We start from the raw sequence: 72,089 nt of genomic DNA, 5'->3' as shown, positions 1-72,089 counted from the left end.
TCAGACAGGAAGACAGCAAATCGCTTGGAATAGAGAGGATCATACTGATCAATCATATGAAGCATAAAAGCAAAGTCATTCTTCACATCTGGAATATCATCAATTCCCGTCTCTTGTCGAACATATTCAAAAGAATACTCTTTCAGTGAACGATAGAACAACCAGTATAGTGTGTAAAGGCATGTGAGGCCGTAGATGCTGACAAAGCACAAGTAGCAGTAGGAAAGTTTAGAGAATAGATGTGCCATCGTGTGATTACAGCAAAAATTCTTATATCCTGTCATGTCTTCTATATCAACGTTACAGACTACTGTAAAATTAACTTCTGAGACAAGTGCTGTGTTGTAAGCAATAATAATAAGGAATTTAATTACCTTAAGTACAGTCTGGCGAACGTACATGACATAGAGTATATCACCCTCCTCAACATGCAGTCTAAATTTCTTCACCTTTTCAAACAGTGCTTTGGCCTGTTCACCTTCTTTCTTATCTAATGCCCCAGGTGTTCCCTTATCCACAACTAATTTTTCAGGGATTGATTTTAAAGACTGTGTCTTGACCAAAGTGCCTTCAGTGCTTGGCTGGATAGTATTAGACTTGTTTATGTTGTTCTTCCTGTTATCTTTCTCTTCAGAGTCTTCCCCTGACACTTCGGATAAGGCTCTTGTTGTCCAGGGAGAATCGAAACATTTCCCGAGTATTGAAATGAAGTGTTCAATTTTGGAGCTTGATCCAGGGAATTTGAACCAAAAGTTACTACACAGCATGAAGACCAGTGTGTGTATAAGGACAAGGTAAGGGAAGTACTTGGCATACCAGTGCAGGGCACGTTCATAGCACACCTGATTTATAAAGCTGTATTGCTGAAGGTCCAAATCAGTCTTCAGTCCTTTCATTTCAACTGTAGCTGGAGGGGTGGATGGCTTGGGCGGAGGAAGGGGAGTTGTATCTGGGATTGTGTTAAACACGTTTGAACTATTAGATTGGTTCTGGCAAGGCTGTATGCGCTTTGGAAGGCATATTATCTTGTCTTGCATGACCTGAAACACACAAAAAGGTATCTTTTAAACTGATGTACAAACAACGGTGGCAGTACCAATGTGTAGCTGTCCTTGGAGTTCCTCCAGCTGCCAGGCATTCCTCCCCACAGCCTGGCACTTGTCCCCACAGGCTCTGCTATTATTATTCCCAACAAGACACTTGTTCTATATGCCAAGAACTAGGTCACCCCTTTTCATCTATGGTTAGCTTCCTGTAATTTGAATAAGAGGACACTGAGATAATCCAGAAAAAGGAAAATTGTGGGTAATGCTTCCAGAAAAGACCAGGGATCTACTGCACTGCTCTCCCCAGAGACGGACTGTTCTTGCCAGGTGTATTCATCCTGCCTACACGATGTTCAGAGATACCTTAGGCTTGAAAGCAGCATAACTGCATTCATGTGGCTGTACACTCACACTGTGATGTCTTATCACACTGAAAACGGCTGACAAAGAGCTAACATGGGCATATCTATGCTGGGACATTATTAACCTTCAGTCTTAATAAAGACAGATAGGGATAATGGAGAATTGATGGCATTTGTGTGCGTGTGCGCATGGACATAATTTTTATTCAGTTTCTCATACATACATATAGAGTCCTTATATCACACACCCGTGGGGAAAATAGTAGCTCTGTCCTTCTGTCCTTGAGTCTGTCTATAATGTGAAAAAAAGCGATTTTCTTAATTTGGGCCGGCCCTCCATGTTGACAAACTGAGGTCAGAGCGCCTTTAGGGACCAATCACCTTTGGTTTAACTTGGGATAACAGTTTGAGTTCAGTGCAAGGCTCCCTATAGGTCTGAATTTAAAATGCTAATCCATGTGATAAGCCAAGGAGCTCTGTTATTTGCCATGAATAACTAACTGGGATTAGCCCAAACTAAGAATGTGTGTGTAGTGTAGATGTATCCTTTGACATCATGGTTGTTGAAAGCACTACATATAGGGTACGCAACAAGACCTACCAAAATCAGATCCTCCTTGATGATCCACCCTGGTGCAGGGAGATGCTAAGATGAGACCACATGTGTTTTGAACAATATCAGTGCCATAACTGTTGACACGTCAAAAACTCCTGCAGTTAATCTTTGTCTATAAATGCTATTCTGATACACACCATTACTTACACCCTGGATTCATGCCTCTAGTAATAAGTTGGAATAAAAAAAATCATCTGTTATTTGCAGTGTTTCCACACATTATTTTCCAGTGTGCTTCATCCAATCAAGCAGGTAAACTTAACAGATGTTCTACTTTGTGTGCTTAAGCAAACACTTAGCTTAAGTTAAATGCAAAATTCAGCCCTATGTAAAGAGATTTTTAAACATGGACATCATATCTTTTCAACTGAAAATATGTGAAAATGGAGAATACAGGCAAAACTACAGTTGATTTCACGTGAAATTTGGGACATAGAATGTGAAGATTTTGGGCCATGTAAGTGAGCAAATTCCCCTGAAGTAACAGCTCTGTCAATGTGTCCCTTTAGCTCCATTTCTAAGTCATGCCAATAAACATGAGATCCATGTTTGAACTAGTACTATAACTTTCTATTTTTGTGGAGTCCATCCCAAACAGTACTTTCAATTTCTTTTCAGCTTTTGGCTCTTTAGCAAAAAGTAACTAACAGTGATTGACAGTAATGTCAATTGTTTACATGTAAGCATCCTCAGAGATGCTTTGGAATAGAAGAGGCATAATATTAGTTGTGAGTGGTGTTAATGAAATAAGCACATTCATTTCAATTCTCTTTGAAGCACAGAGACAGAAAGAATATTAACATTTGCCAAATAAAGAAAAACAGAAATTACAAAATTACATTTTTCAAACTTCTAAACAGAAAAATGGTAACAAATAAGAACTTAAGTCGATCATCTGTTTTTTTATGTCAAATTGTGGTGAAAACAGGCATCTAGGCACAAGCCAATCCAACAGCTCTTATCTTAGCTGGCACCGCTCCATCAACTCTAGCACAACTCTGCTGATTTACAGCTGCTAAAAGTTTGGTCTGTGTTATTTGATGCTGCTACCTAAACAGCTTTAATCCTGGGACCGGCAAATTTTTGCTTTGTTCACGGCGAACCCAAGAGAGAAAACAAGACGTGACACCATCCTTCTGAGGACCTTCCTTGTTTTTGGTGTTCTTTCAGCAAGAGCACCCGCCTCACCTTTTTCCCGTTTGATTTACCTGTAACGTGCACCCAAACACACCGATCATCAGCATGGCGACGGAGAGATAGTCCGTGAACACATCCCACCAGGGCTTCAGCACCCTGAATGCCGGCTGCTGCTCCGAGAACTGGCGAAACTCGGTCACGGGAATCATTGTCCTGCAAAAGAGTAAGGCCAGTGTTCAGCCTCCTGCATCCTGTACCCCTCAGTCTGTGCAAGAAAGTACTTCTGTGAGGTTTGAAAAAATCTGATCTGGAAATGAGAAGCCCAGGATGTGACATAAAAGTTCCCAGCTACCGCCCAAGCGGTCCCTCTGACACCCCGTCTCAGAAGAGGGATGCTCGTGCTGTCCCCCTGCACCTCCTGTGAAGAAGGGAGAGCAGGACTGGGGTCCCATCCATGCAGACAGGTTAATCCCCTCTCTGCACTGACTCCCACTGTATCTGATGGGTCAACAAGGCCTTCTGCATCCCTGAAAATCATCTCATTCTGTAGATACTTGATACATTCAGCTTTATACACGTTAGCCTTGATCTCAGAGGTCTGGTTAAAACGCTCGTCCTGCGCTCAAATTTCACAGGCCCTTTTAGCTATCATGTTTCATTCACTTCCATTTTATTCATAGTGGTTTCAGGGATGCCTTGGAATATTTGTGTGTGCATACTCACTGCAGTTTTAATTCTACTATGTTTTGAGTGCAAGTTGCTAAAGTGCTTTAGCCAACCAAAACTACAGGCAGATCAAGGGCTTTATCTTCACCTCAGATGTCTAGGCTTACATCATTGCCTCCTCTGAAAAATCAGCTAACACATGAGCATGTACAGGCAAAGCAACTGATTTTAAAGCCTACAGCACATTGTGTAACTGAACCCCTGAGATCAAACCAGTACTGAAACTCCCCAGTAAGTTATGATGGAAAGATAAATTCGCATGGGAAGGGAACAAAATACTCCCAAGGGCAATTTACAAAATTTGTCCTTTAACTAATACTGTAAATGATCACCACAATCACTTCATATCACAGTAATATTCGAAGAGTCTATAATCCTGATTCAGCTGAGCACTGGGACCCATTAGTGTGGGTTTGGTGCCATCCAGCTGTGTGCAGGCTTAGCGATAAGCACATACTTGCTGATACACTGCCCAGGGACTTAGGGGATTCAGTTCATTCAGAGCCGGGGATCTGGCAGGGAAGGATTCAGGTCCTAACAGCTGCAATTCATCGCAAGCGTACAGCCATCCCAAGAATTTATAACTGACTCCTACTACACTGCCCATACTCGAGTGGAAAGATGCTCTGTTTGACACCTTCTCAGGGACTGCTGTGCCTCTGCTTGCCCAGCTGATCCTCAGGAGGTATCACAGCCCCCAAAGGCACAAGGTGACATCTGTAAATGAACTTGGGTGAGTAGGTGGGCTGGGGCTTTGCAGCTTTCTGAATGGGTAGCGTAAAAACTTCTTAACCCTTGCTTCCTGCTCCCCTCTCACAGCCCTTCCATGTTTCTTTAAGCACTACTTGGCCAGGCAGGAGAATCTCTCTCTCAGCCTCTTGCCCTTCTAAAAGCTGTCCCCAGTATGCATGCCACAATGCCACACACCCCTCGCACGGCTGGCGATCCCCAAGAGGAAGGCAGGCTGTCCAATGCAGCACTTGCAAATTAATAGACCATCAGTGAAAAAGATGGCAATACAAGCCTGACTTCACACAGCCAGGCTGGAAGCTTGGAAGCGTCCATGCCAACAGGCCTGAATTGCTGCAGTGGTGGCGAAGGAATGCAGCATTCGTTATTAAATCACACACATCCAGGAGCCGCAATTCTGATTTTTGTGTGCCTGTCTTGCAAATGCTCAGCAGACACATCAAGGAAGATATACATCTACAGCAGAGAACAACTCGAGTAGCTGCTGGGACAAACCTTTGTTGCCTTTCACTTTTCTTTTAGAAATACTGGTGGAAAAAATGGATCTCATAAATTAGAGGTGCCCCATGCAGCTTTAAGTACATGCCCAGCACTCCTTCAGCTGAACCCGGGGAGAGGAAACCCTCCGCTGCAGCTCCCAGCGGCGCCTGAGCTGAAGAACATAACGCACTGATCTCTCTTCCATACCCGCGTGCATTTCACTGCCGCTGGTAAGGAATTACCTTCCTCTCTTTTATTTCCACATAAAATGTAGGTGACTGGCAATAGCTGCTGGTAAGCTTTAAAAATAATCTTTCTATCAAGCATTGAAAAACATAGAAAATTCTTAAAGGAATATACTAATACAAATGTTAGCTAATCAGTTGCCATGCAACAGTCCTGCTCAAAGCTTTGTAACACATGCACCGCCGTCGGCTCAGGTTTTGAGGTCAGTTAGCTGACTGGAATGCCATCGGTAAACCCAAGAATACATATCAACAGATTGCTTTAAAATCATAATGGTTTGACATTTTCTTTTCTTTCCCACCCTTTCTTTTTCACCTTTTACACAGCCTCTAGGGGTCCTGTTTGCAAGGTTTTTCCAAAAGTATAGACAATTTGAGTATCAGATAACACACAATCATGTTTCCTAGAGTGGAGCCTCTTGAGAAAACACGAGTGCTCACATGCACCAAAACACGCGGAGACCCAGTTGTCGCTGGTTAGATGTCTAAGCAATACCACGGCTGAGATCCACAGTTATGGAAGTCGGCAGTACTGAACAGGGGCAGCGCCTGACAGCAGATGGGACTGGAAACTATCTTGCAAATTACTGTGCAGGGACAGCTTTCAAGACCAAAAGTTAATTTGGCTGTTGCATTTGATAGGTTTCACTCTGTATTTTTAGGGGCCTTCGTGGTATGATATATTTGCTTTATTTCTTCTAAAAGTGATGTGTAGGGAATTTAGATGAAGGCAGATAGTTTCTGGCACCACAAATTCATGTTGCTTTGATCCCTTGTTCCCTTTAGAGGCTGCTGTTTGCATAGTGTGGCTCCTCATTAGTAGAGTGCACATACTGTTACCCTGGTTAATGGGCCAAGCAGAGGGAGACCTGCATACAGAAAGCCTCTCTGAGCTTTGCTAGAAAACCCATTTGTCAGGGTGGAAGATTTGCAAGTCCAACACCAGACCAGACATGAAAATCTCTCTGCCACTTATGTTTTTCTTTATTGTTAAAAAAAGAAAACAAATGTTACTGAATGATGGCAATGGTACTGCACATAATAATGGTAAATAAACCAACAATGTCTAATGACAGAGAGTATTTTTTAACTTCAGGAAAAAAGACATTCACAAGAAGCTTTAAATGGAGATTGAATGTGAAGAAGTGGGATAACCGTTTTCCAACATCCTCTGGAGAAACCCTATTGCTTCTCCCCTTGCTGCACTAGCAATAAAGAGAAAATGCTGGAAGAAGTGCAGAGAAGCCTAGGTTTACCAGTGCTGCTGGTATCTGCACGCAGAACAGAATGACACGAAATTGCTTTTTATTTGTCTCCCTCTTCCCTCTAGCTTCTTTTCCGTTCTGGCCTGTCCAGTGACTGAAAGGACATGTATTAGCAGTGGCTCTGAGGCCTCAGAAAAGACACAGCAGCTCCACATGGCTCAGTGCAATCCTGAAAACCCCCTCTTGGCCGTGGCCGGAGTCTGGCTCTTCCCCACTGCTACACCTAAAGCCACACCACTGCCAGACTCATTTATAACCACGCACAAATGAGGTCTGTACAAAATAAAGTGATTCAGTCAATCATGAATTTAAACAAATCAAAATAGAGATGCTAAAAAGTCACACTGCAGCCCAAATCACAGCAATCTCTGGGAGAGCACACTACCTACTGTAGATTCTTATCTCTTCTTATAACAAGGAGATAGAAGAAAAGGAGTTCAACATTTCAGCTGGTGAAAACTAAGACAGCATTACTAATTTCAGGTCACTCACATTCAAAATGCTATTTAATGGAGCAATACATCGTAGCTGAAATGTGGAATCTGACTTACATTAAATACTATTCTAATCTACTTTAGGAAATATTGAATTCTAAATATTGGATAATTTTTTCAATTAAAATCAGGACTCATTCTTTTTTTTCTCTCTTGCATTTCTAATCCTCAGTCTCTAGAGAAAAGAAAACCGTACAGGAGATAAATCATCTGGTATTCAACTACCAGAAGGAAATAAAAAAGGAACTTGGATTAAAAAAAGTTGTACTGGCTGTTAAGCAGTGCTGCAGAAAAGAGCTGAGGGTTTGCCAGATTAAACAAACAAACAAACAAAAAACCAAATAAACAAACCCCCCCCCCAAAACCCAAAATTGAGGGGAGAGAAATTAGTAGGGTATTTTATTACTATTTTAAAATTTCTAGGGAATATAGAAAACTTGATGATTGAAAATGAATACGTGATAATAAGATGAAATACTGGAATCCAGGTAGAAGGAAGGTGTGATATTTACTCCAGCAGAAAAACTAACTACAGGAATCAGCTAACGCACGGGCGATTAGGAGCAGGACACAATGTGACCTAAAAGAACTAAGGAGAATAAATAGATCCAAGTTAGAGAGAAAAGTATTGGAAACAAATTAGACTTAATAAATCAAGGGATGATTGTGAAATGGCTGCACCATGGAGCAAACCAGCTTCTCAGCAATTGTCCTTCATCAGAGGGAATAACGGAAAGCACTGGGGACAGTTCGGAAGTAATGACAGCTCTTGCCAGTGCGGCTAAAGAGAAAAATGAGTATGTTTTACAAATCGGGCAATCTGCGCAACATGCACTGCAGAATATAAAGGAAATTAATCAACTAACTTCCTGCCCACTGGCGGCTCAGAGGACACTCGGGTGGGCAGCCCGGGGGCTTTCTGGGCAGGGACTGCCTTTGCAGCACTGGTGTCCCCGGGGCCGAGCGGCACAGCCAGGGCTGCTGGGCAGTGGCCGAACCTCTGCCACCAGCGCTGTGTCAGCAGGGCCTCTGTGCAAACGGGCACAGAGATGCTGACGAGCACAGTTTCCAGCTGTAGCTGTAGCTACCCTACCTCCACCAGCAACAGCAACCCAACAGACCAGCCCTCCCCAGCCACGCCACAGCGTGCCCAGGCTGGCACTGCTCGCTGCCGGGGCTCTTTGGCGGTGCTAGCTGTCACAGTGCGGCCGGCAAAGCCCCGGGGACAAGCCCCGGCTTAATGCTTCGCAAGTAGGTGCTGTGAGCTGCTCCCCGTGGCTTCATGTCCACTGAACTTCTGGGACCTGTCTGCATGAGGGATCCCAGCCAGAGACAGGGCTCACCGTGCCAGATGGGCAAACGCTTGGGGACATAAAAGTTTATACACTCGACCTGTCTGAGATGTGCGTGATACACCCCCTCATCAAGCTGTATTCATCTTGCATCTTGGGAGACACTTTACAAAGAAAAAACATATTAGTACTCAGAGAAGTGGCCCTCTGGTACAACCCCGAACAAAACCGCTTTTGGCTTCTAGCAGCTTCCAGGCCCCATGCTCCAGCTATTGCTAGGTGACGGTTGCTATTTTTAAGCAGATTCGCACAGAGTAACTTCATTCATTTTATGGAGCGTAACTGCGTGGATGGACACCAGCTCTCAGCAGAATTAGAGGGTACGCTGCTGGAGCGCGCTCTGTTTCCAGTGAAAACCGCCCCGCCGCTCCCACTCTGCCCCACCTCAGCTTTCACTGCACAGTTTGTAGAGACACTGCGATTAAAAAAAGTACACTGAGTGAAACGGAAAGAAATAACTGGGAAGCCCTGCCTTTATCTCACCTGCAGCAGGTCCACTCGTGCGCATTCCTTGCTGAGGCAGAGCCCCAGCAGCTCCCACCACCGTTCCCCGCCATGGCAAGATGGCCGCCAGGCCGCCTCTGCCATGCTGTTGGGAAAGCTGCCGACTCATCTGCACTCTTCCACAGGCAACGCTCGATATTACCCGTTGACACTGCCAGCCCGTGCCCCAGCTATGGCCTCCTTGCCCAGCAAAGCCCCAAGGCCTGTCCCTGCACCTTGCTGACGGGAGGCGACAGAGAAGCGGCATCACTGCTGCTTCACGTGCTGTAGGCGGGAGACCAGGACTTGCCAGAGCTGTGTTTGCCAAGCTACAGGTGTTATTCACCAAAAGACAAGCCCTCTGCTATTTTATTCTTCCAGTAGCGGTTACTCATTCATGTTGCCATGTGTTGAAGCAATCACTGTCATCCATTGCTTGTTTTAGGGGAACGACCACAGCCACACACCAGAAGCGGGGCCCCTGGGTGCCAGACAGGCAATTAACATCCAGAATTTATTGGTTCGGTAGGAACAGGGTGTGAATAACATACCAGAGGGAAAACGGAGGGGGAACATAGAAGGAGGAGAGAGACAACGTTGCAGAAATAGTGATGTTTACAACTGGCAAGCGTAAAAAGTTGGTGAGATTTCTTAAGCTGACTAGAAAAGATGTGTAAATGATTAGCCAGCTGACATTTACCCACATTTCCCTGACACCGCATCAACCCTCTCAGACGTAGCATCAGCACCACCACCTCCTGAGAGTGGCACAGAGTCCAAGCAAGTCCCAGATGCTATGGAGATGGCCCTGACCCCCCATCGGGAAGGGGCCTTGGGCTGGTATGAGGCTGAGTATGCCGGGAAGGGCCAAGCTGAGGTGTCCTCAAGAGACAAGTCAGACTGGGACTGCTTGGTCTTTCACATCAGAGATCTACTGAAAGGAGAAAGTGCTGGGCTAGGCAAAACCCGCCCTCCTGGCGGTTTTAAACATACTGCATGTGTTAGGATAAATTATGAAATGCCTTTTGGGAATAGTGCTGCAAGTAGGTCTCTGGGTTGGTTCCCATACATGATTTATTGCATATTCATCTTCATTAAAGGAACAGAGCACATATTTAATGCACAACGAGCTTGTGACCTGGCAGCAGGGACTCAGCGGAGCCCGAGTGCTGCGGGCCGTGTGTGCAGGGGCTGCACTCCAGTGGGTTTTGCTTTACACAGGACATGGCACTGCACATCCTAAACACCACAGCCCGCTGTCCTCGGTTGTAAACATTTGTTACTCTGCATAAATAGCATAAAGTTGCTTTTCAGGTGGTTCCGTGCTGTCTGGCCTCGGCCGTCTTGGGCCAGGAGCTGAAGTTAGGCTAAAGTGCTTCTCAGCACAGGGCCTGAGGCTGCACTGAAAAGCAGAATTTTGCATTCTTATTTTCCCTGATTGGGAACTGCACACTGAGACAGTTAAATAAGCAGGGATAAAGGAGTTTTGCAGTCAGGTTCATGGTGATGTATTCTTAAATACCCAACGTAAACAAAATCACTGGTCTATGCAGAGCCCCAGGGCTTAGGGACACAGTCTCCTCTAGCCAGGACTGATAGGCACAGCCTGGCATGAAAATGGCTTGGTACTACCGTCATCAGTCATATTTTCTGTTGATTATAACTTTGCCAAATTTGTATTTTTGGGTGGGACTGGGTCCCCAAAATGACCCTAAGGAAAAACCTGTCTAATTTAAAACAAAATTTAAATTAGGATCTAGCCAGCAATTGCTCAAACCTTTTCTAGAAACAAGCTTAGGGGAACAACATTGGACTGTACACACTATAAAACTTGCAGTCTTTTTATTTTAAACTTTCCAAACCCCCACCCTCAAAATTTGGCCTGTGTATCGGGGACGCAGTTTTTACTGCAGTGTGAACAGCTGCCCACAGCTGGCTAATTTATAAACCTTTGGAAACTGTGGTTTTGCATCTGTCCTTTGATCTCAGCAGCTGAACACTTCATCTTCAGATCGTGTCCAGGAGCCCCTCACAGCTCCTGGCACTGCCCGTGCTGGCACCACAGATCACAGATAACAAACTTGCTTCACTTCATCACCTAACCAGGAGAGGACTAAAAGTGGACCCAGGGACAAGGCACCAAGTCTGGAAAACTGAGATTAGACTAAGGGGGGAATAAGATGATAAGGGCTAGAATTAGCAACTCCTAAATCCCAAGAGGTTGATGTTCCATCCTTATCTGTGTACTCTCACGCACATTGTACGCACAGTGAAACAATGTCTGAACTACCCTGACATTCGGGTTTGGTAATTATCTTGCTATATGTTCGCACTGACCAAAATGTCCAGCATTTTGGTAAGTGCAGGTGCTCGGTCAGTTCCTGTGCAACATATGATAATACCTCTGCTACTAACTTCTCCCTGTATTTGAGGCATTTCAGGAGACCAGTTTCCCTGCTAGGCTTTACATCCATTGGTGTTTCCTGTAATATAAAATTTAATAAAAAATAAATAAATTTTTTAAAACTGTCAAAAATTTTTGGTTGGAAAAACTACTTTGGATACTGGCTATTTGGGAGTATAGCAAAAAGTATCACATGTTGCCACTTTTTCAAACACGACGGGTTACTTTTTGTTCCGTTGACTATAAGGGAGATTTTCATAGGAAGAAATACCATCATTCTGAAGTAAGAAATACAAACAAATGATGCTGTTGCTCAAACATAAATCCCACGTTAAGGAACTGGAAAGCCATTAAAAACAAACCATTTGCATCCAAACAGTTATTTTTAAAAGTCCATGTGTTTACTGTATTTTCAAACAAATTCGTCTTCTTGGGGCTGAGGCTGGCGAGTAAATGTAGCCTGGAGGAACAACAAACAACTCCTGAGTCAGGAGTTCCCACTGGGACCCGGCCGTGGGCTCCCTGTGCTCCTGCTTTGGGCACGCCACAACCACCCGCCAAGCCGCCACTTCTCCAGCTGCAGGACAGAAAGGTATCTACTTTCTTTACTACCTTTGGTGGGAAATATGAATGAATAGTACTACAAAATCATAACATACTGCTTTTTCCAGTTCCCTGTAATGGTTGAGTCTAAATCGATAGCGCGTCAAAACTTCCCTGCAAAGCCACTGGAGTTAATCTGATTTCATACTACACGTTACCAAATTCACGCGTCACAGTTGGTATCAGTCTGCAATCTGGGGAGCAGACAAAATACAATCAGCCCACGGAAGACATTCTTCCAGCACCCACAGTTTGGTGGTCCTACAAAACGTGTGCAACCCGTGCAGTTTTCACAGGGGCTGCACCTGCGCCGAGCAGATGAAAGCAGGCCGGCCGCGACCGGGCTGTCCCCTGCGCGACAGCCGGTCAGGCTGGAAACGGTTTCATTTCCAGGTGCGCTGTCTGGAGAAGGCTAGGCTGTGCCGCCTGAACTCCAGCACCGCCATAACCCAATTGCTGGAAAACGGCCTTCCATTACACCGACTGCCACAACCGAGCTTCCCCAGTGCCCCGGCTCTGCAGGTCCGCAACCGTGGGCAAGACTCCAACAAATGACCGGGGATTTAGAAAACTGGAAAGGGTATAACTACCAGAAACTTGCTGAACACCTAGACCTTTTCCATTCTTTTCCCGCTGAGTTACCGAGGCCCACGCTGCAAGCATCCAGAGTACAGTTGGGTTTTGGCTGTCCCTCCGCCTAACACCCAGGAGGGAGCGTGGTGGATTCAGAGGCGGCAGTGAACCCCCCTGCTCTGCTGTTGGTACCAGCCGCTGCGGCAGTGGAAGCGCAAAGGCCCGAATCCAGAACTTGGAGGAGACATAAGGGACGTAAAGAAGAGACATAAAGGATGTAAAGAGGAAGTAACTTTAATAAACTGCATTTCAAAATATATGCTGCTATTTCCACCTACACAAACAGCATGTGCCGCTTTGGCGACGGATCCCAGACAATAACCTTGTTGTTTGTTTCAATTGAGTTATAGTGCTTTTTCATGTATTACACACCAAAAAGGCTTCCTATTGTCAGCAGCTCTTTGACTTCAACTTGGTTGGACTGAAGACAAAAAAACGTTCAGGGCCAGATTCTGCAACAGGAGTTCTTTCTGTACCAAGCACATAGGCCTGCGTGGAGATTTGCCTTTGCTGAGCTACTTGTCCAAATCTAAAGAAAAGTACACTCCATGCATTTCCATGTCAAAGACTACTTCAAAGGCAATACTTACCATTCTTCAGCTCTGGGAGTAACATTCTTAGTTTATCAGGGCTATCGCTCAAGATGCCAGCCCTCTTTCCAGAGCTGCAAAATGTTCTTAATGCGAGTGAAAACCTTTAACAGCAAACCAAAGCACTGAGCAAGAAACTATCCAGTAAGTGGTATTTTAGTACTCCTGAAATATGTGAAAATGATTGATAAAAGCAAACTCACATCAAGTTTTAATGAAAATTACACCAGGTTTTCCACAAACACTTATTTAACATACTCAGATAATGAAGACAGAAACAATGCCGTAGGATGTCATAGGACAGACAATATTACACAAACCAGTGCCATTCATTGTCAAAGGAATAGTCAGGGGCCTCAGGCTCATACAAGTGCTCATAATAAAACATGTTCAGCTGATATAATTAAAAATTAATTCCTAATTGGGACAGGAAGCACAAAGGGTCCATTCTGAGTCTTAAGCAGCTCAACCATCTGAAAAGTTAGTGAAAAACTTTTCATGCAGTGATTGAGCCAAAAACATTAAAGAAATGTCTGTTTTCACGATTTGTGAGACTTTTTCACATAAAGGATCTTTTCTGCTCCTGCTTGCATGCTACACAAGAGAGCTCTCTAAACTTTGCGATAGTCTCATAAAACATGGATCCCAAAATGCCTGGATAAACATACAGGTATTCCCAGCCTGAAACACAGCTAATGAATTTTCTTCCCCTCAAACCATCCTTTGTGACAAAAATCCCCAATAATAAAAATAAAGCTCATAGTCTCATCCATATTCTTGAAAGAATAAGAAAGACTAACATAGATAAATTCAAGCACATAAAATGGATGTGATCTACACATACTCGAAGATAAACACGAACAGCTACAGAATCAGAATTGCTATTAATATAAGATGACTTTTAAAGATCAAAAACTTCATAGATATGGAAAATCAGAACTATCTGCCTAAATTCTCTATTGGACTTTTTCAGCGCAGCGTCCAGTCATGGCCTACCGAAGAGGGATTAGCTCTAAACTTGTTCCACCAAAAAGTCTGTTGCTGCATCATAAAACAGAAAGAAAGGCTGTTTCCATCAAGCCTAAACTTTGTGAGATCAGAGCAGTTGCTGGGGGGGGGGGTCTGACCACACTATAGCAGGCGTGCAGGTCTTTGAAATTATGTTGTCATGGGTAAATGATAGCAAAGAGCAAATACTCTTTTTAATCACATTACCCTTAACAAAGGGCTTTTCCGACAGTATTGCCTGTGAACACCCATCTTGCTCTATAAGACTGCATGAAAACTATCTACCCCTGAGACAGCTCATCAAGCATTCACATCAACTGGAAAACGAGATCTCTAACAGTGCTCACTCAGAACACCAAACCTGCTTTCTGACGGCAACCTGCACTTCTGAGCTGTTGCATTCTGCTGTAAATCATACGTATATCAGGATCTTACACCCCTGCACGCTCAGGGCAGGGCTTGACCTGTGCTCTGCTTCACCACGTGCTCCAGAGCAAGCAATTAATTCAAGCTCCCACCTTGCTTTCAGTGATGAGTAAATAAAATTGGAAATGTTCTCAGCACTTCAGCAGTCTTATTGGTGGCTTGTTGAATTTCGGGATTCCCATCAATGCAAAATCACTATGTGCTATTGCCACTGAAGGGAGACATGAGTTAGCATCTCCATTTTCAGCAGATCATTGTTTAGCCCCGGATTTGAAGTTGGTATAAAAGGCTGGATACTGCTCACCTGAAAGTCAATGGAAAAGTTGAAGTTTACTTTGACAGAGGGAGAAATGGACTTCTAATGTTACTCTACAGGACCAAATGTTTTCACATATGCTGGTTTAAATTCAGTGGAACTTTGTACGCTCGCCATGACAGCAGCGTTAGCAACTTTCCATGGAGAACGGTGCCATTCTGCGCTTCAGGGGAGGCCTTTGTTTTACTCTAAAACCAAGAAAAAACATGGACTGTATCTTCATGCAGGATTCTCCCAAACAAATGGAAAATGTGCAAAGCACATAGATGGCACTTCCTACCTTTTAAAAATCTGATCTGATCAAACACTAGATTGTAAATCAGTCCTTCATGGTATATGGAAACAGAGTGGACACAAACCTCCGCACTGGAAAAAAAAGCCAAAAAAAATCATCCTGGTCCAAGCCTACGACTCTCTGGATGTTAATTGTAAAGTTTATGCTGTGTCTGACTAGCTGCTTGTGTCAGGCACTAAAATGTAAAATGAATACAGTGCAGGAAAGCTGACCCAGGGTCTGTCAGGTTTAAAGACAGCTCTAAGAACTTTGCCTGCCTGGGGATGGGAAGACAGCGACGCCTGCCCTGTATTATGAATGAAAGCAATGGAGCAAAGGGCATACTCACACATGCCCAAGGTGGTGAATCAAACCTAGTATCTTCCCAGTTAGAAAGAGATCTTAGAAACACAAACCCCAAGAAAAGTCATTGCACTATAGCTTGAATTTGCATCAGAGTTTTGTCGCACAAAATCCCTGGGCAAACAGCTAAAGGATGAAGAGGAGAATAAAGTTTCCATTATGCTGAGTATGTGAAATCCAATACTTGTTAAACATTCTTCTGACAAATGATTTTGGAAGGAGAATGGCTTCTTTGCTGTACTAAGTAAGCTTTTAAGTGAAGTATTTTGGGGTTCTCTTTTTTTTTTTCCTGAGGCAAATTGTTTCATTTTCAGGGTTTTCTTTAATATATAGCCCCTCCCCTGCCCTTCACAACTCTGTGACAATGAGGACAGTATCTTCTCACTAAATTTTCTCAAAGAGGAAAAAATCCTGTAAAATTAAACTCTAGCTCCTGTTATTGTGAATTGTTTGGATGGTAATTGAAATTTTTTTTACTTCCTGCAGCATTCAGGAAGGCTTGGGCTGGGAAGTGCCTTTCTGGTGGTGAACCCGGGCCACTTCAACCAGTTGCAACTGAGGTCAATGGACAATCAGGGGAACTGCTCCTCCCAGCACTCTCCAACCCAATTCATTTTTTTGGGTCTTACTGCATCATCACTCTGGCACTAAGGCCACCCGAATATTGTTTAACCCTCTCCACTGCCCAGCCCAGATGCCGTCCCCCTCCCAGTCAGAGCCCCTTATTGTGGGCCTCAAAAACCAGATACTGAGGTGGGATGCGGCTGCCTCAGGAAATCAACTCGAACTGGTACAGGAACTGATTGCAAGACAGCACCAAGCACTGAGGCAAGGAACTTGTGTGGAGAATTCAGCAGTCTCTGATTTTGTTCCTTACTGACAACCAGCACTGGCCTTTTCCAATACTGGGCATACAAAGTAACAAGATTTTACGCTTTCCATCAGAAAGTTTCTTTCTAAAACTGCTTACAAGAGTAAATAATAACAAAAAACCCACACAAAGTTATATTACGGTAAAACCTCCAGCAGGACCTGTTAGTATTCAGACTGGAAGAAAACAGCATCACGGCTGCCACACATTTAGCAACCTCAGAACGCAACTGGAAAAGGAAATGATTCAGAAACCACAGGTGCTAAGCACCAGGCTGCTGCGCCTCACTGGCAGCCCCTGGGCACGGGCACTTGCGAGGCAGCAGGAATCCAAGGGCAGGTTAAAATTAGGGATCAACTCGGAACTGTGCTCAGCCCGGCTCTCGATGCTGATCTGCACCACAGGGGCAAACAGACATTTCCAGGAGAAGAGTGAGCGCAGGGGAGTGAGTGCTACCCTCCTGACTGCTTTCATTGTGCCAAAAGGAAAAGTAAAAGCAGGTCTAATGTATCAGGGGGAAGGGGAAATATGCATACTTGGTTAAATTGGGAAGGGAGATTTTTTTTTCCCCCCAACGTTGCCATCTTTTTCTCCACTATCTTGCAAAGCACCTTTCTGCCTGTCCAGTTTTTCACAGCATCATTCAAGCCTACAGTGCTCTGTGGGAGCAAACATGCACATGTGCGTCTTCAAACACTGCTGCTCATAATACTGAGTCTTTCCTCACAGAAAGTACTCATTCCAAAAGTAAAAAAATTTTTAAAAGGCAAGCCATAACTCACATACTTATCTGTGCAATAAAATTCCTCACTTTTAAACATTTTCATCCTAATGAAATTCTAGTAGGATACATTCGGCAGTCTTTCATAAGCCTCTCATTTTGCTTGGTCAACTCTTTCCAGTGAACTGGACAAACTGCATTTCGTGAATAATGAACAAAACCGCCCATCACACTGCGACAAGGCAGAGCTGTTTTTACATCGATTCAAAATCAGGATCGGGGTTTTTTAAACCTCTTCGAAACAGAGCCACGAACGCCGGAGACTCGCAGTGCCGCCGGGGGCTGCGCTCCCCTCCCGCGCCGGCGGTAGGGACCCGCCAGGACCCCTCTGCGGCTCGGAGACGCTGCGCAGCCCCCGCGGAGGGACCGCGCTGCCCGCAGCCCCTCTGCCCGCCGCCGGGCGCGGTGGGAGCGCGGCTGAACCGCCGCCTCCGCGTCCTGCTCGCAGCCTCCCCGTAACGCGGGTTGGTTTGGGGTTTTTTTCCGGGGAAAATACCGCCAAGGGCTTCCCTCGAGCCGCCCGTCTCCACGGCGACTGTTCAGCCTCCCCCTCGCCAACCCCGCTCCCGGGAAGCCCCGCTTGGCTCCGGGCCACCGCCCCGCGGGGCACCCCCGGGGCCGCCCGAGCGCCGCGGCCCAGCAGCGGGGGGCCCCGCCCGGCAGGGGACGAGGTGGGGTGGGATGGGGCGGGGGGGCTGCCACGGCCGCTTCCCGGCGCCCCTCCGCGGGGAGGAGACGGCGGCGATCCCAGACAAAGTTTGGCTCCCCCAGCGCTGCCCGGGGACGGGGGCGGCACCGCCGGTGCCGCCGGCGGGCAGAGCGGCGCCCCCGCAGCCGCTGCCTGCGCCGGGCCGGGACTCTTCTCCCCGCGGGGGCGCAGCGCCGGGCCCCGCGGCGGCTCCGTCCCCGCTCGGGCCGGCCCCCCGGAGCCCCCTCCCGCGGCGATGCCCCGGCGCGGCCCCGCCCGGCGCGGGCAGCGGAGGGGCCGGGGAGAGGCGGGCCGGGCGCGGCAGCGCCTACCTGGTGCGCGTCCGGGTGGGGGGCGCGGGGTCACGGGCGGCGGCGGCCGGGCGGGAGCGCGATCATGCCGCGGCGCGGCGCGGTGCGGGGCTGAGCGTGGCGGGCAGGGCCGGGCCGGGCCGGGCCGGGCGGGGCGGGGAGGCCGCCTGCAGCCGCGCTCCGCCCGCCGCCGCTCCGCCCCCCGCCGCCGCGGGGCCACGTCTCCGGTCTGACGCACGCGGCGGCGGCCGGGGGGCGCCGGTCGGGCCGGGCAGCCCCCGCAGGCGGCGGCGCCCCGGGTGTGCCGCCCCGCAGGCCCGGCCGCGGCGGGCGGGACGGCCGCGCTCCGCCCGCCTCCGCTCCCCCGGAGGCCGGGCGGGAGGGGGCCGCTAACGGTAATCGGCAGCCGAGGCCTCCGGGAGGGCCCGCGGCATCCCCGGCTGGCGCGGCCGTCAGCGGCGCCCGGACGGAGCTGCGCGGCGGGGGCTGGCCGAACAAATGCGGCATGGACGAGCTGGGCTTGGGGGTGGTTTTTTCTCCTCCACAAAGTGCAGTTGATGATGCCGTGGGAAGTAATCACGGGTGGAGAGGAGCCGCGAGTGGCCGTTCCCGCGCTGGCGGGCGGCTTCGGCCCGTGTCTGGAGGATGACAGCAGAAATTGTTATGGAAAAACCTCGACCTCAACGCACAGGGCCGTGGAAAGGCTATAAAGAGACCAGGCTTTAAAGCGCCTGGGATTGCATTAACAATAGAAAAGTGTCTCACAGAGTGACAATTGGAAACACAAACTTCTGGCCCAGCAATTCAAAAAGCGCAGACTGAAAACTGCTGCTGAAAGAAACCACATATTTCAAGGCACTTCTGTCCAACGTTTCCAGGAAAGATTTACATCTCTGGCAGAACGAAGAGACGGGACAAATTCCGCATCAGAGGGAGGTACTTGCCCTCTAATGATTTGCCCCTAACCTTAGGGGTAGTGTGTGTATCCCCTTAGGGACAGTACAAATATGTAAACAAAGAAATACAAATACATAAGCCCACTGGGGGGGAGTTAATGGAAACAAATACAACATGAGGCATCACAGCTGTTTTGCTGTAAAAATATTAACTGGATTGGGATGTGGACCGAAGGTCTGCCAAGGATAGCTGTGGGTACTTCTGACTTGGTGTACTTTCTGACCCATCTGCCTCAGAGACTGCTGAGGGCAGACTCAGGTTTCTCATTTGGGAATCGCTGATGTGATTTATAGCTGTGGGAGTTCAGCTCATCGTTTGACTGAAGTGTTTGCTTAAGGGCTTCGCCGTGCAGAGCTGCTTTCCTCAGCTGAAGCCTAGAGGCTTTCTGAGGCACCTCAAGAAATGGGGGCCTGAATCTGGCAGGAGCTGGAAAAGGTTGTTGGCATAGCTCCCTCACAGTCCTTCAGAGCCGCCAGCCTAAAAGATTTCAGCAATATTGCACCATTATGTAATTTTAAGCGTTAGCCCCATGCTTTGGGGGATATGGCTGAGGAGTAAAACAGGACAAATGAGCAAGGTTTCCATATGGACAAAAGCACAGGCTTTCTTTTTTGAGCTAAAGAAATGGTTATGGTGACTGCTGCGTTCATTTTCTTTTTATTGGTTTCTTTCCATTACTCTCAACTCCTGGCAGCAGCTTAGAGAATCCCTCCCTGTCCTGGATGGTTTCTTCTTTCAAACATTTGCAGGCAGTTGTTCTGTTCACCCTTTCGTCATCGCTTAGCTCATTTAGTCTTTTCTCATAAGTCAGTCCCTCCCGTTACCTAATCATGGTGCTGCTTTTCCCTGAACTCCCTCTCAGTTGCTCGTTTATTTTACGGTGACATGGTGGCCAGTAATCCTGCCATTGTTAATGTTTCCTGTTGTGGACTTCTGGGTTATTTTTGTTCAGAGTTGCTGCAGTACTTGGAGGACTGAGCTAAACTTCCCCTGTGAAGAATAATTACAGGCAAGGTCACTGATACTGAGAAAATACATGAAATACAATAGAAAACATTGTCCATGGATAATTATAGCTGATGGGTTTGGGGATGGAGGCTTAATGCAGTTCTGGTATGTGAGCTTCTGGTGGAAGAAGGCCCAAAAATTCATGTTTGATATTAAACACAAAATTGGGGTTCCAGATACCTTTGCTCCACTGGGAAAATTTTGCTGCCTGCAGAAAACTGTAATTTATTTGTGAATTCCTGCATTATTTTCTTTAAGACCATCTAGGCAGGTGAAGTCTGAAGTAATTTGGGGGTATTTATTTTACTAAAAGTGTTGTTTCTACCAGAATGATAGGCAACAGAAACAGGATTCAACCATCTGTATGACTGCAAGTTTTTGACATCCTTTGACTTCAGGTTGCCTCTTTGTTTTTCATTGGCTCCAGAGGAACGTAGGACAGGTCACATAAGAAATGCCATTACTGCAAACTTAGTGCATTTGCCTTTACTGTCAATTGTCCTATTCTGTCATTCATAATTTACAAACTCCAGAGGTGTTATTGCTGCTACGGAGTGCTACCTTGCAGTACTTGCACTACAACAGAACCAAGAGCAGTGCTGGTTTGCACCTGAGTTAAAACTATCACAGACCAGCCTCCAAACCCAGCTGGACACAGGGACAGATCGCACTGTCAGTGCTTATGTGACAGTTATCCCCCGCTCATCTACCCGTGGGCCAATTCCCGAGTGTGATCCAGGTTCAGGATGCCCAATTCTGAAGTCCTTGCTCTGCATCATCATAGCATCTGCCAGGATACAGCCCCCACCTTCTACTGGTTCCAGCTCAGGGTTTTGTTTTTTCTTCCCCCCCTCCCCCCCTCCTCCAATCCCTTGATAATTTGAAGATGCACCCTGAAAAAAATGCAAAGCCATCCCATACCCAAAAGTCTGGAGTCCTAAGAGCAGCCCTGAAGATGGGGCTGAGGGGATGGTGCTGTGCAGAGCTTGACAGACCACATCCCCTCTCAGCTTCGGGAGAGATCAGGGCAAGAAAACAGGGGTTTGAGTGCAAGAGCTTTGTCTATACTTGGAAACACATCCACAATGAAAATGCTTTTCATCAGTCATCTCTCCAACAACTGTTGAAAACAGCATAATCTGCTAACACAGAAAACCTAAATTGCTTTCAGACGAAGTACTGAAAAACTTCTGCTTCTATGATTTGATTCAGCTCAACTCCAAAATGCATGATTTGACAGCCCTCGTGCTGCTTAGCTGCCTGAAGTTTCTGTCAAAGTTTATCTTTTTCCCTAGTTTGCTTTTCTCTAGTTTTACAGTTTAACCCCTCTCGCCCCAGATTAGTGTTTTTGAAATACGAATTTTAAGTGCATCAGATGTTTAAATAATAGCAGCGCACTAGAAGTACAGACTTTTAAAACAAATTGCATGGATGCTATGGGCTGAGTCTGGACAGGAGAAGCAAAGCTTCAGAGCAAGGTGAAGAATACGCTATCATTTCTTAAGCCTGCAGCATTTTCTATGTACTAAAACTTGCTTTAATCAGAAGGAAAACATTGAAAGGATGTTTAATCTCATGAGCTCTTCTGTCGTTCCTAAGTAAAGACGAGCCACATCCATCACTGGTATCATTACAATGAAAGCAGTGCAATTACATCAGCGAAGAATTTGGCCCAACTAGTTCTCTGTAGAGAAGCTATTGACAGCTGTCCCCATGTACCTCGTATTGCTGAGAAAACAGAGAGCTAAAGACGTGCCAAAAGAAACAGGACTAACTCCCATTTTCTGACCTTTGGCTGAACCGGAGCTCCTGGATTTGAATGATGCTTTCTCTCTGTTACACTTCTGATCATCGTTAGGTTTTCTTCAGTGATCCGTCTGAAAACATCTTCCTAACTGGGGGGCTATGCAGCTATGCTTGGTATGGCTATTGCAGCTCGGAGCCACTGAGCCATGTGCTTCACGGGATACAGCATCTTATCTAATTTTAGATGTGATGCAATGAGTGGGGGTAGCTCACGTGAGGCAGGAGGGATGGAGCCCAACAGCCAGAGCTCAGAACAAACACTTTGTAATTACTAAATGCTACTTTCAAAATAACGGTGGCTTTTATTACTACCAATGCACCTTTGTGGGTGTGATTGAATAAACAAGCAGTAGCAAGGACAAATCCTCCTCTGGGGGAGGATTTTAGGACAAGAGTCAATCACCAGGCTTGCTGTCCTCAGGTGGTAGCTGAGGCGGCCCCAGGTCCTGCCTCCCGGCCTTTCCCCCACTCTCTGCCCCCTCTGATATTCTCTACTGAAATGCTGTAGCTGGTCTGACGTGCGTACAGGCTTTTTTCTACGTGGGCACCATCTCTTACCCTCATTCAAGCACTCACAGAGAGATGGCTTAATTCAAGTGTTTGGTTTTCTCTCATACTTGGTTTTCTCAACAGCCTTCTGCCCCTCGCACAAGCCAGACTCTGGTACTCGCAGAGCCAGTCTGCTCGTAACCAAATTTATGCACAGAATCTATAAATTAATACAAAGCAGCTCTACTTTTAGGGAAGTCTGTACTTGCCAGAGCAGTGACCTATCCTGACCGGTATCCTGGCTCCGATGCTGTTTTGGACTGAGTCACTGGTTACGTGGCGTGCTCACCCTGGCTGACGTCCTGCTGAGAGATAACAGGCTGTCGTCGGTGGTCCACTTTGCATCATGCTTTGGACTTGGATGTTTCAAGGAGGATTCAAGTCTTTCACTGTCATTGGACCTCAGCTTAGAATGTTTTTCCCTAGTTCCCTCCCTCCTCCCCAGTGAAATTCCACCATTGAATTACCCACCTTTTTGTCCACTGTCTTTAAACAGTTACTTGCAGGTCTTTTACTGCTAGCGAACCTATGTCAATAAATCATAAATTAATAACACAAACAGAACGCTCTTCATGAAAATATCCTTTTACACATCTAAACGATAAAGTAGATGTTTGAGAAACAGGTCCCTAATTTTTTTATGGTATTTTAAAACAGTCATCTCAAAATAAACAAAAAGAAATGTTTGTTAATCATCTGGAATTTTTAATTTCCTATTTTGCATGGGAACCTGAGTAATCAGACATATGGTATGCTTGTTAGCTGGGAAAGGGTCAGGATTAGAATAGATTCTCAAAATTAGAAAGCACTAAAATATAGCAGCAGCCTTGGCTGCCTAAACTTAAAATAAACAATGTTTTGTGTTAATTGCTGGAACAGATCAACACTGAAAAAACCTGTGTGTCTAAATGGTTCTCTGAAATACAGTGCCTGGCAGGAGAGAGGAAGTCTCAGGGTATTGGGGATGAGCTAGTCAATAATTTACCTGCAAAGGGGAATATCTGATACAGACATTGCTGAAAAGAAGCAAAATGGGAAGAGTTGTTTGGTGGCTTCTTATGAGCTCAGTAGCTTTATTAAGAGTCGTGGGATTCCTAAGGCAGAAGAGTCCGGTGAGATACTACTTTTATCTGACCTTTTATCATACTTTTATCATATTTTTGGATTTACAGTGCTAAGCATCACTGAGCTACTAGGCAGTAAACGTATGTTCTGGTGTAAGTTTTCATGCCCAGTGTGGACGCACAGTTCATAGGCCGTACTGCTGCCTATGGGTAGGTACGATAGAATGAACATCTCCACACCATCATCACTCTAGTTTAGTACCGGTGTGATTCTTTAAATCACTAGCGTAATGGCAGAAGACAGCTCCCAACATTTTTCTGCGTCATTAGGCTAGGCCCACGCAGAGGATGAACGGATACACGTTTTGCTGCTTATACGTGACACAGGTCCAGGCCAACACTACTTCCGACAGCGGAAGTCGGCATACATCCTGCATTGTGCTTCGTGCTTATTCATCAGCCGACAGTCGCTTACGTGGAATGCATCTGACCCCGCTGCAGTTATGCCTGCTATGTTCAGACTTGCCCCCATTTCAACGCACGCAGTTAAAAGGTTTTTTTCCTCTGTTGTTTTTCAATCATATATTTGAGCCTTGCACTTCACTAGGAATCAATTTGAATCCTACTATTGGAAAAAAAAGTCACCAAAAAAACTTAGGGATCGTTTACAATTTCAACTCTGGCTACTTCACACTACTTCAGTAGGGGAACAACCCAAAAGACAACGTACTTCACTGCTCCAGGACTCCTTTCGTACTCCTTGGGCACAGCGTCTGAAGCAGATAACCTCACAAGAGAGTGAGCAGTGTTCAGGAAGACTGTTCGGAACAGTCTTGTGGTGGTGAGAGGGCATAAATAACAGCAATCTGTGGCCTACACTAATTGTCAGTCCAACTACTCGGGCATCATACACACAGCACGCACCTGACTTTCATTTTTACTTTCCCCTTTCCTAGGTTGTCAACAGTTGGCTCTCCACTGGGACTAAACCCAATTCAGCGAGGTCAGTGACGTCACATTTAAAAGTCTCTTTGTTGTTACTTCTGGAAGTGCTTTTGTATCCTCCAAGCTCTGGCTGTGAGCCATTCACACTGTTGAAAGATCATAGTCCGAGGGCTTCATTCTTCCCTTCTCACAGCTGTAGGTGTTTCTGGTGGATGTGATTTGCAGTTGTCCAAGCAGTCCAGGCTGCATTGCCAGAAGTTTCTATCTATATGAACAACTATCACACTAAAGTATTTAGAATTAAGGCTGTATGTATTTGCATATACATACACACATGCTTACATACTAAAACAAGCCTACATGCAGCCGAGATGAGAGATAAGATTGTTTACTATAGCACAAACATAAGGGGATGAAACATCCATGCAAGCTGTTTTGGTCTAGTTATTTGTTGGACTGTATATGGTACAATAACTCTTTGTTCAGCAAGAGGCTAAAGATTATACAGTTACACTTGAGACCTTTAAGACTCAGTCTATGTAGTAGACAACTTCCCCTGTAGATTGGCTAATAATAATTTAAAAGACTGAACTGTGCATTTTTCTATGCCTGGCTTCATCGGCTGTATTGCATTTTTAGAGCACTGTATATGACAAACCTTCCAGGAATCCCAAACACAAATGGAAGTTCCACTGAATCACTTGGAGCAGCTGAAGAACACCATCAGTGAGGCCACACAGCTGCGTAGAATGTGATGAATTTCCAGGAATAGGATTTTTTCCCGGCGATTATTGTGTAAAATACAAGTATAAAGAGGGAACAAAGGTAATGCTGACAGTGTCTGCACCACTAGGCTATTTTAGTTTATGAAAAGAAGAATGAAGAAAACAGACATGTTAGAAGACCTTTGCTAGGCTAACAGGAAGCCTATAAGTCAAGAGCAAACCCTGAAACAAAGCAGTACAAAATTACCTCAGCATAAAATGTAATCTCTCCATGATTTTATCTTATGAAACCAAATCCACTTTTAGCTTGAATGCAGTGCTTACTTTTAAATAAGTTGACTCTTAGAGGTGCAAAATCTAGTATGGTTTCAGCCCTGGAAGTGTTTGCTTCTCAGCTTTATCAAGTACAGCTCAGGTCCTAACGCTGGCTATTGGTGAGTAAAGACTGCAACTTCTAATAAGACATCAGGAGTCAAACCCAGGTGACATCGTGGTTACTGTTCAGTGTTTGCATACTTCCAGTTTCAGGTGGTCTTTCCACCATATACGAAGATACTTGGATGGAACATAAAAACTAGGCATAGCATTTTGTGAAACAGGTTTTCAAATGTTCTCATATTTCTGTTACTCATTTACTTTTTGGTCCAGCGGAGAGAGAGGCAGGAACACGAAAACCCCACTTATATGAGTGCAAGGATATGCAACTAGACACAGTCAGCTTACCAAGGTTTAAAGAACAATGACATGATACTATAGTTACTTTTCACATCTACTTACTGCAAAGCACAGCCTGTGTCCATACAGCTAAACTCCCTTATTGCCACCAACAGGGCTACATCCAAACTGCCAGCTGGCAACAGTCGCTGGCCTGTGCCGCCCAGAGTATTGCTGGGTAGGGTGCTGACCGGCCCAGAGCTGTGCCATAGACTGTACCCCAATGTGCAGTATGACGGGAGAGCATGCTAGTGCTTGGGCATCTGCCCCAGGCCTGTTTAGCTTACCCATGCAGACATTGTCTGCACAGCTGCAGAAATACTTGCACACACGGGCGGGGGGGGAGGGAGAGGGAGGGAGGAGAGCGCGGCAGAGCCACCTTCCTCAGCAGTAGAAACTTCCCCATCAGTTTGTGCCAGCTCACGCTATTCATGGAATTTCAGCTTTGCCCTGACAACAGCACCGTATGCCAAATAGATAGCCCTCCTCCAGACTTACCTTGGGAAAACGCACAGCGGTGTCAGTCTGCCAAAGGTGATACACCAGCTCTGCACAGAAAAGAGGAACAGAACTTTTTCCCCCTGCACCTATATTGTGCCATTACCTCCACAGCATCTCAGTGGTGTGGCCTTTAGACTCCGCATCGCAGTATGACCCCCCCCCACAAGGCACCACTGTGCAGAGATCCTGAGCTAGTCCAGATGAGGTGGGAGAGCCGCCTGGCACAGCCCCTGGGCCTAGCTTATAGCCCAGAAGCAGTCAAGCTGCATTAGCTAAAAAGGAGACAGCAATGCACAGCAGCCCAGCCAGAACGGAGGGCAGTCTGCATTCCCTCTCCTGGCAAGTCTCTTGACAGCCAGTGAGAAAACAACTCCTACAGGGGAAAGAAAAAAAAAAAAAAGAGTTTGTAAAGTACTGTTTCTGTTTCTTTTTCTTCCAGTCTAACAAATAAAAACATATTACTGGCTCAAGTTCTATAAATTTGACATGAACACTATGTTTTTATGAAAAAACAGAAGGACAGAAAATTATCAGCAACTTTCCAACAGAAGCAACAGCAACAATGAAAATCCTGACTAGTTAAAGCCTTGATAATTACACCCAGGATCACCCAGGCAATCTTATCCTGTGCTTTTGGATAGGTTCATCTTCCCTTCCTCTCCCCCATCTTTAATGTTCCTCTTAGACCTAGCAGATAAAGTTATAAGCTGAAAGGAGCTTTGGTATATATAGATGCACAGTTGAAACTCTGATCTATGCTCTCCCTAAAAGTGTTGCTTTCTTCACCTCTTTCTGTCCTAGTTTTGGCTGGGAAGGAGTTGATCTTCTTCCTATTAACTGGTATAGAGCTGTGTTTTGGATGTAGTGTGAGAATAATGTTGATGACACACTGATGTTTTGGTTGTTGCTAGGTATTGTTTACGCTAATCAAGGACTTTTCATCTTCCCATGCCCTGCCAGATGTGTAGGGGGCTGGGAGGGAGCGTGGCCACGGCGGCTGGCCCAGCTGGCCAATGGGCTATTCCATACCATATGACGTCATGCTCAGCATATAAGGCTGGGTGAAGAAGAAGGAGGGGGGGCGTTCGGAGTGATGGCGTTTGTCTTCCCAAGTAACCGTTACGCGTGATGGAGCCCTGCTTTCCTGGCGATGGCTGAACACCTGCCTGCCGATGGGAAGTGGTGAATGAATTCCTTGTTTTGCTTTGCTTGCGTGCGCGGCTTTTGCTTTCCCTATTAAACTGTCTTTATCTCAACCCACGAGTTTTCTCACTTTTACCCTGCTGATTCTCTCCCCCATCCCACCCGGCAGGGGGGTGAGTGAGTGGCTGCGTGGTGCTCAGTGGCCGGCTGGGGTTAAACCACGACACTTTCAAAGTTCATTAAATGTAGACTGGATGATTTAGCCCAGAGGATACTGCATTCATAGTAACAAATACGGTTTCTGCAGATTTCTTAGGATGAAGACTATTTACATCATATTCCCACAAGAAATCAGGTAAGGACTAAATATTAAAGTAATGATGTGATCTGTGTCATCTCCCTAATAAATACTGAATGTGCTGGTTGATTTCAAACAAATTTAACAAAAGAATAGAAATCTCAGATAAACCCAGTTCCTTCTATTTGCATGAAAACAGGCAACTGGCTACCTAGGGGAAGAAGATCCTGCAAGTGTTCCAGCCAAGAGAAAGCCTGCAAGATTAAGTTAAACACCAGAAAATCTGTAAGAGGGAGGTCACTTTTAAATACCCCAACTATGAGGAAATCTTCAGGGACACTGATCTGTAGGCCAGGCTTCATTCCTTCAGCTGCTTATGAAACGATGCAGTGTTAGGCTCTTCCTTCCTTGTTTCAGTTTTCTTAACTTCATCCAGTTATGGAACAGTTTGTCAGAGACTTCAGATAGACTGTATATGCTTGTCCGAGCTAGAAACAGTAAAAAGCATCTCCAAGTAGGAATGTAAAGATAACACTCCTGCATCTGGAAAATCCTAGGGATCCCCAAGAGTTATGATGCTGATGAAGTGCATGTTTTACTGACAGGAGTCCCTGGCTACACACACATTAGCTGGAAGACCTACAACTCTGACACACAGCAATAGCTCCAGAAAAGTTTTTATTGCTTTACCCCCTGTTGGCTTTGCCACTGTTTCCCAAGGCACTCATCAAAAGCAACCGCAGGCACAGAAAGGTAAAAGCCTTCGGATTTATTTTTTTCTTGCTCCTAGCACCTTTAAAAAGCCCACACTGTGAGAAACTACTAACTCCTGTTTTGCATTTTCTGTCCTCCTAACCTTGGACAGTGGCAGGATCAGTAACATCCCATCATGAACATTTAAAGCGTTTAGAGAAATTAATTGCTACAAGCAAGAGACTGTCCTTTAATTATGTGTTAGTTAGTGCTCTATTAGAAGATGATGATGTTGACCTCTAGTGACTAGTCTGGGGATACCTGGTGGCATGATCACAGTGAAACGTTTCTGTGAACAGCTAGCCAAAAATTTCACTGAAGCTGGCACATGAGAACAGTCACCCTCTTCATGGAGGTGAGTAATTACACATCCCTTCCATGGAACAGAAACCCCTAGCTGAAACAAAGACCCAAGAAAGGCTGATATATAGCCTAAATTATGCATGCAGAGAGATTTAATTAGAGGACAATTGTACATGGATGCCTTGAGCTGTACAGTGGCTGTAACCTCAAGAGAGAAAATGCACCCAGACTGAGTGAAAGGACTGCACAAAGCAGCCCATGGAGGCAGACATCGTGATATAATCGCGGGAGAAAACCAGAGCGTGAGGAGTCAGTTAGAAAAGGACCTGAGCTGGAAGCAAGGAATTAAATCGATTTCTCAAAACACAGGAATGAAGCAAGAGGAGACAATTGTGATTCATCGTAAATAAACAAAACAGCAGAGGAACACCCAACCCACTGTCTATTTCTTAGCTGACATAACCCATTAGACACAACGTTTTGCCAGATTATTAGTAATGGAAAATATTGTTAGACAATATTAAATTTAAATACTGGCCATCAGCAAGTTATAAATTTTATTTTAAAATCTCATCCATTCTACATAATGAAACTATTTATTCAATTATGTTTGAAAATCATGTACAGTATGTTATGTTGCACATTCATAGAATAAAAACAGAAGACAATACATGATGCCTTAGGAAGTTACTCAGATCTTATCCACAGATTCAAAAGTGTTTTATTTTCCCAGTTATTCAAAAGTAATAAAGAAAAAAACTCTTCCCAGCAGAGCACTCAAGGCATATCAAGAAAATAACAGATATTCAGGAAAAGGTTAAAGAATGAAAATTACTCGAGGATTGGGAGGGAGAGTACGTTTCAAACTAGTGACACAGCCCAAGTGATGTAGCGACTATACTGCCCCGTGCAGAGAGAGATTCCAGCAAAAGGGAAATTAGGTGAGCAGAGCATGCTCCCAGGTAACTATTCTGACATGGATTTGAAGTGAGGAGAAAATTAACATAATTTCTAGCCCTTCCTGAACTAAGTAATGGTAGCTGTTTCTCAATAGAAAAGGATTTTTCCATTTTTTGAGAACTTTTTCCATTTAATACAACTTTTCTAATCACTGCTTACTTCTCAGCTTGCACTGATTAGCATCAAAACTGGGCAAAGACATACTGGCAGCAAAAAAGTAAACTGAAAATGCACATTTTGCTACTCAAATACAGAAATTAAAATAAGGAATTAACTTAGTTTTTTCTATTTGAAGATGAACTGGTACTGCTGTCCCCCATAGGACTTCCATTCCTGGTTTCCAGGGCTTTGCTCCATACTGCAGTGACTGGAAATCAAGAGTGTGTTTACAGTCAAACCTCAGAGAGCTTAAATTGTGATTTGTATTTAATTCATTAAAATATTTTTTTAAACTGTCTTTTCAAAGAAATTGTCCATACCTGAAATCATGTTACAGTACTCTTAGTCATGCAATAGCGCCGGCAGGGGGAGATGAAGAGTAAAATACGCCTAAAGCTGCATAAAGCATGGGTAGGAGAGAAATTTTACAGTAGAAATGCCTTACGCATGGGTCTTGGAGCATTTAAAAGCAGAAATAAACTGGCATTTAAATAGGAGATTTAAAAAAAATAGAACAAATGAAAACCAAAGTACTAAGGAGCAAGAACACAAGGTAAATATTCTCTACAAATGCTTGGTTTAGTTTTCTGGGTATCACTGATTATTTCCAAACACTTACCTAGTAGCTTAATTTTTAAATCTTTAATAATCATACACACATACCTTATACATTTGTGTAACTGTTCATAAATGACTGCAATCCTTTTGTTAGCGTTCCTCAGCATATATTCTCTCTCTCAACTGGATATGTTCTCAGGACATATATCATTTTGAGAGGAAAAGGCAAAGACATTACTTGGCATATCCGAATGTGTCAGGTCCCTAGCTGCACAGGATGCATTTCACACGCTTCACTGGCAATCTGATTCAGTATCAGTATGTATAGGTCACACTAAAAAAGCTCTCTGATTTTTTAGGATATTACTTTGGCTGAGAAAGAATTAAGGTAAATGCTACTCCCTCCCCACTGACCTATGGACTTACATAACTGTCAAAGAAGCCACTGGCTTAATCCTATGAAAATGGCAAAAATACAGCTGTTAGCTAAATGAATGCTAAGGATGCAAACAGAAATGCTGATATTGGGAGGGACTCAGTCCTACAACCAAAGCTTTCCCCTCCAAATAGTATTTTTTTTCCAGAACTCTGCCAGCTCAGTTTTTTCAACATGGAGCAGGGACAGTCTCTAGAGAATTACTGAGTTTGCCTCCCAATCTGTGTGTTTCTTACTCCATGTTCTACGCTTGGATATGGCCACTATTTAGGTCACATTTCTATCTACGAACAATCAAAACTCGCATAAACTGGCACAGCTACTGAAATAATCAGCCCTATTGTGCCCCTCCTAGCTCATTCTCTCATGCCAGCACAAGCATGAATTCTCCTGCATACCAGGCTGTAATTTTATCAACAGCTGGACTCTAATGACCACAGTCATTTAGCAGCTCCCTGCCCTCAATACAGAAACTAAAGGAATGTTTATCTAGACACAAGGGAGATAACTTTCACTGTCATCTAGAAGCTGTAGGGGACTCCTTTGCCCTATGCAGTTATTACTATGATTAAAACTCACTTAAGGGTAGGCCATTAATGAGAAAAGGCAGAGTTGAAATCAACTGGCACACAGGCCTTCCTTAAAGAGAGAAACTTCTGAAAAATGCAAGAGGGCTATTGCAACTTAAAGGAGCTCAAAGCCTTATTAACCACACTAGACTTTGGCAGCATGGTTTTGCTATCTACCTTTAAAAAAACCCAGCAGCTTTTTTCAGGGAAGAAAAATCCCCAAACCTCGTTTTGTTCTCTGCTCCTGTTCTGTTTTCTTGAGTCTGCAAGGTCCTGGAGCAATACTCCAAGGAAAACAAATGACTGAGATCTGAACTGATTAAGCCTGAAGTCTTAAAAGACAGCTTGTCATGCACTATTTGCTACTTCACTGCTGACTCAAGAACATTCAGCTTGTGTGCATATTCCGCTTTCCCATCTGCCCACCGCTTCAGCTTCTCACCGACAGTTGCACATTTCCAGCACAAACATCTCTGATATATTACGAACTAAGTGCAGGGCAATGTAAAACATGCAGAGCTTTTCATCAAAGTATCGGAAGTACTACTCTATTGACTATTAATCTTCATCTGTGAGCTTAACTTACTGAAAGCCTTCATTTTAACATAATAAATAATTTAACTATGTGTTGTACCCTCCTGCAACTAGAAACGTGTAGAATTTCAGACTCCTTTGCTATGGAATATGAGGCTTTGTTTATACTTTTAATGGATCTCTGTAAATCTACGACAATGAAAACCAATCCCTCTTTATAAGCTGCTAGCATTATTAAATCCAGAAAAACAGACACCTATAGCTGAAAGCAAACTTGGTAAATTTAAAACTTTGTACCTAAAGTTTATCAGAATTTTCTCTGAACCAATGCAGGAAATAATATGTTATCAGTTAAGACTGTTCAGTGGATTTTTTTCTCAAGCTAGCAAAACCACACACAGAGCATAAAACCAGATTTAAATCAAATAAGATTCATATGTCCTTGACTTTGACACTATTGGCTTGTTTCTAGCCATTTTTTAAAACAGAAGACTGTTATCCATTTCCTTTTCATGCATATGTTATAATTTATATCCACAGAACAGAAAGAAAACAAATCATTGTTTTACAAGCTCCTTTTATCACGACATCTATAAGAATAAAAAGGGTTATTTGGAGAACTATGAATATTGTGAACTCCCACTGGCTTTGGGTGGGAGTCAAGCACATTCACTAAGCAGTTGCTCAAAACTCAGCATCTTACAGAATCAGTCTCTGCACAGCCCTCAAGTTACTTCATGAGTTTTCTCTAATGAGACAGACTGCTTTGAAGAAAAACTAGCAGTATCTCTCATCAGCCAGATTAAGGAACTGACTCAGGAGTGAAAATGACTTGTTCTACAACAGTGGGACTAGCTCCGGCCCTAGCTTCTCTCCCCTCTTCAGTTTTCCATCTCCACTACAGGACCAGCTCTGTTGCTTTGACATAGCCACTAAACTTTTGTCTACCTCACAAAAAGTGATGCCAACTTTGGGTTACCTTAATAACCCACGCTAAAATACAACAGTTCAGCAGCTGCTGCTGGAGAACCTGAATCATCCCTAAATAGCAAAAAACTCTCAAAAGAGCACAGAAACCACTACCACTGCTCCCTAATCAGAGCACTACACTAGCTAAAACATAGGCAACCTGAGGAAAACTGACAGCGTTAGGGATTAATGAGCCCACTAACGGACAGTACATAGTCACCAGTTATCATGGGTTACATGTCTGGAAGGTCTGATTAGTTTCCCTCCTAAAATTTTCAGGCAACCATTGCAGCCAAGGTAACTGAGCATACCTGTTATACAATAATATCAGTTCAAGACATGCTATTTATGAACTCTTGAAGAATTTCTTTGATCTTTCTATTCTTACACTTTCCACTTCATTAGTACCTTATTTTAGATAAACATATTTAGTATATTACTGTGTCCTAGACCTGTTTAATACCAGATCTGGATTCAACACCTATGTATGTGTATGTATGTAGCTATATACATGTGTATTATAGCCCATGTAACGAAGTCGTGACCATTTGGTTGTAATAATGTACTATAAAAAAAAAAACACAAAGAAGAGGCAGCCAAGAATAATTACTTTGCAATTACAATGCAAAGTTGCACCCTAAGCAATCATTATAAGGGGAAGAACTGATCTTTGTCATGTTCTCCTACTGACTTTGGTACTTGTCAGACTGTACCAAACTAATTCAGCTTGTTAAACCAGCAGAAAACTAGTACAATAAGTAGTGTTTTGCTAGGCTTTTGCATTGAATCAGCTCAGCATAAAGTCCACAAAAGCCAAAACATTGGTGTAGTCAGACCACAGGGCCAAAGCACAGGGGCCAGGGGCTTGGGACCTCCCCTGTGCTGATGCAGAAGGGTTAAACACCGTTAGCTATAATGAGCAACTTCACTCGAAAAAAACCACCAAACTTTTTCATGCACAATTTTATGCAGTTCTGCTACTGAGCAAGGCAGATTTAAAATGATCAGTCAATTCACGATTTACTTGCAGGTTAGCTATGTTTTCAACAGAGAGTAGTGAGCTACGTTCCTCCTTTTTCCCTTATGATCCATAGACTAAGCCTTAACCCTGACTTAAGAGATTTTCGAGTTGCATTGCCAGTGAGATTGCAGTGACTGGCATTTCTACATACCTCTCATTACAGTTTTCATCCTTGCACACTTTTCAAGTACTAATCATGTTAGTTGCTTTGCAACGTCTTTGGACAAGAGTATTCGTTCTGCAATACTCAGATATGCAAGTATGAGGGAGGAAAAAAAAAAGTAGTTTTATTCAGAGTGTTATAAGTAAGTTTTATAAATAGTAGCAGTAGATTTATAAATGGCATTTTTAAGAGGAGAAAAGCAATAGCAAGTAATAAATTCACCCGTTAAACAGCATGCCGATAAGCACTATAGACTAATACCTCACTGTTAAGCACCATACTGTCAAAACTGCCTACTAGCAAGTAATACTTCCCAATAGCCTTGCTGGGCTAAGTAGTAATAATGATCTCTCGGACATCTCCCCTGTTACTTTGAGCAATTATTCCTTTCTCCTCTCTCTGCAGGTAGACCAATTTTAATCCTCTCTTCTCCACCTCTCCAAGCGTTAAATGCATATGGCTTGCATATCCGTACCACCTGAAAGTCTTTTAGCCAGCCCCTGCCAAGCAGAGAGCACACTCGTACAAAATAATAAAAATGGATTATAAGTTATTAGAGGTTGGACAAAGAGAGAACAGATATTCACATAAATGGAGGCACATAAGGAAGCAACAAGACAAAAATGTAATGGTTCATTTAGTAAACACACTAGACTGAGTTAATGCCTGAACACTTTCAGACGCCAGTCCAGCCCCGGAGTGGGTTGCTACTGCCCCCTCCGTCACCTACGTGTCCTGGCAATGGAGGACTGGGATAAACTCTTCATGTAATGCCAGGATGGCGACTTCTCCAGACACAGGAACTCCTGACACATGGCTGTATCCTACAAGCATATAGGACTGAAGTATCACTGCTTGCTTCTTTCTATCAATTAACTACAATTCCTCTTCTGTTGCCACAGCCTACATTAGCTGCCACCTCCATCATGACAGCAAATAAACTGCACAGTCTCTGCATTCTCTCTGGGAAATGCGTTACCATGCTTGCACATTTGAGGGACTCACCCACCCAACAAGGTCAAATAAAGCATGAAAGCTTGATCAATTCCTGATCTTTAGAAATACCGGAAGTTCTGTAAAATCCCTGATATAAACAATCCATAGGATGACATGCACTGCTTCCTGCTTTCAGGATTTGCAGCTATGTATTTGCTAGGAGAATTCAAGTTGCTCCTATATTGTTCTCTATAATCCCAGCATTTATTGGGGTGGAAAGGGAAGAGGAAGAGTCACTTACTGGAAGTGATTACAGAATGAACTTCAGGTCACATTCTTGAAGATGGAAAGTCTACATACCAGGGAAGTTTGTTAGCATGATGTAAATCTACTGGTTAAAAAAAAAAAAAAAATCATTAGAACCACAATAAGTTGCCAGGAAAACAAAATATATGGATCTGTAGGAGCATGGAAAAACAGCTTTAAGAAGAATGATTTGCCTTATTTTACTAACACTACCACCTCGAAACAGGTAAACTGCAAGTCATTTTTTATTAGTTATTTAATTTCATCTCCAAGAAGAAAGGGCCACAGTTGTGTAAAACTTGTTAGGAAGGTTCTTATTTTGAAAGATAAGCAGCTAGCACTTGACTACATAACATTACTTGGATGTTTGGTTTTTTTTTTCCTTATCTTCAAAACATGGAGCCAAACCCAGGTTCCCACAAAAAGCCATCAGTATCATCTCGCGTTTCAAGATAAATGAGATCTTTGAGCTAACACAATGTGCAATACTTGAAACACATGCATGATTTACTACAAGCAGCATATTTTTGGCAGTTTAGCCACATGACAGCTGTATGTGCCAAGCTGGGAAGAGAATCATTGCCTTCTCACTTCTCCCAGTACAATTCCAGGCTGCATTCGATATTTACCCAGCTCACAAAAATTAAATTGGGAGACTTGGAAAAGATTCTGTAACAACAATTAAGATGGAAGCTTAGTTACAATCAACACAGGATCTTCTCTCCTAGCCCAGAACATGGAATTGCTTTGATGGAGCATAGTGTTCATTTCCCATTGCTGTTGATTATCTTCACACTTTCCTGTGGAAGATATACCTGCTAGCACATAGGTACACATAGTTGGAAGCAGACTTCTGAGCTTTGCATTAAATGCAACATCTCATATGGAAAATAAAGAACAGTTCATAGAATTGTAATGTAAAAAAAAAAATTTAATTTTTCAAAAAAATGTTCATGATACGGAAGGTCACAATACAAAGTTCTTAAACACAATACAACACTGAAACAAGTTGAAAAGCTTTTTTTTTTGATTGGAAGTGATGTTTAATACAAAGACTAGATGCCAACAATACTTATTGTACAAAGTTTATGACAGTGGATTCATATATTGATTCCCTGAAAATCCCCTCATTTTGAAGAAATATTGAATATTAAGGTCATGGCTGAAATGAATTCAAGAAATTTAGAGTTATATTTGTCTCCACCCTCAATTCTAAGGACTAGGATTAGGTTTCACGGTACAAAATGGATAATAAAGGCACACTGTGGTTTGAAAGCAAGGCTAGAGCTTCTAGCCTTTAAACTTTCTGGCTTTTGTCTGGGTGTTTTATAAACACTCAAACATGCAGTGAAAAAAATTCCAACCCTCTTGAGGGGGTGCAGAGTGAAAAAATATTAAAGTCTGCAAAAAGATGTAACCCATTTAACCTATAAAACAGTATTTATGTTCTTATGCATTTCTCAGTGTTTCCTCAAATCCTTTAAGATTACACATTTTAGAAATGAAGTACCTTTCTCCAAGTTATTTCTGTTATTTCACTCTGACAGAACTAGTATAAAATCCACATTTAAGATCACTGTTCACCTCCATCAGTTTTGCTGATTATGGAAAATGTAGATGCACTGCTAAAAAGTTGAAGTTATTGGCCAAGCCAGTTACTTGCTTATTTAACTTTTTCAATACAGCTTTCCAATATAGAAAAAAGCTTTAGAGAAAATGCTTGCTTAATCTTTTAAAAATTACTAGACTGCAAGTCTTGCATGTCAAATTCTGGCATGAAGTGTTCTTCAATGTTAAGTTATAAAGTCCTGACAGACCTATTGCAATTATTAACAAAACTCTTGCCACAGGGGTGCAAATCAATGTACTCTGGTTTAATCACGTCTACCACAAATAGCTCTGTTTGTGAACCATGTCAATTCCTACGGAACTATTATACAACTCAAAATTAGTTGAAAGTAGAGTTTGGAAGAGCTATATACGGACACTATGAAAGACCGTTCCAGCAGCACTGGTCTGCACAAAACCCACAACTAATCCGTTTACACTAAACATTTCTAGAACTACATAAAAAGTAATAGTTTTACCACATTTTGGTTCCCTGAGAAAAGTGCTCTAACTACAAAGGTCTTTGGAATGCCATCAGTACAGTGAATAAACATGCACCTCTTGCACTGCTACTGCAGAGACATCTCCTACTTCCATGTTGATCAGACTTGGTTTTGGCATTTTCATTCAAAATAAACCTTACTCTCCACAGAAGTGGCACTGGAATGGGAGCAAGAGATGACTAAAAGTAGTCTAGTACTAAAACTGGTTTATCTTTGATGATTTGTTATTACAAACTGGAATGCATAGTTAGCACACTTGATGAACACAAAGTCATGAAGTTTACCTCATCTATTTAACCAATAATTGAGATTGGTTTTGAAAACTTTAATATAATACAAAAAGTTTTCAAATATGTTTTTGGAAAGCATGCTCTTTTTTTCCCCAAGGGCATAATGTATGTTTTTAGTAAACATGATAAACGTCATGAGAGTTAAGACTTCAAATTCAATAAAACAGCGCACAGCAGAAGAATGAAGTCAGGAACCATTTTATTTCCATCCAGTTTTGCAAGTATTAAGGATGGTGTAAGAGCTCATTCCACCACTATAATTTATGAAATGATTACATCCCTAGAAGAGGCAAAGCTTATAATGCTGCTTGTTTTTCCCTCCCAAGTGCTTATAAGCTGTGTGATTATTTGGTTTGTTTTAACTGTGTCTTTCTGTCCCTATCTAATACAAACCTCCTTCATCCTCTCCCCAGCCACCAAAATACAGTAACTGGGTGTGGAGAAGCAGCACTGAGGCAGTAAGTAATGAGAAGTTATAAAAACGTTAAACAGCAACATACACTACACTAACTGGGATGCTCACAACATACAGAAGACAACTTTGCAACTATATCGTGTTCCGTTTGCCATCACTATCTATGAAGATCAGCAAGATTTGTTGTCTAGTACATGCGCACAACAGTTACTCCAGATTCTTCTGATTCCTCCCAATTTCTAGGCAACAATTCATTTTGTATTTACTATTTTAAGACAAAATACTGAAACTGATTTCAGGTATTATTGTCCAACTGATTTTAATAGCAAATGGCATCTTCCACAATTATAGAATTAATGCTCAGTACTTGTCAAAAGCTTTAAAAATTAAGGTATGTTGAAAAATTACTTTCATATACCCCATGCAATTGAACTGCGCAAATAGTTTAAACTCTTAATTTAACATATTCTAAGTTAGTGAAGAGTTTATATTTAGAAACTAATTCCAGACAGTTCTTAGACCTCACATGGCAGGAGATGAAACTGTTTAAAATTATCGCTATCAACAGAAAAAATTCCCATAGGAAAAAAAGTATATACACTCTTACTATAGCCAGGCAATCAACTCTTCATTTCAATATTATCATAAACATTTAACTGAATTATTTCAACCAGTGGAACCCAACCAAAAATTCATATTTCAGATTTTTCAAACAGATGATTACCTGTTAAAGGCTGCATTTTTTATTTGAATCTAAATAAATTTTTCTTTTCCAATACAATCAACTCAGTTCAATGCATTTAAATTTAAGACTGATTTGTAAACTGTTATCTCTCCTTCACTTCTCTCCACCTATACAGATCTTTAGAGAGATATTAAGCAAAAGGCTTATAGAATGCAATGATGCAGAGTTTCATTTTAAACTTAGCACTTATCTGAGCATGTCTGCAAACGCTCTCTTACACGAGGTGGAAGTGTTTTTAACAACCTTTCTTCTACAATTAGACTATTCCGCTTTAAGAACTGACATTCTTCCAGTTCAGCAGGAAGCGATTCAAGATAGTTTCCAATGAGCTCTAATTGAACAAGATTCAGTAGCTGACCCACACAAGGGGACAAATTCATCAGACTGTTATTTCCCAGAAGAAGAAATTGCAGCTTTTTGCACTGAAATAATCCATCAGGCAGCATTTCAATCTAGAAAAAGGAAAAGAGAACAAAAATGATGTACATTAAAACTTGTGAGCTTACATGCAGCTGCTCATTTTGACATTTCCCAGTTTCATTTTAGGGTAGAAAAACCCTCTTAGTTTATGGAGGATAAGGAAAGGGAAATTGTAATGCTTCTATCATTATGCAAGAAAGTGCTTGAGAACACTACAATGGTTTTATATTCCTGTTTTGTTATGAAGATGCTTAGCTACTGGCAGAAGTCAAGACATAAGCATGGTGGGGGGAGCATATACATGCGGTGCATGCACAGAAGTGCATACAAATATGTGATGTGCAGGTGGCAGGGGAGATAAATAGGCTACTATCTCCTAAGAATCACTTAATGAAGAACAAACACAGATTGTGAAGAGACATTAGCAGCTCCTGTGTTGTGAAACCTGCACAAGCAGTTATCTGTGCAGTACAATAGTAACTTAGTCCTGGTCCACCCTACAGACATATAACATATGGACATATCCAAAACCAGCCTTACAATTATAAACCTCAAAAGAAGCCTTAAGTCACAAGCTTGGACACCACACTAACGAGCCAAACAGTTTAGCACTGCTAATGAGGTTACCAGCTATAATTATTTCCCTCTTCACAGTCAGACAGCTGAGCTGCTCATCAGCTCGCTGTTGATTCACTACGGCTTTCCGTTTGACATTTTAAGGTAAAAAAGCTAACATTGTTCACTTTCATTAAAATACTATATGGGACAGATAGCTGCAGGGAAAGGGAAGATACGTTTCTGCAGCCATCCTAACCTATACTATCTCTGGATCAGAGCCCTTAAGCTGCTACAGACCAGGATAGTACTTACTCAGTATTACACAAGCTTTGGTGACACCAAAGTTTTAGTAATTAAACAAGCACCACCCCTTTTTTCAGTTTTACTGGGTTTACTTTAATCATGAACACCACAAAAGCATTTTGAACCAGAGGCTGTTCCAGAAGAAATGGTAGGTTAAGTCAATATTTGATTTTTTTTTTTGAAGTAGTAATTTGAACTTCTACTTACATGGTTTTTTGTCAAAGCCAAGTATTGCAGATTGGTCAGGTAACCGATTTCTTCAGGGATGGAGGTTAACTTATTATAGCTAAGATCCAAATAGTGTAACTTTTTACAAAGAAATAGCTGCAATGGAACATTTTTAATATTATTATAATTTAAATACAATTGCTCCAGGTTTGATAATGCACCAATCTGCACTGGGACATATGAAATACTGTTGTGCCACAATTTTAAGCAACAAAGATTCTTAAGATGTTGAAAACTTATTATTTCTTCCACTGTTCTGAGATTATTTTCTTTTAAGTCGATTTCATGCAAATTGTTTAGGGTAAAAATGGAATGGGGAATGCGCTCTAAATCACAGCAGATTAATTCCAAGGTTCTCAGGTTCACCAGCTTCTTCAGGTTATTTAGCACTATCAGTTTATTTCCCTCATTGTTGATAGACAAGTGTTGTAAAGAAGGCAGAAGATCTGTAACCACTTGAGGTATACGGGAAAGGTTGTTTTTTAAGTGAATTGATCTCAGATTTTTTAGCCCCTGAAAGCTTTCGTTGTATATGGAGTTGTGATGATCCAGCATGAAATATCCTGTTAAGCACAATTCTTGTAGGTGTTTTAGATGAAAGACCCAAAACGGAATTCTTCCCATCTCACTAGATTTCAGGCGCAATGTTTTCAGATTTTCTTCTAAAAAGCTGACTGCTGGATAATCCATAGTTAATGATGAATGATAAACATTCAGTTCTTTGAGATTGACTAGCTGGGTCACAGCTGAAGGAAGTTTGGCTTCAGGAATAAGTTCCAAGCTTAGGACTTCTATTTCTGTCAGTTCAAAGACACTGTCTGGAAGACCATTTAACATGAAAAGGTGAAGTTCAATCTTGTCTTGGGTATTTCTTACTAATTTATTTTTCAGTTTTTCCACTGACCATTCATTGTTAAGATTTATCTGTTTCAGTTTGTTTTCACTCAAATCAGACAGGAATATTGAGAATCGTTGTGAATAAAGAGGATCATACTGATCTGCCAAGTGGAGAATAAATGCAAAGTCATTCTTTACATCAGGTATATCACTGTAATTACTTTTCTCTCTCAACTTCTCAAAAGAATATTGCTTAAGTGAACTCCTTAACATCCACCACAAACTATAAGTACAAGTTAAGCCATAGAAGATCACTAAAACAACATAAAATGAAGCCAAAACTTTAAAAATTTCTGCTAGTGAATAAACACACTGGTACCTTTTGTAGCCTGTAAAGGCTTGAACATTAACTACGCAATCAATTTCAAGTGTAATAAATGATAAATAGTAGGGGACATAAATTATTATTATTACAAATACAATGACTTTCACTATAATCTGTTTCATATACACTGTATATATGACATCCTTCTCTTCAACGTGTACTCTGAATTTCTTCACTTTTTCAAATATAGCTTTAGCTTGTTCCCCTTCTTTTTTGTCAAGAACACTTGAGGAATTTTCTCTTCCAGTTGTTTCCAAGCCAGGTTGCGAATATGGCAGGGACTGTCTGCTGGCCCCTATATCTACTGAACTCCCAGGTGATGAAATCACTGCTTTTGATTTGGCTACTGGCAACTTCCTCACAGACTGCTCGGCAACTGTTTCTGAGAGGGCACGTGTTGTCCATGGAGAATCAAAACACTTCTGAAGAATGGCTACAAAGTGCTCAAGCCTGGAACTTGTACTAGGATAGTAAAGCCAGAAATTACTGCAAGCTGCAAAAATAAAGGTATGCAGAAGCACTAGGTATGGAAAAAATTTGGCAAACCAGTGAAGCTGTCTCTCATAACATACTGCATCAATATAGGAATACTGCTGCCGATGGAGATCATTCTGGATTTTAAGCGGGATGATTATCTGTGCTGTAGAGCTAGCCGACATGTTAAGGTTGGCTTTAACTAAATCCCAAGGCACGGCACAATGATTGTCAAATTCTAGCTTGCAAGGAAGACAACACAATACTCTGGTTTGAGTAAGCTGGAGAGCCCCAGCGAGCACAGCAACTAGCAGCATTATCATGGTGAGGTAATACCAGAAGACATCCCACCATGGTTTTAGTATGTGGTAGGATGACTGGGCATCTGCTAAGTATTTGAGTTCTGTTAGCGTGATCATGACTTTCACCTGTGAGAGAACAGCAGCTGGTAGAAGAAAAAAGAAAAGACATCCTTAGAGAATTGTTAAAAACAATTTATCTCACCATTAAACACTTGAAGCTTATTACTGTTTTCACAGTTTTAAATGTGTAACATTTGGCCTAGCATCCAGAACATAGCAAAAGGATCCAAGAACTCCTGGCACCTAGCCCTAGCCAATATCTTATTTATTTTAAGGAAAGTTACTTGGAATGCAAAAATTTAAATGAAAAGCGAAACTAGCATCAGAGATTAGGAGAAAGTATATTTTGACCAAACATTTGGGTACTGTTCAAATAGAAGCAACAAACAGGTATAAGTTGAAGAAGTGTCTGATATATTACTAGCAGTCCTTCACCACTGTCCTAAACTTACATAGCAAAAGTGATTTCTTATTTATGAGGAATTCCAAAATCAGAGCAATATATTAACATGATGGCTCTTGCAATTTAGAATTTTCTACTAGATTAAATCATTCTACCCAATTAAAGAATAAAGAATACACAAAAATTCTCAGAAGAGCAGTTTTGCATTACGTATTCTTATATGTAATTCCCCATCTTCTCCTATCAAGAGAATTAAGCATACTGACAGAATGAAAATTAAGCTAACACAACTTGTTATTGTCCAATGTTGTCATATATATAAAAATGGCACACTTAACACCCAGCAGCATAGGTTTGATTCATACTTACTTTACTAATTAGAGACTAAAATACACAGCACTGCTCAGTCAGGAGGTCTACACCTTTTAAAATTCCTTGGACATGCCATCTTTACATTTGTCTTCATTCTGGATGGAGAAAACATTGAATATACTTTATTTTTAATGGCTTCACCTAAATAAAGAGCAAACATTTCAGCCTTCATTAGAACTGCTGCCTTATTGCAGACATCAGGATCCATTAAGCTCTGCACTACTACAGCTACATGAAATGGAACAGAACATACTTAGACATGATCATGTAGAACGTGAAGTCAGTTTTGCACAGCCACATCAACACAAAAAACAGGAAACTGCCTACAGCCAGCCCTATTTCAACTGGGAAGTAATTCTTTTTTTTTGCCAAATAACTACGTGTATATGAAATACGCAACATGCAAGACTTCAAGAAGTAGAATTCAGTCATAATTTTGATATACCAAGGTTTGGCAGAAAGGCAAGTTTCTCAAAAACAGAGGCCCATATTTTACATCCTGAAACAAATTAATAAACTATCCAGTGTCAATGGCAATACCACAGACACCACCAGCTTTGGAGAAAACTTACTATAAAGTTTGTTAAGCAGTACAGATATGACGCAATGGGGATGTTTTGTATTTTTCTTAATCATAGAATCGTTCAGGTTGGAAAAGACCTTTAAGATCATCAAGTCCAACCGTTAACCTAACACTGCCAAGTCCACCACTAAACCATGTCCCTAAGCACCACATCTACACGTCTTTTAAATACCTCCAGGGATGGTGACTCAACCACTTCCCTGGGCAGCCTGTTCCAATGCTTGACAACTCTTTTGGTGAAGAAATTTTTCCTAATATCCAATCTAAACCTCCCCTGGTACAACTTGAGGCCATTTCCTCTTGTCCTATCGCTAGTTACTTGGGAGAAGAGACCAACACCCACCTCACCACAACCTCCTTTCAGGTAGTTGTAGAGAGCGATAAGGCCTCCCCTCAGCCTCCTCTTCTCCAGGCTAAACAACCCCAGTTCCTGCAGCAGCTTCTCATAAGACTTGTGTTCTAGACCCTTCACCAGCTTCATTGTTCTTCTCTGGACACGCTCCAGCACCTCCATGTCCGTCTTGTAGTGAGGGACCCAAAACTGAACACAGTATTCAAGGTGCGGCCTCACCATTGCCAAGTACAGGGGGACAATCACTTGCCTAGTCCTGCTGGCCACACTATTTCTGATACAAGCCAGGATGCTACCGGCCTTCTTGGCCACCTTGGCACACTGCCGGCTCATATTCATAATATATTGGTACTAGACATTTCAATTCCAAACAGAGCTGACAAGCTGTTATAAAAAGACAAACAACAGCTGAACTAAAGCAGAACCTTATTCTTACTCCACATTCACATTTGAAGGGAGAAGAATGGCCAAAAATAAGTTAATCCTTCTTGCATTGACAAGGCTACTTTTAACAGAATATAGAAACTTACCAGGCCCACTCAAGGGAAAGCAGCTGAAGGAGGACAGGATGGTTACAGTACACTCCTGAAGAGAAAATAAATTGTCATCAGATCATGAGATATTTGGACTCTAATAGCCTTGAGTATTAGAACAGCTCATTACTCCTTCCACAGCAGTGTTTTAAAGATCCAACATTTAACGAGCAAAAGATCTAGTTAGAATAATTTAAGATGCTACCCCTGTCAAATTATTTACTTGGTCACCATCTGAAAGTTGCTTTTTCTAAAGTAGAGATAAAGTAACAGCCCTTGTCATTGTCCCCTTTCTAAACACTAAAAGCCATTTAAGCTCAACAGTTTTTGCATTTACATAAAGTTACTAGTCCCGCAGCTGAGATGCTCTAACCATAGCTAAAAAATAGCAATTTCTTCAATCATTCCAGCTCAACTTGCAAAAAACACATCTGTAAATACCTTTAAAATGAGGGGTTTTGGTATAATTCTTTGGAGTTTGAATATAAATTCATAGGTGTAAAAGCACAAAAAGGTACTAAATCCATTCAAACTAAGGCTTTCATTCTGCAAAGAATATCTGGATTGTGTCTTGACTCAAGCCAAACATGCTTGATTTGAATGTAGACAGAAAAAGCAAAAGTTTTTTTTTTCATTTCCAACCTAGAATTAAAACCAGTTAATTCTTCTCACTTGAACTTGGTTACAAAAATGAAAAACTTGGGACCCCTGTTAAAGTTGTAAAGAACATGCTAAGAGATAAATATATTGAATGATTCAACAAAGTAAGAGCAAAATATATAAATACCATATTTTTAACAAAGAAAAACATTTGAAAAATCAAAATGATCACTGAACTGGCTGAGAGTTTAAAATAGTGTGAAAGGTCTAATTAGCATGAGGATGGGAGCAATTCTTTTCCTGACAAACATGTAAACCTCATCAGGGACTTGGGCAGATATTAACATTTTAAGAATATGTTTTATATAACTAAATGCTTATTAGAGAAAGTTACAAGTAACAATTTAATAATGCATATGTATTTTGCACTTTTATGCAAAGAACACCACTCTCCTGGTAACAGACCTATTTTGGGGAATAAGCAAGGCTCTTGAGTATAAGGGACAGAATTCAGAGTACAATAAAACAGTTAACACTGTTTGATAAAGTATTTCCTCTAAAAATTACAGAAAGAAAAACAGAAAATGGAACTTAAGCCAATTCTATTAAAAATATATTGGTATACCTGAGAATATACAAAACCCAATACATCTTCTTCAAGCAATGCCATAATGCTCAAAGTGGTTTGTTTTTATACAGACTGAGAACTCAAAGTGAGACTGACCCATGTAATTTTGTAAGGTCTGTTTCTATAAAATGCTTTCTTTGTCACCTCCCTGCCTTGAACTGGAAAGTTGTTAGTCCCTATCACATCCCAGAAAAAAAGGCTACATTCTTGCTGCGGTTTTAGAACACTTTCTAGCAGAAAGCAAGTGTCACAATATTAAGTGTTTTAATATTTGAACTCTGGTCTTGTTAACAACTACGTTTTGAAACCTCCCAATGAAGCATGCATATTCATTACAATTCTATATACATGAAATAAAGCTTCCTATCAGAGAAGTACACAGTATATACAAGTGTAATATAAACATGTGAATTATTAATAATTTTGCTGAAGACAGTTTTCTTTCAAATCCTATCTATATGCCAAGAGTGACTAATCAAATGGAATAATGCTGAACTGTAATGGGTTTGATAAAACTCATCTCCAGCAGCTTTCAACCCATATCAAAGCCATAAAAGCTTTTCAAAGTGGCCTAATTCAATTGGCAATCTTTCTTAGAAGATGAGAGACAGACGTTTAGCCCCAGGCTAAGTGATGACTTCAGGAGAGTTACCCCAGACCAGTACTGGGACTCAGGCCAGAAAAATAAAGTAATAAAGATCACTAATATCTAGGCAATTTTTAGTTACTTCAAGACTTATAAATCTGAGCAATAGAAACATATCCAGAATATGAATAAGAGGCTATCATTTTGAAAAATATTATCTATAAGCAGACCCACCCACCCCCCCCCCCCCCCGCTGCCAAAACGTTACTTAACGTTGCATTATTCTGTCATTTGGTCACTGCTTACATAATTTTAGGCACATTTACTTAGGTATGGCTCTGCAGCAAGATGACTTGCTTGTCCTCTCCAAAGGATAATGGGCTACAAAAAGCCAATACCTGACAGGAGGCTTTGCTTCATTTTTAAGGCCACACTGTTTTTGTTGACTGTTTATGTATTCAGCTGGTGATTCTGATACACTAAGCTAATAAAAATAGATTTATACAATTAAAGCATACCTTGACAGGTATTCCTCTATCTTGCCCCCCCCCCCCCCCCCAAGAAACACAGCCATCCAGTTTTCAGCCAATCTCTTTAGACTCATGCAGTTATTCCAACAGCATGATGTGCTTCTCAACTGAGATAAGGAGATGCTGACACACTAAGTAAATGTGTCTGTTTTATCAATTTTCTATCAAAAGTGATTCTTGAACTACAGTACCAACTTAGCTTCTAGGTACTTTAAATGTAGCACATTTTCTTCCAAAGTTTTGGATGCAAACTTAAGTTCAATAATAAACTAAACATGCAATCAATTTTGCTTAATAGGCAGTTTTGAGACTCTCCGATGGGATTCCTAGTACCTGCTTAGGGTCTCACATGCACAGCCTGAACCTCCACTTGCAAATAAAACCTCATGACTATTCCCAGAGGGAAAAAAAGTAACAAACACTACCCCCACACACACTCATCACCCAAAACACATCTTTTCTGGGTAAAACTTCCCCTTCTGTTGGCATACTACCATTTCCTTTTTCAAGCATTCCCTAAACAACAAAAAGCCAGATACTGCAGGAGTTCTGGGGCAGGTCTGACTTCATAAAGAATGATACTGACATACATACTTTTAGAAGATGCATTCAGCTGTCTGCCTCTCCCTTTTTTAAGCCTCCTATTGACAAGTAATAGGCTACTCAATTCAAACACTACATTTGATATATAGTCTTTCAGAATCTGTACTTTTACCACTTGCGTGCACACGCATATTCAGTTTTAGGATCTTTTCAGTGGGGATTGTATTTTTGGATCTGTATTCCACTGAATGCAGAACAACATGCAAACAGGATTAGAGAAAGCTTCTTTCCAGTTCCTTCTGAAGAAGGTCACAGGTGATAATTAAACATGTATAAGTGATTATCCTTTTGTATTTAAAATAAACCCAAAGACATCCCCACACTCTACAATAACCAGCATATTCCTCAAGCACAGGATGTTCAAGACTACACTAACATTGTTAAAAGTTTTCCATATCAACCTTTCAAACAATCAAAGGCCTAAAGTCCTTCCAAACAATCAAAGACCGTAATTACAACTACAGACAATCTCAACCATCTGTGTCTGGATTAACTAGAGGCCTCGCCTTTCTTAAACACTCCTGCTCTGAAGACAGTACTGCTGAACATAAGATGTGGAACAGTAATCACAAATATGCTGTTTAAGAAGCAGTCCTTGCTCTCTGGAGAAGGCCGCTTACATAAGACTATGTAGCCCAATAATTTCTGGGAAAAAAATGTGTACACGTTTTTAGTTTAAAATTTAGTAAGTTAGCCTACACTTATATTTTTACTTTACATGGACTACTCTTCTCTGCTACTGCTTCAGAGTTAACTGCATAGCACATAAGCTGATAAAAAGTCTTGCAAAATTAAGCAACTACTACCCAGCACTACCACACCTTCAGCAAGCTGAGAAAAAGAGTACAACATGACAAGTGTATTTTAAATATTTTCAACTACCCAGAAGCTTGACCATTCCTAGGTTCAACACAAAAAGCCTTAGAGTAGGTGTAAAAGAAACATCTTAAAGGCAGCTTCACCTAAACTCACAATACCCATCTTTATTCTATTACTTCCTTTCTCTCGTACACTTAGTGCAAGAGAAATACTTTATCTTGCAGTCTAATCTAAATTGAAAATAAGCTTTACTCCAATTTGATTTGCCTTATAAGCACAAGACTTATTCTTGAAATCTGACAGTGCAGGATTAGATACACTACCTTATGCATTTCCAACCTATGCCTGCAGAAGAGCCCATTGTCTTCCTTAAGCCATATTAAGTTAATTTCTCATTAAATGCCATCAATATGCAAGTATTAAGCCTTTTCTCTAACCAAAGAAAGCCAGTAGAGAATTAATCTTCAATAGTAAAATATGTCACTGGTCAAACACTCACTGGGGAGATGGATCATCTTCAAACATTCTGGTTGCACAGGTAGTTAAAATTACATACCTGTACGCCACATGATAATGAATCACATCAGCAAGGTCTGCCCAAGTGCATGAAAACACCTAAGCCTAATTCTCAACAGTGGATGGGAGGGAGAAACGAAGTCAACTATTTTGAGAGTTAAGCTCTGTAATGAAGTTGTATTACAAGATATGTATTTAAAAGGTATGTTAAATGTGCTTTTTATTTCATACTAGTTTAGCTTGGAGAGCAATTTTAAATACAAATTCATATTCAGACATACATACTTTGACTGGTAAAAGCACTTTCCCCAGCCTTCTCCTCAAGTTAAGTTCAAGGTGCTAAGGATTGTGTTCTAGTTAAAACAGAAGGTCACAACCTACGCTCCTAGAAAGGCCTGTACTAGAGAGAAAAATACTCAGTTTAAACCCAAGTTTAAGACCAAATAGACAGTAGGTGAGACAAGCAGTTTACGCAAAAAAAACACTGCAAAACAAAATGAAGAAAAAATGATAAGCAGGTACAAACCTAGGTTTCTGAACAAGCATGTTTCAGAGTTAAACAGGTAAGCGATTCAAGGGTAAAAAAACTAATGTAAAACAAAAGGTAGACCAGCTTTGTTTTGCACATAATTGCATCAACGTGACTCATCTCTTTGAAAGCAAGCTGTCTACATTCTGGGCAAATATCACTTCATTCATAGTCATGGTGCTTTCTAAGATCCCTACCAAACCAAGCAGAATCCAGACTCTGAATCAAATCTGAACATTTCTAGGAAGCAATAGTTTGTACAGTTTTAGTGCTATTTTCAAAGCACTATTTTCAAACTCAGAGATGCATTTTTTAAAAAAATATAAATTAAGTTTATATCAGGTGATGAGAAAAGTTTGACAGAGGAAGGACTTTAACTACACAGACAAGTAGTATAGTGCTGTGGTCTCCTCTTTCCTTGAGGACCCATTAAGATAAACCTGCCGCCAAGCTGTAGTAGCTTTGCAGACCATTAATTTATTTTCAGCTTGTGTTGTCATCCCTTTAATTCTTTTTAATTACAAATATAAATATATTAACTTAAACTTAAGAGATGTATTAGCATCTAAAATACTGATTACAATAAATATTGAAAAAAGCACTTGTTTAGAAGAGAGTGCTTTGTATTGGTTATACAAAGAATCCAAAAAGTACATTCACTTAGAGACATAATTTGTTTCACTCTAATATTAATCATTTAACTTATTTAATTTGTATTCTCACCAGAAACTCTAGCACTCTTTTTAGAAAGCAAATTTTATTTGCTCCATTAATTTACATTTCTTCAGAGAGTTGTACATTTCACATATTTCCCTTTAAAAAGGAAATTATAAATAGAAAAAGACTGCCAAAACTCCACATTGGTATTACCTGCTAAAAACCACCTCTGCTATCATAAGTCTGCTTGGCAATTCCTAAAGAAACATAGCAAAACCCATTAACAGATAAAAAATAACTGGAAAGAGTTCCATAAGGTTTTTTAAAAAAGAAAAGAGTATAACAATCTGTAGCAGTTCTGACTCAAGACCATGGCACATTGAGGTATTAGTGATCCACACCGGCTAGTTAACAGGCCCAGGCCTGGGCTGTGCAGATCTCTTGGCCGCAGGATAGATTTAGTCAGCTCATAACAGAGGAGTCTGCAGGCAGCTCCCACTTGGTACCAGCGATTACACCACCTGCATGTCCTTGTCTTTATCAAGAAGTGCAGCAAGAAGTTCTCCTTTGAACATCCTTCCTGGCTGACAGTAGAAATGATGCACAGAGTTGTTTTCTTGTAAGAAAATTCTATAATAGCTTAAATGATCAAAATGAGTAACTTTTTACAGGCAGGGTCTGCACGATGTGCTGCACAAGGATTGAAGGCTCATTTGATGCTGCACAACTCATGTTCCCAGCTTCTAAAGGGATGTAAGATTATCTATACTATTCTCTTTCTTTGTAGTGTCAAATCCAATAAAAGGCATTTTAAATGATACCGTACAGAGTCCGAGTACCTTTCTTACTGAGATCATCATGGACCAGCACCTCTTGGTGCAAAACACAAACCATATAGATTGTCTTCCAGAAGGTCACTTCTGAAATTCTCATGAAGTAAAAACAGGGGCCCAAAAAAACTGAAACAAAGAACAAGTCCCAAATATCTGTTATGTGACATCATATAGTCTAATCACATCTCATTCATTTAAATACTAACCTCTTTGTGTTGAAAAGTGAAGCACTATCTTCTGTCAGCCTACTTTTCCCCTTTTTTTGGCCCCGTAACACTTTCAAGTTAACAAAAGCTTCAGTATTAAATAAAGAGTAGGAGAGAAGCATGCATTCCTACTACTTTTAAAGTATTTATACACTTCTAAGAGTCCAAAGAATTGTATTTTTAAGCTTGGCATTAGACAGCCCATAATGGACTACACAATTTAATGCAACAGAAAGTCAGTTCATGTTAAGTCTCAGAAAGGGGACATAGGTACACAAGCAGAATCAGCAGAATCAAGCAGTACAAGAGATTCTTTTTTTTTTTTTTAACAAATAAATTTGAAGCCAAGCACATTCAAAGCATGTATCAGTTGTCTCCTTGTAGACAAACCCACCTTTTTTTATGAAATGTTAATGGATTTTTGAAATAGGATTGTGAGAACACTGAGCTACTAGACAACATTACCCACAGCAATATGTGGCTCATGCTATCACAGACCCAAACATACAATCATGAATTTCATTATATTTAAAGAAACAAGTGCAGTTACAAATCCATTAGTTTTTTTCTTTCAAAAAATATGGCACTCAAGTTATGGAAGTAAAAATTAAACAGAGTTTGCTAGACCAAGTAGGTGCATTTCTTTGATAAAGTAAAATGGTTTACTAAACAAGCCAAGTGCAAGAGATTGAATCTAGGTTACAGAAAGTAACTTCCAGAGCAACGCCATACTATATCAGCTAAGACAAAGTTGGTAATTTCACAAAAATTACAAGCAATTCACAGAAAAGGAGACAGGTCACAGGCCATGCTGAACAAAGAAAAGGTAGACTAGATAAAAATAAGATTTAACACTTACAGGGACTGCAGCAATAGGAACATGTAAAAAATATTAAAGTGTGCAAACAACAGGGTTTTTTTACTCTAATTTTTGAGTCGTTGGAAGCAACCAAAGGAAGAGAGGGAAAACCCTACCTGGACTAATCCTTTGTAGAAGGAATGTGCCACCAGTGATGCAGCCCTAAGAGCAGCAAAGGCTGTCCTCCACTAATACCCAAGAAAATACTTGTAGCAGACAGGGGCACCATCACAAACCTAATCTGGATGCCTAAAGGGCATTATCATCCCATTTAGAAAAAGCCAACAAAACCAGAATCAGAACTGTGAGACTGACAATGCTCAGAGGAATGGCGACTTAAGAAAGTAGACTAAAGGAAGTGGCCTTTCTAGCGTAAGGAGAAGAGGAGTGGCAACATACTGGGGGTGGAGAGGAGGGGATAGAACAGCATGGGAAATGCATCTGCCTTCTCAGGACAGAAGTACATAGTCCATGTGCTCAGCTAATGCTTAATCAAACCAGCGTGGGAGGATACAACTCTCTCCAGAGATGACTGCAGGCATGCCATGCTGTCAAACATTCCAACCCAAACATGCCATGGAAGATACCAGGGAAGTGGCACAGATTACACTCCCAAATGATACCTAAAAGAACAGGTCTCCTTTGTTGTTCCCCCACCCCCCAATTAGGTTTTAAAATCGGGACGGCAACACTTAAGACAGAAATAGTATACTAATACTACAGTCCTTACTTCCAAGTTCCATAGAAACCTTAGAGCAAATTTGGGCATTAAGTATGAAAAGTCTCCTTGGTTCTTCACCCATTCTTTCCTAAGTAAGGAAGATTACACCAAAAGCAATCTCAAAAGGTCTAGACTGGGACTGATACCTGTGTCATGCTGTACCTTTTATAGCTCTCCCAGAAACCATCTTACACAACATTGTATCAAGTCCTTCATCCCAGTACTACTAACATAGCTAATACAGAGTCAGACACCTTCCAACTGCACAAAATTAGATTTTCAAGCTCACTTATAACGCCTTTTTAGTCTCGTAACCACATTCTTGGGTCTTTCTCATGCTGAGAAATATGAATACATAACCATAAGACAATGGTATCAGCAGTACCCCTCCAGCATTCTAAAGGAAGTCTCAATGGTTATCTATTTAATTCTGCATACCAGGATAAGTACTACAATAGAAAATTAATTTTTATCCCCTTAGTTTCCAGAAGCCGGACAGATACTCACGATGTCCATTCATTGTGCTGCTATGCTCAGGACATCAGAAAGCAAAGCTAAGGAAGATAACACTGGAGAATATTCACAACTTAAATACTACAAGGTTTCTCTACTAGCAGATTCTTTAATTATAGTATAGTTTATTGTCTTCAAAAGCAGTAAAAGTACAAGAGAGCCAACAGTTATGCTTATTTAACAATGACAAAATAGTTATGATTATTTAACAAAAGACCATCTTTCCTTGGGCAAAGGCAGGGAATTGCTTATACATGCTCTTCCATTTTCAGTGTACTTTTCAATAAAGTCATAAATGGCCAGAGACTCTTGAAATAGCCAAGACAACTCCCATAACCTCACTGGAAACAAGTCTGAAACAAGCAAGTATTCTTAGAAGGAGGAGCCTTAGAGTATGTCCACACACCTCAACTAGCTTTGAATTAGTTTCTCAAGTACCACCAGGAGTGCTGCTGTCACAGCAGAACAGAGAGTGGACTACAAATCCTACTTAAGAAGTCAGGTAAGCATTTGGGTCAATTTTGTAGTCTGCAGGATATCATGCTGCTATAACTAGGCTATCAACATAATTCATTGTATCATAACGTAATACCATACATACTGATGCATTAACTAAAGCACGTTCATATTCTGATTTGATACTGCTAGATAAAGGTCCTATAAGGAATTCAACAGCACTGCATTTAGACAAAGATGGAACGGGCCAACATTCTTCATACCATAGGAAGTCCTGCTAGTTTTGCAGAGAGCAGAGTACTGAAATCTAATGGTTTTAGATATTCAGAACCTCCATTCTACATTATTTTCCTAGCTCAAACATTGCTTTCTAATACAATTACCATACCCAACCCAGTTAATAGGGATGTTTACCTCTGACTAGCTGAATAGCTCTATGCAAGTAATTTTATTTCTCTGTACCTCAAATTCCTCAACTGTAAAATCATGGTAATGTTTCTCCCATTCTTCATGAAGTATTTATATGAGGAATGTTATATAGTAATAACACTTAACTGCTTACTAGCTAATCAGAAAGGCTATTCTGGATTGTACTACAGGTTCTGTTAGGTTCCCAGAGCTGGAAGCACACATGCTATTACTTTTCCTAATAGTGGTCAGATAGTTATCATCTTTGCCTAATCTCAAAATATAAATTTGTATTTATATGCCTTATTCTAGCTAGAATCGTTTTAATGTTTCTAAAATACAAACAGTTGTCTAGTACAGTAAGTTAAAATTCCAATATTTGGCCTAAAGAGGAAACTGATGTTTTTTCAGTATTTATAGACTGCCAAGACCAAACAGTGTCCTATCAGAATAAGAGATGTTGATAACAAACAGAAACATCAAGTGAGGTCACAAATCAAAAACATATACCAAATACATTCTGTCTCTGCAAGATAATTATTACCACGCACAAATATAGCTACAAGATTTAAGAACAGTCAAAAACCACTGTTTTGGTTCTAGGTTTTCCTTATGCTGCATAAGTTTCATGAAGAACTTTCCAGAAGGAAATATTATTACTTCCACAGACCACAGAGAAGAATTTAACCGTATCCAGGAAAATGTAATTATTGGGGCAGCAATACAGAAACACATCTGATTTCACTCTATTAGTTCTGACATTGGAAAACTGATTCAGATTTTCAGCAGTAGCTCATATCTCTTCTCAGAAGCATCAGCTTTTCATCTGTTTAATAGGAAAGACAGTTACTCTTGAAAGTCAGCCTGACAAGTTGAAACACTTGGTTCTAAATTTTCGGTCTAAACATCCAAAAAAAAAAAAGAGAATAGATAAGTTTCCAATTTACATCTGATTCAAACTCAGGCACTCTTCTTGTATGCAAACTCTCCTGAAACCCATCCTGTTGTCTTTTTAAAGAATCTCCCCACCCCAAAGTAAAAAAAGAAAAGCTTGTGATACTCTGCTGAAATGGAATAGGTTTTACTAATCCTCTGGCAAGGAGCATGCTGTCCACGCAATCACCTCAATCTCTTAAGTACCTTCCTGTTCGTATTACTCTACATTATGTACTTATTAACCCAGCTACACCTTTTCTTTCAATAAAATGAAGGGACTGAAGGACAAATTGCACATTGCACATATTGTGTAATAGCGTGTGTACAAATTACAGACCAATGCCTAAACACAACTGTACAGTTTGAGAACTGCACATATGCCATGCGAACACCAGAGCTAAAAGCAGTGTTATTCTTATCAGAAGCATCTCCTAGAACAATGCTAAGTTTCAGAACCATGTACAAGTGATCAGACTTGAATGCTACAGTAAGCCTACAGTAATCCCACTTTGTTTCCTGAACAAACACAAAGTTAGCTTAGCACCTATGTTCACGCTTTATATTTCCATCAAGCCTAAGTATGCTGTGCAACACAGTCTTCCACTGCGCAAAATTTCTTTTTTGAGTAGGCTGTCTGAGGAGACCTAACAACTGGCAAGTTTTTTCAGATCGCAGTACTACAAGAAAAACATTTTCTGGTATGAAGCCAAGTTTAATAGCTTCAAAAACAAGAGTCAAGGTTTTATCACCTGAATCAATTAAGAACTTTGAAGTAAAAAACCTCCAGCCCCATATTTGTAAGAAACTGAGTAACAGTTTGAAGCAAAGCAGACACTACTTTTAACAACTCCAGTTCAGTAAAGCACTTGAGTATTGATATATCCCGTCTCACTTCAATTAAGCAATGTTTTGGTTCTTTCCCGACTTTAAGTCAGTGTCATTGCAAAGTTAGTATTTAAACAATGTTAATGTTTAATAAAAACATTTACCTAGAAAACAGTTTTCCGGTACTGCAAAGGCACTGGCAAAGTAATAATTATTTTCACACTTCCATTGGCATGGGTTGGAAGTGATAGTTTATCTTGTTAATAATTTAAACACAGCCTAGAAACAGACAGTTTTTAGTTAAAGCTTTTCAAATGCCCTCCCTTCTTCAAATATTTTGGATTACACAACAAATGCACATCAAGATTGTGCTTTCATTCAGATGGAAAAATTAGTTTAAAGGATAAATATTTTAGCATTAGGGTCTAAATTTGCAGTTCTTAAATTCCAGCTCAGTAGACCTTTACATTTGCATGCAGATGAACTTTAGCTATTAGAAAATATCTGAATAAATATTTGACAGACTGAACTACTCATAGAATACCAATATTTTCCCCAGAAAACTAAGGCAATAATGTCTGGGAAATCAGGGGTTACATTTCCTGGGGTTTTAAGTGAGAGCTTTAAAATCAATGTCACTTTAATTAAGCCTGAGTAAACTACATGACCATAGTTTTGTAGCTGCTGTGCCACAATTTGTTTCCATATTAAACTAAAACCACAACTCAAACTAGTATCTCCCAAACAAACAGTGTTTATAACAATGTCTTAAGCCTCCTAACAATTAGCAGCAAGAAAAACAGATTGTGTTACTACCATATTCTTTATTAGTATCACAGGATCCCTTACTAGCATTTTTAATCCCTTCAGTTTCTCACAATCAACTAAATTCTCAATTTCAGTATAAGAAACTGCATTCCAGTTTACAGTATCAGAACATACTGAGAAGGTGAGCACTTTTGATGGAAATACACTTACATAATTTAATTCAAGGTGTGTGAAGACACTGTTTTGAAACAGAATGGCACCAATGAGAATTAAATTGAAGATACTCCATTATGAGTTTTTTCCACAATTCCCTTCTGATTGTTGAAAGACCCTAGAATCCTCTCTGGTGTACATCGGAGGAACACTATACCCCAAACCGCATTTGCAATAGCTTTCTCAAAAGCTGCATCATCTGCCTTCTTTCCAATGTACTACACTGCTAGAAAGTATAGTCTTTTCATATCAGTAAGTTTAAATCAAATAATTGGGGAAACTGTCGATAAGTATTATGAAACTTTATTTCAATATTGAATTACAATTTGATTTCACCTAGCTAGAAATTAAATCCAGAATAGTTCGTAGCACACTAACAACTCTTGGGGAAGAGAATCGCCAAACCCAAGCATAACTGCAATAAACTGAAGCCCACATGCCAAGTCTGATGCAACTCTAATTGGAATGTATACACAAGATAGTTCATACAAATAAGTAATTTAGTTATTAATAACTTAAGACCGCATGATTCATAACAAGCTTTCTGACATTAATGAGGCTGACTGCCCACATGGTAGTGGCAGGGTTAACAAAATGCAGGCCACAGCCTCTCAGCTACATTTACCAGCTACCACAAAGCACAGTTACAAGTTTGTAATGTGTGGCTCTGAACTCAACTCTGTACAGGATACAAACATGTATTAGACAAGGCATACCACAGCTTGTCACCAGTTAAGAAAAATAAAACTTATCATTTATTAGTTAATTATTAGCAAATTAATAATAGATACATGTTGCTAAACCAACATATAATCTATACCACTGAAACATTAAAATTGCAGCATATTTAAATATTAGAATATTAATTCCATTTTACATTCCTTGCCCTTCTACATGGCTACCCATGGCATCTGAACCAAATATCTTCATAACTACAGCACAGACTTCTAACGTATCTTTAAAAAGAGTAACGGCAAGAGCAACTGGCAGAATAACACTATTTGCAAGACAACAGCTGAACAGCTGTTACAAGGATGCCTACAGAAAAGATAAATACAGCCCACAGGTTAGCACACAGCAGCATGAAACATTTAAATAGGCAACATAGAGACCAGTATAAACAACACCTTATCCCCTCAGTCACATAAAATATCAATTTCTAATCCTAGCTGCGTAAAGCTTTATGGCTTTAGCAGCAGGTATTGTAAGCTGAAGTAGTATTACTAGTGCCACAATCTTTTTCACTACCTGTAGCATGTCAGGCAAGAGCAGGCACAGCAGCAGCTAAAGGAACACAAGATTTCCCCCTCCACCCCCCTCCTCCAAAAATCCATTATAAAAATACTTCTTCGGCAGTGACATACTGCTCTACGAAGTTCATTTCACAATACTGAAATACTGATGGATGTTTCTTTAGCATTCTTAGTTCATCTCTAAAATTTACTCAACAAGCTTTCATCAACTTCAAAGAGCAGCTGTATTAGTATCTTGCAAGAAACAAAAGGCAATTTTCTTTTTCTCCCCATGAGAATCCTATTCTCCTGAAAAAGGAAAAAAATAAGAGTCAGACCAGCAACTCTTCTCTCAAGAGTGCAGGGGAACAAGCATGTTAATACTGCAAATTTCTAAAAGTTACATGAATCTTACTGAAGTTGAAACTCAGTTACATTATGCTAATGTAAAATTCAGAAGAATGTAAAAACATATGCTAATGTAAAACTTGTGATAAACATTTTGTTATCTAGTTACAACAGAATGTTTTAAACGCTGGGGAAAACCCTTAAGAAAACCTGTACCCTATCCTAACTATTGGTTCTCTACTGCCGTCATTCTCCTTTCTGCTCTCATTTCATGTTCCTTGTCCTGCTCAGCACCACAGATACTGAAGAAAAGCACTACTTAGGATAACTCTTCTATTCCCCACACAGTCAGCTGAGTTACACAGAGTAAAGAAAACACACGCAATGTACTTAGACAATACATAATAAATTCTATGAGTGATGTAATATTTCAATACTTAAGCCTTGTGGGCTTTTTTCCCCCCTCTCTTGAAAGTTTAAGAGCTCAAAGAAGATAGATCAATAAGCCCTGATCTGTTGCCCTCTCTGCTAGGAAGGTACATAAGGAAGAATTCTGAGACACCAGGAAATAACTCGTGCCTTACCTTATCACTTCAACAAACAGACAGAGAAAGCTGGGAGTCAGCAGAACATGTAGCTTAAATACTTGAAACTGCAAGTGACCACATAGCTCCCAGCTTATTCTAGCACTACCTCAAAGGTATTGTTTTAAACAGCCACGCTAGGTGCCAGTTCAAACACTGTTTACCTGATCAGCATAATTAATGACAATCTTCATATAAAATTAAGCTTTAGGGAAGTCCGCTTTAATCACTCCTACAGAACTGGTTAATTGCAGTATTCACCACAGACAAATTCTTAATTGAAGCCAGGAAGCTGCCTCAATTTCACCACAGAACAGACAGGCACAAAGTAAGACTTATGTCACTGAAACAACTCTGCTGGGATGCCAGTAAAAGCTACCATGCAAGAAACCCCTTGCTACAAGATCCCTGTCTTGCTGGGGATGAGAACCGCCTTGGCAAGACAGAGGAAAGGAAGAGAACAACAAAGAAGAGGACGCTTCTTATTTCATGCACAGTACTGTCAGGCCTCAACACGGAGTTCAAGTCTTCTCTCCCTTTGGGAGAAGTTGGGACTTTGCACCCGCCTGCCATTTGCTCGAGGGCAGGTGCCGCCGCCACACCTGGGGCCGAGGGGTGGCAGCTGCCGCCCGGCCGCGCCGAGCCCAGGGGAGAAGAAGGAAGCCCCGGGCGACCTGTAGCGCCCCGGGTCACTTGAGGACGCGAGTGAACATCGGTTACGCAAATCAGAAAACGGTTCTCCCCCGAGCCCCACCCGCACGGGAGCGGGGCGGCCGCCAGGCCCCGAGGCGGGCACAGACTCGCTCCGGCGCCCCGCGCCCGGTCCCTCCCCCCGCCCCGGCCGGCCTGCGGGGAGGCGGGCAGGTGAGCGGCCCCGCTGCAGGGCGCCGCCGCGGGAAGGGGTGGCCGCCGCGCAGGCTCACCGGGCCGCCCGGCAGGCGGGCCGGCAGCCCCCTCCCCGCCCGCAGGTGGAGGGAACCCTGCGGCCCCTCAGGGAGGCGGGAAAAGCGGCGCGCCCTCCCGGCGGCGGTGAGGGCCAGCCGCGCGCTGCCCTCGGGAAAGCCCCGCTCCGTCCTGCCCCCCGCCCTCCTTCCGCCCGTCCCGGGGGAGCGGGGCACCTGTCAGCGGCGGCCGTCCCTCACTTACCTGCCCGCGCCACCTCCCCTCCCGCCTGGCCTGGCGCGACCAGCCCGCCCGCGCGCGCCGCCGCGCAACGGCGTGCCGCCCGCGCGCTCCGTCCGCGGGGGAGCCGGCAGCGCAGCGCGAGGCACCGGCTCCAACCGGCACTTCTCGGATCCGGCCCCGCCCCCGCCCCGCCGCCGCTGTCACGTTACCGGCCGCGCCAGCCAATGGGGCGCGGCCGGCGGAACCGCTGACAGGCCGCGGGGCGGGGGAGGGGGCTGCGGCGGACAAAAGCGCCCCGCCGCGCCCGGCCCCCGCCCCTCCCCGCGGCGCTCACCTGCGGAGGCACCTGACGGCCCCTCCCGGGCCGCCGCCGGGGACGGGGGGCGCTCCCGGCGCCGCGGCGGGGAGCCCCGCCGGGCTAAGAGCCCCCGGTGCCGGGGCAGCGGCCGTGCCGACCCGCAGGCAGCAGCCGCCCCCTCGGTGCCGGCATTTAAACCAACCGAGCCGCTCGCGAGCGGGAGGAGGTGGAAGAAGCGAGAAAGCAATCGTCGCCAACGATTAAAAAATGAAAACTAAAGACGGTGACACTTGCAAAGAGGCAATTTAATCTGACAGGGGGCGCGCGGTTTTCTGGGCACCGGAGGCCTCGGCTGGGTCCGGGCGCTGGGCCGGGGGAAGGGGTGCGGGTCCCGGCGCGGCCCCGGGGGCGGCTGCGCGGGCTGCGGGCGGGGATGAACCCAACCCCCGCGGGGGCGAGCGGAAGGAGCGGGGCTCGTCCAGCCGAGGGAAGCACGGCCGGGGTATTCGGGCACGTTACCGCGCGGTTACGTTCGGCATAAGCTTACGGCCCTGCTGCACCCGGCCGGGCGCACTACCGCTGCATCCGTTCTGCAGCAATGGTAGTCTCATCGCCGGGGCCAGGTACATCCAATGTCCACCCCTCCTTTGTGCAAGGGGCAGACAAACGTCCCTATTACTGTGCGGCAAGACCCTTCTATGGCTCTTCAGTTCCAGTGAAAACCTGGTAGCAATATAAAAAAGTTCACTAATATACACAATGTTTTAAAAAAATCAATCACGGATTCGTCTGACTTTCCTACTTCTCTTCCTCTTTCTCCAGCGGACAGTGCAGCTCCCTCCTCTAGGTGTCTGAAGGGGCTGGTTCTGATGGGTGAATGCATGAACGCCTGACAGAAAATTTTGATTCCCACCTAGATTTCTGCAAGTAACTGGGACAAATGGGCTGTGTCTGCCTCCACACAAACAGCTCAATCTGCTCAAGTAATTCTCCTGCCATATTTTCATTCTTAGCAACTCCATTGCAAGAATCTATTCAAAATTCTATTTATAATGTAATTATACTCCTTACACTCGCTCTGCTATAGTAATGTTTATTGTTTGTCTAGTCACCAGTTTCGTGGGAAAAGGGTCTATTTTCAAAATATTGCTTTTCCTCCATAAAACACCAAAACCCTTTTCTTCACAGCTGTACAAAAAACCCCTTCATTTAAACAGCACAGACACTAAATTTTGCAAAAATAACAATTTGCAAATCAGTATTCCGTACACATTTAGCTATTATTATTAGTTTCAACTTAAAAGAGCCATTAAAATATACATACTTCATGTGCTTGTTTTGAAACACAAGCATTGCAGCTGAGACAAAAGTGAAACTAAAAGCGAAGCTCGCTTTTTAATCCAAACACATAGAAATACTAATGCAAACATGTATGTTGTAAAAACAACAAAAAAAGCATGTTTGTTTCACTGGTTTGCAGTCATATTGGCAGCTAGCAGAGAATGTATTTGGTTTGTATTTGTTTGAGGCTGATAGTTTCTAGTTAGGGTGATGTAATCTAGTTGATAGTAATCTAACTCAGAGAAGCCGCCATTGTCATCACAAAGATGACAATAGTGTGGCATTGTCTGCAATTACTGCTCCGAGAGTCGTTGGTAAGGTTTGGTAAACAGCAGAGAGCAGGCCAGCAGTCTTCCCGGGAGACCAACTCCCTTTTGTCTCATGACCCACCACCTCCTTAGCTGACTGTATCTCCACTTCCATCATCAAGACAAATCTTCTGCTCTGTTAGGGTTTCCCTGAGGAACGATTTAATCCATTTTACCTTACTGGAACTATTTCCCCTTTCTGTGAGCAAAATAAATAAAAGTACATCTTATTCTATAATCTTTCTTTCTAGTAACTCAAAAATGAAAAGTCTGTCTCCAGGATCTGCCACATTTTCTTTTTGACAGCAACAGGCTAGGAAGACAAATTAACGTTTAATTAAATTATAAAACCAAGAACTATTTGTGCTACATTGTAAAACCAAGAACTATTTGTGCTAAAAATAAAAGGAAAAGCATTGAATTAAGTCAGAACACTGAAGTTAATGGTCATATGGTTCATAATTGCTTGAGCAAAAGACTGCAACCCAACTTTCTAGGTTTGGTTCTTGTTTACTCTGCTACTGAGTAGCTCCTGGGGAAGCACAAGGGGAGCACTCAAGTCATCAATCACACCCCACAAATCTCTGAGCGATGATATCTGAGCAAACGGAATATTTTGTTAACCGCCTACTCAAAAACAACGCTGTTTTTAGCTGTGCAGCTTCTGACTGTATACCTACCAGATCAAGTTCATCCTTGGGGTTATCTTAGTGCAGTTATATTAGGATGAATTTCTTCGTTTTTTTCAAGCAACATTATCTGGAAAATGTTCTTCAAGTTCTAACACCCTTTCTAGTTGTTTGTCACAGTCATTTATAAGACACTGGAAAACAACAGCCTGACAATCCAGGGAAAGTTGAGTTTCATTTCACACATCATGCCATCCCCTGATCTTTTTTAACTTGATATTTAGATGTTACGAAACCAGCTTTGAATCTCAAAAGAAGTAACAGTTTCAAATGTTATGCTCAGTGTGACTAATGGGTGTCCTGAGCATCTACTTCAATTCCTTCACTTCTACGATTTTGGGAAATCTCATGTTGTAAGAAAGGGAAAGCTATATAGCAGAGTGCTGTATATTTAAGAGGGTAATATTTATAGTCAAAATCTCACTTTAAAATATTTCCTATGGGGCATTCTTTTTAGTATCAGAAAGGTGATATTATACTTGTCTTTTAACCTTCCAGTAGTGCTTGGAGTTGCAGGAGCAACAGCATCTTGATTGGCAATCGCACTGGCAGCAGTTACCTGAAAATGAGCCAGTCCTTTGAATAAAGCACCCTATGACAACTTGCCTTGTGATCACCAAGTGCATTTCTGACCGTCTGTTTCTCCAGATCCCATCTTTTGACATGAAAGGCTATAGCTTCATAGTTAGCTGAAGCATGAACCAGCAGATCACAACTCTTTAACCTCTAGAATGCCATACTACCATTTATTCTCCTGAAGACACTAAAAACACATGTAAGCTTCATAGTTCTCCACATAATTTAATTTCAGTCCCTGGCACATCCTGATTATTATCACACTTGCTCTTTCTGGTGTTTGTTAAAGCTTCTTTGTCTCCTTCTGAGAATTTATAAATCACGTTACATACGCTCCTGATCATTGATGTCCTGGTGCAAAAAGGTGGCTTGCAGTTAACAAAACAGGCTCTCACTGCGGGGTGGGTATTTTAGAACAACAGTTCCCTCTGCTGGATCCCTGGGCAGTCACAGCTCTGCCTGCACTGCTGGATCCCCGGGCAGTCACAGCTCTGCCTGCACTGCTGGATCCCCGGGCAGTCACAGCTCTGCCTGCACTGCTGGATCCCCGGGCAGTCACAGCTCTGCCTGCACTGCTGGATCCCCGGGCAGTCACAGCTCTGCCTGCACTGCTGGATCCCCGGGCAGTCACAGCTCTGCCTGCACTGCTGGATCCCCGGGCAGTCACAGCTCTGCCTGCACTGGAGGGAGCTGCCCAAACCCTCTGCCTGTAGCACCGGCAAGACCCGTGCTCCTTCCAGCTTTGGACAGCAAGAAACTAGCAAAGGTGGTCTTAATTTATCAAATGAATATGATAACCATGGAAGTTTAATCCAGCATCAATTTTAGATACTCCAAGACAGGAGTATCTCAAAGCTGTAGATACTGCTAAAATTGGGAGACTTAGGGCCTGCCATTTCATATTCACTCCAAAACCCTGACACGTTAGCTCTTGAGCTGCACTACAGTAGTTCAGAGTAGGAGATGGCTTGATGTACTTCAGTGAAAAAGCATCAAGCTCATAGAGTATCCGCAGAACACCACCATACATAGGCCATCCTGCAAAACACAGGCCATTTGAAAAGACAGCATATTCTTTTTCTTTCTCTGTTCTGTGCTGCGACCTACTCTCTGGTTCTACCTGTGAGGAAGTGAGCAGACAAAGTGACAGCAGCATGTTAACATTAATTTTTTTGGCCCATTACAGTGCAGGCAGCCTAAAAACCCCAGAAATGTACAGTATATAGGGTTGCTAGCATGAACCTCACTTTGCAGACAATGGATATATATAGACCTGTTGTCTGCAAAGACCTTCTCTACACAGACTGTGCTGATTTTAATTGACAACTCCTAAGCATCAACTGGAGCCTCATGCCAGATAAAATTAAGTCAATATTTTAAAAGTCTGGTTTTCTCAGACCAACAGGCATTTCTTTGTAGAGTGTGTATATAGGGCACCACAGAAAAAAGATTAATTTTTTTAAGAGAGAGAAACATTGGCCATAGTTTTTGTGACTCTAATGGAAACCGAAACCAAGAACAGTGCTACACTGAATTTTAATTGAGTGCTACACTTCCTATCTGGCCATCTGTTCCAAACTGCTAGCAATAACCAGAGTATGACATTTTACAGGGGCTTTTGATGGAAACTACCATATTCAGATATAGCTGTCTTGTGTTCAAGTCATGCAGTTGTTGGAATACTGTCCACAACTGAGGGAGGGAGAGTGTTAAGAGGAAGGGGAGAGAGAATTGCAGAGAGAAATGGGTAAGATTGTGCTTAATTCTTGCTCTCCACAAGGACAGGGACTGGTCCCACTACAGTACTACATGTGCTCCTAACTCACTTGTACAAACATGACTGAAAAACATAATTAAGCATTTTGCTGAACAAAGATGTTGTTCACATACTCTGCTGAATGAAGGCTTTTGGTGGACTTCAAAACACAGGAAGATGATGAATAAGCTAAAGATGGGGGAAGGGGAGTAGAAAATACAGATATAATCCTAACACAATATTCCCAGTCAGAGAAATCTACTTTGAAAAGGAAGACAGAGACGTTCCACAGAAAAACTGTCAAAAGATTGGATCAAAGTGGTACGCAATGTTAAAAGGCAGAACAGGTAACAGTGCTGAAAGCCATACTGAGGTCAACCGGAATAAACCTTCATTAGAAGATAGGAAACAGGTGATTACACAGTAGGTGGCTCCTGATTTGTGTTCAGAACAAAGCCTGTGCTAAGCACACTGAAGGTCTAGTTAGAAAGGATCATATAAGAAATATTTCTCATGAAAAAAAAAGTTTTCAAAGAGTTTGGAGAGGAAATAAAAGGCTTGAATACAGAAGAAACCAGAATGTCAGAATCAAGGAGATATCCTGAGTAACAGCAATAGGGAAAGGAAATTAAAAAAAATATACAGTGTAAGGTGGCATAAGCAATGCTTTTCTAAGCAGGATGTTTTCCAGTCATCATCTGTTTTTTAAATGCTTAAGAATAAGGATTACTCTCTGCTTCTTTTAGATGGTATTGCACTCTTGCCTCCTGGTGATCCTTGCATCTTATTCTTATTGACTAATTGTGAAATCTTTCCCTCAGACTTTCCAAGAAAACATCTAAGGTGGATTCCATGTAGAGCAACTAAATATGAGTATTTGTCTCCTAAGAGCTTTCAACACAAAAAAAATGTTTGTTGGCTCTAGTAGCCATACAGGCATTAACAGCTCATACATGACACTTAATACTGTATTACTAATAATTGATTCATGTCTGCTAGAATGTTACTAATTAAAAAAAAAAAAATTTAGTGCTTTGGGATTCTGATACCATTCACTCCTGTTGTTTACAAATGCATTGACTCTGCAGTACAGTTCTAGTACTGCAACTACAAGTCATAAAAATCCAATTAAGAATCCAGCACTTGAAACTCTACATCACATAATTTTCTGCAGAAAACACAGGAAATACACTTCAATGTATTCTTATGCAGATCCTGGCTTCTCACAGGAGAAGGTCTGTGAGACCTAGGTCTTTCTTTCACTTATGCTATCTTATTTTTTACATTTCACTCAACTTGCACAGAGGTGAAAGAATTTTACACCTAGTAAATATTTCATTAACACCAGCTTCTGTTTGCTCAGCACTCTTGCAAAGTCTTGCATTTCTAGTCAATTCAGCACTTGTCTGGAGACAACTTTATGCTTGCTGTGGAAGTTAACAAACTAGAAATCAGAAGTCCTCCAGTAGGAAGCTACTTACTGCGTTGTTTTATGTAATCACTGTTGCTTTAATTGTCATGTCGCACATGTGCACCCTTTGTTTCAACTGAGACAGCTCAAAAGGGTCATCCCCTTCAAATGACCTCCTGTGGCTGATTATAGTCCCCAGCTATTTTTTCACCAGAAGTTGCTGCTCCTTCAGAAATGCAGTCTGGTTTATGTGTGATGTCGCTCCTGGGTTTGGTGCTACCAAAATTAACCTGATCAGTTTAAACACTTTTGCTTACAGGGTTTCTTTAATCTGCATCATTTTGAAAGACCCAGTTTGGGATCAACCAGTATAAGCTCTTTCCCATTTAACTTGTCCTTACAATAAAGCAGGATCTGCTCTGCACCTTGCAGACTCAGATCTCAGGGAAGTTGTTAGATCAAAAGACCAAAGGCAATTTGTCTTTCAGCACACTTTCATTCTGGACCTTTTTTCCTCATTCTCTTCAGTCTTCTTTCCTAATGTGTAGTTTGAGGGTGGGCAGTGATTTATCTGAAAGAATTATTCCCAATATCCCTCCAGAAGGTGAAAACATCAGTTCTGTACTACTTGTAGCCCCTGACAGCAAAAATGTCACAGAATCACTTTCTGGTAGCTTAAGGAATCCATAATAAAACATGCCGCTGCTACATCTCAGGCAGAAATTTGCCTTCTGTTTTCTAGAGAACATGGGAAAAATAAGACAAAAAGGTCTGTTATACCAAAGTATCTCTACCCAAAATTAAATACAAAGAAGGCACCTCTGGAATCTGTCAGAAAATACTTCCATTGTCATGTCCATTTTCATTATTAATGGCTTGATTCCACAGGGAAAAAAAAGCCAATTTTGTTCACAAACCGTCACAACATAAAAATTTAAAATTTTACAAACAAGTCAAAGATACGGAGACATAATTTAAAATCAGCCTTGGCAGTACGAACAATATCCAAATAAATGAATATTTTGTTTATGGATACTGCTAAGAAATGCTAGAGTTATCCACCACCTGCTTCACTCTGCAGTAGCATTCAAGTTTCTTTGAGATATACAAAATGTATGAGGTCATTTAAAATTGGAGTGCTCTCAGCACCTGCTGAGATTAGATCTTTAGAGGCAATAAAGCCAGTATAATCTGAACTCCAGGATCAAACTAATTGGCTATGATAGCTTTTTTAAAACAGTGCCAAACATACACAGTAGCTACTATCTGATAAGTAAATCGTTACAGTGCAGCTTAACAGGCAAAGAAAAGGTCATTATTTTTGAATGAGAATCAAAGTAAATAATAAATGTGTACAGCACAGCCTCATATGAGGAGTTCCTTGGCACATATTTGGGATGTTTAATCATAAAAAAATGTAGTTAGACACGAGTCATACAGCTCACCCCAAACGACTGAAGTCTTATGCATTTGTTTAATGCTGCATACTGTGAGTAATATAGGAAATTCTCACTGAAGTATTTCCAGCTTCCTAGACTCCTCTAATGCAATCCACTGTTAGTCACGCAGTGTGGGAGCAGTCAGATAGCCACATCCTCTTCGCCAATCCAGATGCTGGCTGGACTCAGCCTTTAGGAATAAAGTTAGGCCTGTGAGATATTTGGGCTGTATTTCTTCATCTCTATTATGGTACATTGTATTTAAGATGACACACTAATTTCTCAGAACATCTCTTTAATAAATATTTGCAAAAGACAAGATTCATACTATTTCTCTTGAACAGGGCTGACAGCCACAACACGGCAGACTGTGATGTGGCAGCATGGCAATGGGCTGGGGGTAACGATGGTACCTCCCACCCGAGAGACTCCAAATTATCCATGGCTAAGAGGTGTGCGGGTGTCCTGCCTAACCTATTGCACAGGCGTGAGTACAGGACTGGACACTGAACTGCTGCAGACATCAGCACGTCTTCCTGTGCTTTTGCTTGAAAAGTAGGGCTGTTAGCACAGCATAGTTGTGCAGTTCTGAGGAACAAAAGGAATAGAAGATACTAAGAACAGGAACTGTGAGCAAAAAAATTCTCTCATCTGCTGCCCAGTTGCTTTTGTGATCAGAAAAACAGGCTTTCATCCATTTCTTGTTAGTAAACAAGACTGTGTCAATTTAATATTTTTCCCTCTTGACAAAAAAAATCCTTGGGGCCCTAAATTCATATAAAAAGGAAATTACAACACATATGTGCCTTTTTGAACTGCCACGTGTAAGGTTTTATTTTTATGACTTGCATAATATCACTTTGGAAAGTACTGGCTACATCCCAAGGGAAAGCTGATCTAAATTTTACGTTTTTCATCTCTACTTTGATTTGACCAAGATACAGGTTCATTAGAGTCTTATCTACTGCAGCTAGAGTAGAAAACTCCAAAGGACAAAACAGAGCTGAAGTCGGCTGATTTTCTATGGACTGTTAATAGTGTGATTTGTGCATCCAAGTTCTGCCAAGTAATTTTCTCTTCAATTGAACTGCCTCTCACTAATCTGTTTTGAAGTGTAGAGATTCCTGTCTGCCATTGCTACTTTACAAATAAGATGGAGCTGGATCACATTAAAAGAAATTAGCCTAAAAACGCACCGATTCTTACTTCTAATGAATGAGAATGTGTTAAGCAGTAAGACCAGCCATGCAAGACTTCTATCAGAAATTCAGGATGTATTACTGTGCACTTACAAAATGAGTGAGATGCTTCTAAACTGAAAGTCAGTAAGAGATACTTGGAGTGCTTAAAAAAAGCCAGAAAAGCTTAATGCAGGTGCTAGGAAAATTACTTATTTTAAATATGGAAATAAATATTACTTCTAAGTATGAAAAATAAATTTGAAAAAGCAAATACCTCACCATACCTAAATTTATTACTTTAGTTGAGTCCTGGGATTCAGGACCAATTTAATTTTATGAATACTGTTGAACGCTGCATTCAGAAGACTTGACTTAATCATTAGGCTCAGATGTCAGTGTTCCTGTTTTCCCTGCTGTGCCAGAACTTGGAAAATTCTTTTAAGTTAGCAATCTTTGAAACCAAAGTTTTGGTCCTTCACACTGCTAAAAGTCTGGCAAGGCTGAACTGCTCAATCAGTTTCTCTAACACTGTTGAGACAGGCCTCCTTCAAGACCTTCTGACTGATACACAAAGCGAGCCTTTCCTGCTTAAAGCACAAAATGCCATTAAGTTAAAGAAATTAAATTGTCAGTTTTAGAGGAGAACTCAAAAAAAAATGCTGCTGAGAATAGGTAGCAACTAGAATTTTCATAGTGGTCCCTCACTACAGCAGACTTTGATTGTTGCATAAATTGGACCTGTTAAATGTTTTTCATATTACTTCAGCTGAAATTTAAACCAAAACTGTTGCACCAGATGCTACACAATCTTAACTAAAAGAGCAGACAATATTGCCTTTGCCATGTTAGTTAAACTGCAGTGGATCCTATTAACTCACGCGCTCATAAGATTCTGTTTGACCAACAGGAGTCACTAATCAGGTCTCTTGCAAGAGATGAAAAGTCAGAGCCAATTGGGGCAGACAAGACTTTAAAACCGCCTTTATTCTTCACTATCTCAGCTGATCTGGTAAACACTGAGCATCACTTAACAGGGTAAGGACTCAAACAGTGCTTGTTTCATCAGCTGAGGATGAATCAGCAGAACCTCAACAACATCCCTTCAGCTATTTGTATCACGGACCTAGAGTAGTCGTGCAGAAGCCCGGAAAATATAACATTGCATTTCCCCATGACGTCTGCTTTGTACACGATATTCTGTGAAAAATATGGGCGTCAACGTGACGAACGGCCAACGGAAGGCTAAAGTTTCTTTTTTTTTCTTTTTGAACCGCCTTGTGACACGGCAAGGTTTGGGATCTGCTGCCCTCCGGTGGATGCCTGGAGAGGTCCTCTCTGCCAGCAGGAGCACCGCGTTTTGAGATCACGAGAATTCTCAAAAAGCATGACAGAAAAAAAAGAATAAAGTGTTAAGTTCTTCGTGCGTCTTATTTAGGATCAAAAATAATAACTGGCACTCATTTCTTAATTTTGCTATTTTGTTCTGGTTTTGTGAGAGTATTTCTACATCCAACTGGAGGCGTTCTAGTTCATTCTATGACACTGGTTCTCTTCAATCAGCTTTCACTCTTTCATTTTATATGAGTATATATAATGATTACATATATAACACAACATATACAGTAATGATATCCAAGTAGGAGATATCTATCGCACTTGATAGTATCTGCTTTCTGCCTGCTAATCCATCTCTTTGTGATTACTATCAATACGCTAGACCTCTTTCTGGCATCAACATTTTAAAAAAAACAATGAAGCCTGGCTATAGAAAGTGTTTTCTTATTAACTTGTATGGTTCTTTTTAAAATATTTATCTGTATTACTGGACATTTTAGGACAAGAAATGCATTTGACACGTAATGCCATGCCAAGCCCCTGTAGAAATCTGGTTTGTGAGGTTCTTTCAGCTCTGCAGTGGTCCAAGATATTGGATGTTAAGATCACAATGTCACTTAGCATACAAAATCAATTGGAGTTGTACAACCTTTCTCTTTCTTAAAGCTCTGTACAATGATATTGATATTAAGGCAAACCAGTTTTGTAAAGATTTACAAAAGCAGCAAAAATAGGTTGCAAAGACATTTCAAATATATATATTTTCTAACTGAATAATCAGATTTAGTGATGATGAGGTGCTGATTAAAGGGAACTTTTTCATTTACGAATGGAGTCAGTCTCTGTTTGTGGTGGTTTCTGAAGGGAACCTTAGAAATGCAAATCCCGTGGCTTTGTGGAATACCTTAAGAAATCTGGAAAACCCCATTCTTTTCCTGATAAGGGGTTAACTTAGGTATGAGATGATTGTTAACGATTTTGACACTTCATCCTTCCAGAAAGACAGACCTAAGAAGGTAACCAGTTAGCCCACTTTACACTGAGCGCCAATTTTTATGTTGCTCGGGAGATGCTACATATATGCATGTGCGTAGCGCCATATCAAGCAGTATTTGAGCACGAAGAGATGATTCAAGTTCTGACAAAAAATCCACCAGAACTTGGAAATCAGGAGACATTTCTAAAACGTTCAGCCAAGTTGCTGTGTCTTACTCTGCGAGCAGACCTCTCACCCAGCAACAGCCTTTCACCCGCATGGTGTATCGGCGAGACCTTTGCGCAGTGCCAC

At 41.7% G+C, this 72,089-nt stretch overlaps 2 protein-coding genes across 5 annotated transcripts in view; both read right to left on the bottom strand.

Annotated features, from left to right (window-relative positions):
- LRRC8C (leucine rich repeat containing 8 VRAC subunit C) overlaps positions 1-18,371 on the bottom strand; it is a 23,461-nt gene extending 5,090 nt beyond the window's left edge. For both annotated transcript variants that reach the window (XM_075156231.1, XM_075156232.1), the window contains exons 1-3: positions 18,246-18,371; positions 3,233-3,374; positions 1-1,040 (exon numbers count right to left, since the gene is read on the bottom strand). The exon at positions 1-1,040 is cut by the window's left edge and continues 2,225 nt beyond it. In XM_075156231.1, the coding sequence (XP_075012332.1) occupies positions 1-1,040; positions 3,233-3,370 (1,178 nt within the window). In that variant the 5' untranslated portion in view covers positions 3,371-3,374; positions 18,246-18,371. The remainder of the gene's footprint in view (positions 1,041-3,232; positions 3,375-18,245) is intronic.
- Positions 18,372-36,619: 18,248 nt separating this feature from the next.
- Positions 36,620-60,646, bottom strand: LRRC8B (leucine rich repeat containing 8 VRAC subunit B). Of its 3 annotated transcripts, XM_075156230.1 has the most exons (6): positions 60,489-60,633; positions 44,970-45,024; positions 44,431-44,823; positions 43,502-43,599; positions 40,651-42,812; positions 36,620-39,614 (listed from the first exon to the last, which is right to left on the bottom strand). In XM_075156230.1, the coding sequence occupies exons 5-6, from the start codon at positions 42,784-42,786 to the stop codon at positions 39,342-39,344; spliced, it is 2,409 nt and encodes an 802-aa protein (XP_075012331.1). In that variant the 5' UTR covers positions 42,787-42,812; positions 43,502-43,599; positions 44,431-44,823; positions 44,970-45,024; positions 60,489-60,633; the 3' UTR covers positions 36,620-39,341. The 3 variants fall into 3 exon arrangements, with proteins under 3 accessions (XP_075012331.1, XP_075012329.1, XP_075012330.1); XM_075156228.1 differs by lacking the exon at positions 44,431-44,823 and having other exon boundaries at positions 60,489-60,646; XM_075156229.1 differs by lacking the exons at positions 44,431-44,823; positions 60,489-60,633 and adding an exon at positions 50,654-50,676.
- Between the last annotated feature and the right edge of the window lie 11,443 nt (positions 60,647-72,089).

The sequence above is a fragment of the Calonectris borealis genome, chromosome 8, assembly GCF_964195595.1.
Source record: "Calonectris borealis chromosome 8, bCalBor7.hap1.2, whole genome shotgun sequence".
Taxonomy (NCBI): domain Eukaryota; kingdom Metazoa; phylum Chordata; class Aves; order Procellariiformes; family Procellariidae; genus Calonectris; species Calonectris borealis.
This window is presented reverse-complemented; position numbering and strand designations above follow the sequence as displayed.

Coding starts and splice junctions, on each gene's coding strand:
- LRRC8B (XM_075156228.1), bottom strand. CDS start 42,786: ATGATCACGCTAACAGAACTCAAATACTTAGCAGATGCCCAGTCATCC. Junction 39,615..40,650: donor TGGCTTTGACAAAAAACCAT/GTAAGTAGAAGT, acceptor TCCTTTTTCTAG/ATTGAAATGCTGCCTGATGG.